Here is a 72,089-nt window from a genome sequence, read left to right as displayed (position 1 = left end):
CATGCAAGCACACTCTGAGGCTTTTCCTTTAAGTCCAAAGTCCTTTCAGCTCTGATTTCTAGCTGTCTTTGCAAGCTGGTAGATTTGTTCAGTTAGGGTCAGTTGCCCCTTGCCTGCAGTGGAGGGTGATTCAGGTCTGGGCTCCCTGCCCAATCTACCACTCAGATCTGGCCTTTGTCTATTTATCAAGGGGAAGGAAATTCTGTTTTTCCCATTTTGATGTTGTTACCTTGGATCCCAAGTGGGTGGTGCTATCTCACAGCTCCAGATTATCTTTATCCACAGCAGCTGGAGACTGCAAGTCACAGAAACCTGGTGGGGCAGAAGTTGGAGCCTGCCCAGTATGGGAGGGAGCAGGTAATGGCAGGGGTGGTGGCAGCCACTGCTTCATGGTGAGTGGAAGGAGCTCCATGAGCCTGGCTCCAGGCAATGTGTGGGCAGTGGCAGTGGCAGCAGTAGCAGCAATTTCAGTAGATTGTGCTTGTGGGGGCTTCATGGTCCAGGGCCTTGGGTTGCCTCAGGCATGGGTGGGGCAATGGCCCTATGGCCACAGCAGTGGCGTAGACTGCTGAGGCTGTTGAGCAGCGGCTGCTGCTGAGCTCCATGTAAAGATCAGGCTGCTGACGATGGGAGCTGCAGCCCACAGGAGACAGCTAGAGTCTTCATGTGTATTCACTTTCATGGAGCGTCTCACAGATCAAGCTGCCCCATTGCCATATTGCTGGAAGTCTCAATTTATCACAATTCTGAAGGCTGTGAAGTCCAATATTAGGGCACCAGCAGATTCAGTGTCTGGTGAGGGCACACTTCTTAGTTCACAGATGTATGTTGTCTCCTTTGTGTGTCCTCACATGGTGGAAGTGGTAAGGGATCTATGTGTTGTATATGAATTTTCTTATAAGAACACTAATCTAATTCAGGAGAGCAGAGAGCCCTCATGACCTAATCAACTTCCAAAGGACTACCTCCAGATACCATCCCACTGGGGATTAGGTTTCAAAATATAAATTGTGGGAAGACACAAACATTTAGATCATGGTAGGAGAAAAGATTGACAACTGTAGTCATTGTTATCATTATCATCCTAAGAGATCTCAGTTATTCAGCTTCTCTATCTGGAATTAGTTTCCCCTTTTTTAAAAACTTTTTTTTTAATTGTGGGGTACAGTTAACGGTTAGGTATAGAAATATGCATTGTGCACTTACACTTGTTGATGAGATGTGTCCCCCGTCCCCAGACAGATATTGACTACCGTTAATCCCACCTCCCTTCCCCGCCCTGCCCCCCCATAGTTTCCCACCACTGCTAAACCTTTTCTTATAGTATTACGATAGTTGCTTAAGGTCCGCTTATGAATGAGAAAATGTAGTACTCAGATCTTTGTTTCTGTGAGAGATCACTCAGTATTATTAACTCTAATTCCATCTAGGTTGCTGCAAAATTCATGATTTTGCTCTTTTTTATGTCTGCATAATATTTCATTGTGTATATGTACCACATTTTTTAAATACAGTCCTCTTTTGATGGACAGTGTGGTTGGTTCCATGATCTTGCTATTGTGAACCATGTTGTGATAAACATACGTGTACAGGTATCTTTTTTATAGAGTGATTTGAGTTTTTCAGTGTATATTCCCAGTAGGGGGATTGCAGGGTCATATGGAAGGTCGATTTTTATAGCTTTTAGGAATCGCCACACTGATTTCCACAGAGGCTGCACTAGTTTACACTCCCACCAACAGTGTAGAAGTGCTTCCTTTTCACCACATCCTCTCCAGCATCTGTTATTTTTTGAGCTATTGATAATGGCCATTCTGACTGGAGTTAGATGGTATCTCAGTGTAGTTATGATTTGCATCTCCTTGATGACTAGTGAGGTTGAACATTTCTTCATGTGTCTGTTGGATACTAGTATATCTTCTTTTGAGAAGTGTCTGTCCATATCTTTTGCCCACTTTGTAATGGGGCTGTTTGTTTGTTTTCTTTTCAGCACATTTGACTTCCCTGTACATCCTAGATGTTAGGTCTTTGTCAGACATGGAGTTGGTGAATACTTTTTTCCAATCTGTGGGCTGTCTCCCTGCTCTCTTGATGGTTTCTTTGGCTTTGCAGAAGCTTATCAGTTTAATGAGGTCCCACTCGTCTAAAAGACCTTTACATGAAAACTACAAAACACTGCTCAAAGAAATCAAAGATGACACAAACACGTGGAAAAATATCCCATGCTCATGGATTGGAAGAATCGACATTGTGAAAATGTCCATCTTACCTAAGGCAATCTACAAATTCAATGCAATACCCATCAAATTACCAGCAACATTCTTCTCAGACCTAGAAAAAACAACGCAGGAATTCATATGGAAACACAAACGTCCAAGAATAGTTAGAACAATTCTCAGCAAAAAAAAAAAAGTAGGTGGTATCACATTACCAGACTTCAAACTCTACTATAAAGCTACAATCATCAAAATAGCTTGGTATTGGTATAGGAATAGGCATATAGATCAATGGAATAGAATTGAGATTCCAGAAGCAAAACCTCAATTTCTCAACCAACTCATCTTCGACAAAGCCTCCACCACCTACCACTGGGGAGAGGAGAACCTATTCAGTAAATGGTGCTGGGGAAACTGACTGACCACATGCAGAAGATTGAAACAGGACCCCTACCTATCCCCATGCACAAAGGTTGACTCCAAATGGATCAGAGACCTAAATGTAAAACCTCAAACCATAAGAACCTTAGAAAATGAAGGATATACCCTCATGGAAATCGGAAGTGGCCTCCAATTCCTGAACAAAACCCAAAACCCACAGGCCATAAGAGAGAGGATAGACAAGTGGGACCTTATTAAACTGACAAGTTTCTGCAAAGCCAAAGAAACCATCAAGAGAGCAGGGAGACAGCCTACAGACTGGGAAAAAGTATTTGTCAACACCAGGTCAGACAAAGGCTTAACATCTTTGATATACAAGGAACTCAAAAGTGCTGAAAAGAAAAAAACAAATAACCCCATTATAAAATGGGCAAAAGACATGAACAGACACTTCACAAAGGAAGACATCCGAGCAGCCAACAGACATATGAAGAAATGTTCACCTCACTAATCATCAGGGAGATGCAAATCAAAACCACACTGAGATACCACCTAACTCCAGTCAGAATGGCAATTATCAAGTCAAAAAATAACAGCTGCTGGAGAGGGTGTGAAGAAAACAGAACACTTCTACACTGTTGGTGGGAGTGTAAACTAGTGCAACCTCTGTGGAAAGCAGTGTGGCGATTCCTAAAAGCTTTAAATATCAACCTCCCATACAACCCTGCAATCCCCCTACTGGGAATATATCCAGAAAAACTCAAATCACTCTATAAAAAAGATACCTGCACACGTATGTTTATCGCAGCATAGTTCATAATAGCAAGAACCTGGAAGCAACCATGCTGCCCATCAAAACAGGACTGGATTAAAAAAATGTGAAACATATACACGATGGAATACTACGTAGCCATAAAAAAGAACAAAATCATGAATTTCGCAGCAACCTGGATGGAACTAGAGTCTATAATACTGAGTGACCTCTCACAAAAAGAAAGGTCCGAGTATCACATGTTCTCACTCATATAATGGACCTTGAATATCCAACCTAATACTATAAGAAAATGACTGACAGTAGTGGGAAACTCTGAGGGGGAGGGAGATGGGATTAACGAGCAAATATCTGTCTGGGGATGGGGAACCACCTCTTATCAATAGGGTGCCTGAATGGAATGTATCTGTATACCTAATCCTTAACTGTACCCCACAACATCATAATAAAAAATATTGATTATAAAAAAAAATCTTATCTCTTATGACCCACATGTTTTGGATTTTGCTTAGGAATTGGATGCCAATTCCAACTACCATAAGGATGTGTCCTGCATTTTGTAAAGTTCTTATGGTTTGAGGTTTTACATTTAGGTCTCTGACCCATTTCAAGTTAATTTTTGTGTATGGGAATAGATACGGGTCTCATTTGAATCTTCTGCATGTGGTCAGTCAGTTTTCCCTGCATCATTTACTGAATAGGTTCTCTTCTCCCTAGTACTGGGTGGTGGAGGCTTTGTCAAAGATGAGTTCATTGAGAAATTGAGGTTTTGCTTCTGCAATCTCAATTCTATTCCATTGGTCTATGTGCCTGTTCTTGTACCAATGCCAAGCTGTTTTGATTATTGCAGCTTTATAGTAAAGTTTAAAGTCTGGTAGTGTGATACCTCCTAATTTTTTTTTTGCTGGGGATTGTTCTGGCTATTCTTGGTCACTTGTGTTTCCATATGAATTCCTGTATTGTTTTTTTTTTTCTAGAGCTGAGAAGAATGTTGCTGGTAATTTGATGGGTATTGAAATAAATCTGTAGATTGCCTTAGGCAAGATGGACATCTTCAGCGTGTTGATCCTTGCAATTCATGAGCATGGGATATTTTTCCACTTGTTGGTGTCATCTTTAATTTCTTTGAGCAGTGTTTTGTAGTTTTCATTGTAAAGGTCTTTCACCTCTCTGGTTAGGAAGATGCCAAGGTATTTCACTTTTTGTGGCTATTGTAAATGAAATTGTGCTTTTTATTTGAGTTTCTGTTTGTTTATTATTGGTGTATAGAAATGCAATTGTCTTTTGTACATTTATTTTATACCCTGACACTTTTTCAAAGTCCTTTTATCAGTGCAAGGATGTTTTCGGCTGATTCTCTTGGGTTTTCAAGGTATGCAGTCATGTCATCTGCAAAGATAGACAACTTGACTTCCTCTTTTTCTATTTGGGTACTCCTGATCGCTTTCTCTTCTCTGATTGCTCTAGCTAGGACTTCTAATAATATTGAACAGGAGGGGTGAGAGTGGGCATCTTTGTCTTGTTCCAGTTTTTAGGGGAAATGGTTCCAATTTGTATCTGTTTAGGAGTATGCTGGCTGTGGGTTTCTCATAGATGGTCTTTACTATTTTGAGGTATGTCCCACATATGCCTAGAGGTTCCAGAGTTTTTATCCAAAAAGGATGCTGTATTTTATCAAAAGCTTTTTCTGCATCTAATGATATGATCATGTGTTTTTTGTTTTTATGTCTGTTGATGTATTTAATTACATGTATATTCTTACGAATGTTGAATCAGACTTGCGTCCCGAGGGTGAAGCCTAATTGGTCATGATAGATTACTTTTGAGATGTGTTGTTGAATCCAGTTTGGTAGGATCTTGCTGAGAATTTTAGCATTTATTTTCATGAAAGATATTGGCCTGTAGTTCTCTTTCTTTGTTGGGTCTTTACCTGGCTTGGGTATCCATGTGATTTTAGCTTCATAAAATGATTTGGGGAGAGTTCCATCTTTCTCAATCACCTGGAATACTTTCAGTAGGATTGGAATCAGCTCCTCCTTAAATGTCTTATAGAATTCTGCTGGAAAGCCGTCTGGTCCAGGGCTTTTTTTAGTAGGTAGTTTTCTTATTACATAATCAATTTCCTTGATTGTTATTGGTCTATTTAGGGTCATAATTTCTTCTTGTTTCAACCTAGGCAGGTTGTGTGATGTCACAAAGTCATCCATTTCCTTAAGCCTTTCAAGTTTGTTTCCATAGAAGTGTACATAGTAGTCTCTAATGATTTCTGTATTTCATCCAGGTCAGATGTGACTTCATCTTTTGTAATTCTGATTGTGTTTATTTGGGCTTTTTCTCTCTTTTTTTTTTGGTCATTCTAGCTAGGAAACCATCAGTCTTGTTTATCCTTTCAAAGAACCAGCTTTTTGCTTCATTTATTTTTTGTATTTTCTTTTCCTCTTCTATGTCCCGGATTTAGGCTTTTATTTTGGTGATCTGGATTCTTCTGCTGAAGTTAGGGTTATGGTGTTCTTGCTTTTCCTCCTTCTTTAGATGACTTGTTAGGCTATTAATTTGTGATCCTTCCATTTTCTCATGCACATTTGTAGAGATATGAATTCCCCTCTTACTGCAGATTTCATGGCATCCCAGAGATTTTGGTAAGATATTTCTTCATTTTCATTTGTTTCCAGGTATCCTTTAATATCTGTTTTGATTTCATCAGGGGTTGTTTAGCATCATGCTATTTAGTGTCCACATCTGTGGGTTTTGGAGGAACTGTGTTGGTGTTGATGTTTATTTTTATTCCACTGTGGTCCAAGAAGGTGCTTGGCAAAATTTCGATCCTTTGAAATTTGTTTATGCTTGATTTATGGCCAAGTATGTGGTTGATCTTAGAGTAGGTTCTATGCAGTGATGAATAGAATGTATATTCTGTGGTCATTGAGTGGAGTGTTCCGTAGGTGTCAATTAAGTCCATTTGGTCAAGAGTCACATTGAGTTTCCAAATCTCATTGCTAATTTTTGTCCTAATGATCTGTCTAGTGTTGTGAGTGGGGTATTAAAGTCCCCAGCTATGATAGTGTTAGAGTCAATAACTATTTTGTGTTTACCTAGAAGCTGCTTTATTATTAGCATTCCAATGTTGGGTGCATATAAGTTTAGGATAGATATTTCTTGTTGATGGATCAAACCTTTTATCATTATGTAGTGGCCTTCTCTATCTTTTTAAATTTTTGATAGCTTCAAGGGTATTTTGTCTGAGATTAAGATCATGACTCCTCCTTTCTTTTGTGTTCTGTTTGCCTGAAAATTTGTTTCTCATCCTCTTTCTTTCTTTGAGTCTGTGAGTGTCCGTTCTAGTGAGATGAGTCTCTTGAAGGTAATATATTGTTGCCTGGTGATATTTTATCCATTTTGCCATTCTATGTCTTTTCAGTGGTGCATTTACTCCATTCACATTCAGTCTAATTATTGAAATGTGAGAGTTGATCCCTATTATAAGATTCTTATAGAGTTGTTGTTGTTGTTCCTGTTTGTTTATTGTCTTTCTTTTGGTTTTGGGGTTGGTTCATGTGTGTTTTTAATGTTTTTCCTGTACTCTTGTGAACAGTGTTTTTTGTTTTTCTTTCCCTTTTCTTCTGTCCTTAATACTTTCTTTAGTGCTTCTTTTAGAGGTGGTCTGGTGGCAATGTAACTTTTTAGAAATTGGATATCTGGGAAAGATTTTAATTCTCCCTCACTGATGAAGCTTAGATTGGCTGCATAGGTTATTCTTGGTTAAAGTTGTTTATCTTTTAGAACTTTGAAGATAGGGCTCCAAGCTCTCCTAGCCTGCAGGGTTATTGTAGATAAATCTGCTATTATAATTGGTCTTCCATGGTAGGTAGTCTGACCTTTTTCTCTTGCTGCCTTTAGGATTTTTTTTACATCTGCTTTGTTTAGGTGAATTATGTGTCTGGTAGTTGGTCTTCTCAGTTGTTGCCTTGCATGGGTTCTCTGAATCTCTTGTGTTTGAATTTTCACATCACTGATGAGATGAAGTAAGTTTTCTTGAATAATCTCATGGAATGTTTTTTCCAGTGTGGTCTCTGTCTCTCTTTCTGCCTCAGGAAGTTCAATTACTCTTAGGTTCAGTCTCTTGAAGTAATCGCTCATCTCTTGAAGGTTTTATTCTGTCTTTTTAAGCTTCTTTTCTATGTTTTTGACAGTTTGGGTTAGCTCTATGTTTTGGTCCTCAAGCTCTGAGATTCTTTCCTCTCCTTGGCTAATTCTGCTTTTCATGCTTATCAGTTTGTTATTTATTTCATTCACAGTATTCTTTGCTAATGTTATCTCAGTTATCAACTCCTTCCTGGTTTCCTCTTGTCTCTCCTCAATTCTTTTTAATCTCTCCATTAATGTTTTGATATCTGGGTTTGTAGTTTGAGACCAGTCATTCTGGGGGCTCTTCATTGTTTGCATTTCGAAGTCAGTTTTCTCAGTGTCTGACCTCCCAGGGGTCTATGAGATATCCATATTCTTCTTTTGGTTTTTCTTCATTTGTGCAGATTTTTCCCTCCCCCTTTCCCTCCCTTTCTTTAATTCTGTTTTTCAGGGAATGTGGGGTTGTTTTTACTTCTTTTTTTCAATCTCCTGTTCTTCTTTATGAAGGTCCCCTGACTTTGTTAACTTTTGAGGCTAGACTGGGGTTGGGGTTGTACTTTTTCAGTTTTGAGATTTAATTGAGGGGGAAGCTGTGATTCAGAATCTATCTGCAGATCCCAGTATCCACCAACAGGTGTATGGTCACAATGGAACCCACTTTCCACTGCCTTGCAATCTTTCCATGCAGTGGGGTTTAGGTTTGCTCCCTGGAACAAAAGGAGGTAAGAAGGAGGAAAATAATGGAAGAAGGTGGGGTCAAGAGGAAGTTGGAGAGAGAGAAGAGTAAGAGGGAAAACAGACATACATACCAACTAATGAATGAAAAAAGACACAAGGCCAGAAAATAGCAAAAAACAAACAGACAAAATTCCCTAAAGCATACTGGTAATCACACAAAAATAGTCCAGTAAAATCATGCCTTTTGATGTGCTTTTTCCCAACACAAACAAGTGGTCTAACTCAAAAAGAAAACAAAAGTGAACAAAGCAAACAGTCAAAACAATAAAATCAAAAATCAAAACAAGACACCAGACTAGCTCTGTAGTCTTTCCTGAGTGTCTAAAGTCTCTTCAGTTCTGATCTCTAGCCTCTCCCCTTTGTTCTCTTTGCCGACAGATAGATTTACTCATAGCTTGGACTGGTTCCCTTGGCTTGCTGCATTAGAGGTCTGCCACAGGACTAAATTGTCTGCGTCTGATTAAGCATAGGGGAGGGCCTTCTATCTTCTGTTTGGTGAGGTTACCTTAGAAACCAAGGTGGAGGGTGTTTGTAGATGGGAAGGGCAATGTGAATCTCTGGCTGGAAAATGGCTGTGTTGGCCAGCTCCTCTTTTGCCAGTCCTTTCTCTCCACCTGTCCTTTCCCTTCACTCATCCAGGTCCATGGATGATCCACTATGATGGACTGTGGTGGTATGTGTCTGGCATCAGGCACTGGGAATCAGCAATATGGCTGGGCGCTGCATTTGGTGCACCACCAGTGGCTTGGGGTGGAGGAGGGAGCCAGGAATTCCCCCAGCCAGAGCCAAGATCCGAGGGTGGCTGTTCAGCAGCTCCTTAAGATGTATTGTTCCCTTACACAACCATGGGATCTAAGCTCCCAAGTTGGAGCTTTGGCAGAGCTGGGGTTGTGAGTCACTGCAGGTCTCTGTCTGGTCACAGGTCTCCAGCTGTTCTCTGGTCCCGCTGTAGTCAGGGGCGAGTTGGTGGAAGTGGAGTGCCAGACTACTGGGCGCCTCTGCCAGAGTGAGGACTGGAGATCCAAAGGGCTGGTGGCAGGTGGTTGCAGTAGTTTTGGGCCTCACGCAGGGCACTTCAGCCAGAAATGGAGCTGGTATCTCTGAGGGATGGGTGCCTAGAGCCTCCCTGGGTGATGGTGGCTTGAGATGGGATTGGGTGGGGACCCAGAGCCCAGGGCAGGGACCCAGAACGCTGAGGGGTGAGCACTGGCTGTGGTTTTGGCTGCTTGCTTCAGCCCAAGCAGCAGCACAGAGCTCCGTGTCACTGGCACTGGGGGCCTGCGTGGGCAGTGGCGGCCTTGGGCCTGGTGGGGTGCCTCAGGAGGGAATGGAGCCTGTAGTTCTGAGGAGTAGGAGTGGAGGTCCTCCATGGGCTGCCACAGCCCAAGACTGGGCTGGGTGCCCAGCCAGGGAGGGAGGTGGCAGCAGCTGAGTGCTGGACAGATCAGTGTAGCCAGCAAGGGAACCCAGATCTCCACAAGGCAGTATCTGAGGGCCTCCACAGGCAGTGGTGGGTGGCTGGGGGCCAGGTGAGATGGTGTAGCCAGGGAGGGAGCCAGAGCTCCACTTGGTTGGGGCCCGGGGCTGCCTGGGGTGGAACCTCAGCTGCAGAGGGGCTGTGGTAGCCAGCCGTGGGGGGGACCAAGGGTCTCCAAGCATTGGACTGGTGCAGCTGGTGGTGAGTGGGGGGGTAAGGGAAGGAAAGTAAGAGTCTTTAAGGGAACTCACTTTCGGAGAATCTCACAATCCCACCTGTGCCGTCGCCATCTTACCAGAACTCCCTAGTTTCCCTTTAATTAACATTTAATTAGCATTCCTCTGTAATCTTTCAGAAACCTTGTTTTATTTCCTATTTACAGGTGAGGACACTGAAGTTTAGAAACTTACTTGTCCAAGGTCACACAGCTTATATGCTGGCAAGTACCAGATCTAGGATACCAATCAAGAATCTAAAGCCACTCTACTTCTGTGCCATGCCTTTACTCACTAGAGAATTACAATATGATGTGAGGTGTTTAGTATCACATTTTGGAATTCATTCTGAATTAAGCCTTTACTTGTTGTGTGCCCTTGGGCAAGTCAGTGAACTCCTCTGATCCAGAGTTTTCTGCTGTATAAAATAAATAAAATAATATCTACTTCAAAAATTTGTTCTATAGAATAAATGTGTTCATGTGTATAAAGTGATGTGAGGCCCTAGCCTCACCAAAAGTTCATGCAGTAAAACAAGGGAGACTATCCAGTGACACTCTCTGAAAAGGAGGGGTTAGAAAAATTGAAGGAAACCAAGAGACAGAGGTATTTTTTTCCCCAATACAAGAAAGAGCATTTCAAAAAAAAAAAAGAGAGTCATTAACACTGGAAAAAACTGCATATAAATCAAGTAAGAAAATGAGTGAGAATATTTCTTCAAATTTGGCAGTAGAAAGGTCCTCTGTGGCTTCAGGGAGAACACATGGGGGTATAAGCCAGATTAAAATAGGCTGGGGAGCAAATGAAAAGTGTAGACATGGAAACAGTGAGTGGAGAGGACATTCACTAGAAATTTGACTAAGAAATCTTGGAAGAAATTTGAAGCTGTGACTTGAGGAAAAGTCAGTGTAGAGAAAAATTTGATTTTATTTTGCAGTGAAAGGGATTCAAATATGTTGTGGGGAAAGAAGGTGGGCACCAGAAGGAAGCTAAGTAATAATGAAACCTGAGGGAGTGGGGATAATTGATAGATAACAGGTATATAGAGGACAAGGGAGGAGAATAAGGTCATTTTCTTCTCTTTCAAGAAGAAAAGTCAGCATGGGTGAAGAGAGAGAGAGGGAGAGAGAACTTTATAGGTATATGCAGAAGAGATGGAGGAACTAAGTGCTTAATACCATCTGTTTTCTTGATGAGAAGACAGGGGTTTGTTTTCTTTTGACTAAAAAGTAGGTGCCAAGGTAGAGACTTTAGGGAAAAGGTAGATTTAGAATAACTCTTCAGAGAGAATGAGAAGATCCTCAATTTGGAAGCAAAGGGGATTGTACTCTTGAGTATGACAGCAAATAATTTAGGTAACAGCTATTCTTGAGAGGCCTGGATCAATTGCCATTTATTGGTTTGATAAGTTACCTATTATTTCTGATCCTCCATTTTCTCATCTATAAAATAGTGGTGATATCATAGTATTCACCTCATATGATTATTGTGACAATTAAATGAGATGTTGCATGTAAAACATTTACAGAGACTGGCATAGAGTTGATTAAGCACTGATCAATTGTTGACTATTATTCTTATTTTGGGTGTGGTCTGGTGGTTCACCTGAGGTTTGAGAGCTTATTACAGAAAGATAAATTTAAATGTTAACATTGTTCTTCTTGGGTGCACCCATTCAGTCATTTGTTGATTCATTTATTCAATATATATATATTAGTATATAAAATACCTAAAAAATATTGAGCATTCTATACATTCTAGGTACTATTTTGCATTTGGGAATTAATCAGTGAAATAACATGCAAGATTCCTGCCACATAGGTTCACACTTGAATGAGAGCAATTAGAATCAGTCAAGAGGGCCAGTGGGGATAGAGAGGGACACTGGAACACATTTACACTTGAGGGGCAAGTAAAGAAAAAGAATCCAGAAAGTGCTAGAGAGAAAGGAGTAAAATCAGAAGACATATGTGCCATGTACACCAAGGGAAGAGAGTCAGGAAGAAAAGAAGCCAAACAATTTTGGATGTTTTAGATAATTCAAATAAGAAGACAGGAAAATCCATGAGTTTGATGGCAAGGAATTAATTGGAGACATTGAGAAGAGCAGAATATAGTGAGTTTAGAAATAAAGAGGTAGTGGTAAGGATATGAAAGCAGTGAATTTTAGCTCAGAATGAAAAGACAGCATTTAGGGAAAGGAGCTAAAGAAAGAGAGACGATAATGCTACAAGAGGAAACACAGTAGAGCAGACAGGAGTGAACATAGATGAAGAAGACAGGAGGGACAGAAAGAAGCCCAGGACAAGAGAAAGCTCTGAGGTAAGAAACAAAGATGAGATTGGAGGTAGATCACAAGCTGTTTAGAGAATTCAAGCTTGGTGCCCTTTTACATTCTCAGTGAAACTGCAGGTGAAGTCATCTGCTAGGAGTTTGAGAGCAATGCTGGGTGCTTGACTAAGAGGAGTGAGTTAGAAACAGCTATCAAGGACAAGTGGAAGGGAAGATGATTAAAGATGAAGAAAAAAAAACCTGTAGAACTATGCTAGGATCCCATAGAAGATTGAAAATTCACAGGGCTAGAAGTAGCTTTTTTTTATATCTCAACTTTCTAATCCAGAAGACTCAAGCCTGTACATACCATTGCATCAGACATCTACAGCAAGGTTATCTACCTACATCCTACAGGCTAACTAAAGGGCACCAGAAGCTGATTTTGTATTCAAGGACACCTCTAGGGATGCTGAAGTTCATAGGGGCTGCCCCACAGGCCTTAGCATCCCCTGGTGCTTCAACTTCTGTTTCTGCTCCCTGTTCCCAGTCTTCAGAGGAGCTGCAAGGGCCCCCAATCTGCCTGGATAAACATGAGGCTCTCCCATGAAAGGCCATCCTGCCTGTGTTGGACACTAGAATTAGAGGCTATTCAGGCTTCTCTGAAACACAATTAAGGCCAATATTCTCTTTAGTAACCCTAGGTAACCTCTGAGAGAAAGCTGAAGGTTGGCAGTTTACTTACTGAGCCCCAGAAGATTCTCTGTAGCCACAGAGATAGGCAGGGTGAAGGCTGGTTCTGTCTGCTGTCAAGTTAGGATGGTTCCAGAAGCAAAATGTAATCAGAGAAATCCTTTACCTGGAAGTACTCAGTTTGGGGTTCATGAAGTAATTCCTGGCCATACTTAGAGGTGGGGTTAGGAAAAGTCCCCAAAAAATCAGCTGACCCAACTTCAGTTCTGTTGCCTAAGCAAAACTGACTCTACAAGTGGCTCCCTGATAGAGGATAGAGCTGAGAGCCTTAACCCTACCCACTGCCACACTGCACCTCAGATCCTTGGGACTAGTGAAGAAAAGCTTATCTAACCAGTGGAGTCTGAAAGACCTTGGCAATTTCATTAGCTTATATTATATAGGTTATTCAGGAAAGTCCTCTTTGATAAGGTGACATTGGAACAGCGATCTGGAGAAGGTGAGGGAAGGAATCATGCAGATATCTGGGGAAAGAGTTGTTCAGGCTGAAAGAATAACAAGTGCAAAAACAGAGTCTGAAACATTCCTTGAATATTGGAAGAAATAGCAAGGAGGCCATTGTGATTGCGTACGGCAGTCAAGTAGAGTGGTAGGCTATGAGATCCGAAATATATAAACAGGTAGGTGGAGGTGGGATAAAGTGAAATAGATTGTAGACTACTATAGACCATAGTTAAGAACTTTGGCTTTTATTCTGAATAAGAAGCCAGTCAGTAGAATGGTTTGGAAAAACATGGACTGATACACATTTTCAAAGGATCACTAAGACTGCTATGCTGAGAATTGACTGGAGTAGGGTAAACACAAGAGCAAGGAGAACCATTGGAGTCTATGGCAATAATTAAGGAGATGTGTAATGGTGGCTCACACCAGAGTAGTTTGCCGTGAAGGTGCTAAGAAGTTGTGGGATTCAGAGTATATCATAAAGGCAGAGTTAATCAGGCATACTGATGGGTTGGATGTAAGATGTTAAAAAAAGAAGAGGTGAGTATGATTCCAATGTTTTTGGCCTCATAGGTTGTTATGAGAATGAAATGAATTAATCCATGTAAAACATTTGAACAATGCCTGTCAAGTGCTCAGTGAGGGTCACCTACTATCATATTATTATTGAACAAGTTATGGTGGAGGGCAGTAGCTTTATGTTTGCTGCTTATAGTTATTTTCCAAAAAAAAATCTGGCAGCAGCTTAAGAAATATGAGGTTTCCCAGGTACCTTTATCTTCATGCATTTTCAGGCAGAATCACAGGGAGACTCTTCATCTGTAAAATGGGGATAGTAATCTTTACCTCATAGGACTGTTGAAAACTATAACAGTGTTTGTGGATGGTTTACAGATGCTCGGTAAATGTTATTCTTGCCCACCTGCTAGACCCTTACGACAGAAAGTATGGTATGTGGCTCAGCAGCATCAGTTTCACCTGGGAACTTTGTGAGAAAATTAGAATCTTGGTCTTCCCACCAATGACTAAATCAGAATTTGTGTTTTAACAGGATCTCTGGGTGACTTGTGTGCACATTAACATGTGATAAGCACTGCTCTAGAGTTTCATGGTTATCTAGTTTAACAATCTCTTCAAGTTACACACATGCAGAAAGGCAGACTAGAGATAGGAGATTTACCTGATTTTACACATAGAGTTTGTATCACCAAGACTCCTAAATTTCAAGCTAAGGTTCTTTCTACTACCCTGTAGTTTCAGGACTGTATGTAACTCAGCTTCTCTGGGTGACACAAAATGAAGAAAAAGCAAATGGTCCTTCTTCTAAGAACAGGCAGAATTAAGAAGTACATAGGGTAGCTGTTTTCATTTTAATCTCACGGATGATATCAAGGGACCTAAAATGTGTATATATCTATATTTAATAAACACTTGTATGCAATTATGTTTCAGAAATTGCTCTAATCTCCTTATGCATATTGATACTGTTCTGTATATTAACTCATATAATCCTCAAAATAATCCTATGAGAGAAGGAGCATTATTGTCCCCATTTTACAGAAGAGAACCCTGAGCAACCGAGTGGTTAAGTAACTTGCCTACGGTTACATAGCTAGTAAGGGGGAGATCTAGGATTCCAACTCAGGCAGTTTTTCCTCATTCTAGTCCTGAGCCCACAGTAGCAGTCTAAGTAGCCACATTCTTGTTTCAGCTCTAACCAGGGGATAGATATGGAGTTCATTTAGGATTTTTCCAACATCAGCTCTGGTCCTATTCAGCCTTTTTTCCATGAAAGGCTTTTCAGTCCCTGTATTGGGACTTCACCCTGAACTCCTGGCATACAGCTTCTGCCCAGACCAGGAAGGGTACCTCAGAGACTGATAATAACACATTGCTTGGTCCCCTTCTCCCATACTTTGGTTAAAGCTTTTTTTTTTTTTTTCCTCACTCTTCAGTGACGTTTTCTCATTCTCATCTTTTAATCCCAAACTATTGAAGAGCATTTGTCTTCTCTGGCTGTATATTATCTTTTAACTACTTCTTCCTGCCCTCCACCATTGCCCTTTTATCCTGTACCTCATAATTTGGCCTTTCATTCTATACTGTGTGCTGTTCTCTGACTTTGCAGTCTGTTTTATCTCCCCAACTTCTCTACAAGTTCTTCAAGGTAAGGGACTAGTAATATTCCAGAACTTTCACTGCTTCCTCTGAGATAAGATTCTCAAACTTCCAAAGTGTCATTACTGGAAGGGCCCTTAGAGACTGTGTAGTCCAACCCCTTAATTGTGCAGAGACCTAGGGGTCCAGAGATGAAGATGGGGTGGATCAAAATAAGAGCTGAATTTAGCATCCAGTTTTCCTTCATTTTAAATAGTATTTTCCCCGTTTCATGTCTCCTCTCCTTCTCCTGTCAAAATCCTACCTACCCTTCTGAACTAAGGGGTATAAAAAAAAGGCAGAGCCACAGTTGCGGTATGTGTTCTATGTGTTTGAAATTTTTTTACTTTTCTGCACTAATTCTCTGTCAAACTCCAGGCCTTCTAACTCATGCACAAACTTTGACAAGCTGAGCTGCATTCAGCTGTGAAAGTCACGAGAAAAGGAATCTGCACGGTGCCTTGACAACTTGACCCTTCCTCCATACCCACAGACTGGGATGGACCTAAGCTTTTGGCCTTCCGCCCTCTAGCTCCCCCCGCCCCCACCCCCTTCAGTCCCAGGAGCTTTGCAGCTCCTATCTTACTAGTGGCTTGATCACTGTTTACCCTCGCTGGGTTCCTCTCAGGGGCGGGATTTCTTTATGTAGCCACGCCTAGACACTCCAGTAGTCTAATCAGAGCTCCAGGAACCTCACGGGGCGGGGGAAGTAGGCTGATCAAGAAAGGAACGGAGTATGGGTTTGGGTTGTTGTTGTTACACGTGGGTGTGAAATGAGTGGAGCGGAACTTTGCAACGGATTTCCTCAACAGTGAGTGCGGTATGCAGACTAGGGGCTGAGGGATGGAAGCTGAGGGGGAGGGCAGCGTGGTGAGATGTCTGCTCTGCGCTGAGTTGTTTGTTCAGGAATCCCATTGTTCTGTCAAGATTCATCTGTTACAAGGTAAGTGTGTGGGAACACCCTCTGGTGTGGCAAGGTGGCTGGGACCTGCGGCACCTAAAAGTGAAGTACAGAATCTGGTCAGGATGACCCTGCTATGGTGCTGCAAAGTCAGAACGGTTGGGAAGCCCCCCCCCCCCCGCCCATCTGTCAATTCATCCATTTGTGTCCAGAAAGAGCTGTCTGAAGTACCTGGGACTCAGGATGATATCCCTAGATTCTTGGAAAGCCAGTTCCTGCCTGTGTAGGCACTTACTGGACTCTGATGGCCGCTGGGAACATGCCCGGGCAGGTCCCACCGCCTTGAGCATCTGGGGTTGGGAGATAAAGAACAGGAGATCAGGGGGAGGAGGGGGCGGATCAGACACGGAACAGAACTGCTGGCCTACCCAAGTGGCCCCTGGGCAAGTCAGAGCTTGTGTAAAGAGCACACTGACTTTGTTTGGGGACTTTCAGTCTATTCCTCCCCCCTCCCCGTGTTTCACTTGATCTTTTGCTCCTGGAAGCTGAGCCCAGGGCAGTGATATTTTGATCCTGCCTCACCCCAAACACTGGCCAAGGCCCTGGCAGCTGCAAGAACTGGGGGGCAAGAAGAGACCGGCCAGAGCTGGTGCTGGGAAAACAGACTGCAGGGTTTGATTTGAACAGGTATTGGCAGCATTGGCCAATGTCATGCAGGGTGACTGAGCCAGGAAAGTGTGAAGCATCTCCCTTAGATAGCTCCCCTGTCCCCTCCCCCACCGCAACAACCTTCAGTTCAACTTAACAGACTCACTGAGTACCTACTCTGTGCCACCATGTGTAAGACAGAAAGATATCTAAGTTGTGCCCACTGAAGCCTGACAGTCTTATCATGGGTATAAGAACACAGATATAAATTACACTTAAAAGATTCAGTCAAAATGCTCTAAAGTTGCCAAGTAAGCATCATATCAAGTTGAACCAGACAAAATCAGAAAAGGTTTTTTTTTTGTTTTTGAAATTGTAACACTTTCAGTGCTCCAGAGCCAGACTACATGGGTTCAGGTCCCATTTCCACCATTGATTAACTTGTGTTGCCATAGACAATTACTTCTCCCTCTCTGAACTTCTGTTAACTCCAGGCTAAAATGAATAATAATAGCACCTATCTCATCAGGTTGTTGTGAGGATTAAATGAGATGATCCATGTAAAATACTTGCACATGCATAGCACAGTGACTGGCCCAAAATACGCACTCGATAAATGTTAACTATTATTAAGATAGACCACAAAACACAGATAAGATTTCAACAGGTGGAAATAGGAGAGAAGGCAGAGAAAGAAACAGGAACAACTGCTTACAAGCAAGGAAGCTCAGGACAAGTGAAAAGAACACCAGCTGAGCTGGATTTTAGAGTACAATTGGGGGAAGAAAGTGGAAGTAAAAGTTGCCATGGTAGATTGTTGGTAAACCACAAAAAATTTAGGATGCTAGAGATTCGATTTTATTTGTCAGAAAATGGAAAACTATCGAAGGTTTCTAAGCTAAAGAAAAAGTCAGATCTGTGATTGAGAAAGAATAATTTGGCAAATGTGGGCCAGCCAGATTGGAATGGGAAAGCACAAGAGGTGAATATACCAGTTGCAGAGAGGGTACAAGGCCTGGAACTGAGGTGGTGGCTATGGGAATAAAAAGAAGGCAGTGCATTTATTTTTATTTATTTATTTTTTTTACACTTTTTTTTTGAGTTGGTGTCTCACTCTGTTGCCCAGACTGTAGTGCAGTGGCCGCTCCTGGCCACCTCAGCCTCGACCTGCTGGGCTCTGGAGATCCTTCCGCCTCAACCTTCCACGTAACTGGAACTACAGGCACGCGCTACCACGCCCGGTTAATTTTTTGATTTATTGTAAAGATGAGGTCTCGCCTGCCCAGGCGGGTCTCGAACCCGTGGGCTCAGGCAATCCACTCACCTCAGCCTCCCAAAGCGCGGGATTACAGGCTGAGCCACCGAGCCCGGTGGCAATGCATTTAAAAAGCATCACAAAAGTTGAATCTGCAGAACTTATGTCACACAAAGACTGAGGCACTACTGCATTTATTGTTCTTCCTTACAAGTAGTAAGCCCAATGAGAAATGGTGAACTTCTTCGAGCCTCAGTTTTCTACCTTGAAAAAAGAGAGAATAGTAGTCATATTGTAGTCTTGTTGGGAGGATTAAAATAAATAATCCCTGTAAAAGATCTGGTATAGTGCCTGACATGTAGTAGAATTTAATAATTTTCTTTTTATCCCAATTGACTAAAATTGATAAAAAATATTTTTACCAGTTTCTGCTTAAACACTTATAGAGGGAGGAGCCTTACTGCTTTTCTGAGAGAGGAAACCCTTGCCTGTTAAAGGTTCTTTCTTTTGTTAAGATGAACTTAAATTTTCCTGTATCTTGCGCCCAAATGTCCTAGTAATTCTCTCTGGGGCCACTCAGAGCAGTCTGATCTTCTTCCATGATAGTTTTTCAGAGATTCGATGACCAGAGACCAGCTCCCCATTCATCTTCTGTTCCTATGCCAAACAGCTTAGCTAATTCTACAATTTTTAATATGGCATGGTATTCTGTCCAATATGACTTAGATTTTGAACTACATAAATTGGAGAACACTGCAAAAGGAATACGATTGGTAAATGTGACAAATTTCTTTGTAATTCATTATTTTAAAAATTATTTTCCCCTGTGTGCCAAGTACTTTCAAATCTGTCCTCCCACTGACTCTTTACCCCAACTGAGAAAAGTGCAGATTTCCTTGTTTTAATTGTACAGGTGGACAAACAGGCCCAAAGAAAATGAAACTTGCCAGAGATTGTTTAGTTAATAAGTACCTGAGCCAGAACTGGAAGCCAGATTGTGTTTTTTCATTTTCTAGAGCTGTTTGGGTTTAAGATGATGACTGGGCAATTAGATCAATTCTGGCACTAAACAAGAATGCAAGAGGAGGTGGAACCTTCAATTGCCTTTCATCAGTTATGTCTTCTTTGAAAGAATTCTTCTCTTTAGATGTCTTCTTTACCTGCTCCACTTGACTGTCTCTTGCAGAGAGTGAGACATCTTTTGGAACCATTCCTCAGTGCTAAAACATGATATTGAAGCAGAAGCTGTTTTCACTGCTTTGTTTCTAGAGACTGGCTCTACCTTTGTATTCTCTCCTTGGGAGCATAACGGGAAAGGGTGTTGATCAGTTTCACCATCAGTCTGTAACAAAAGAATACTATTGTTTTGTGCACATAGAAGATATGAGGATGACCTATGTCTGCCTTTGATTAGAGTTAACTGTATATATTTTCTGTGTTTCCCACCAGGCATAGTCTCTAAAAGTGGAGAACATGCTTTATCACTTCTGGTTTTCCTCTTGCCACTAAGTTCTAATAGAATGCCTAGCATAGAAGATACTTGTCAAGTGGTTTTTGGGTGACCAGAAATCCATCCTACTTATCCTGGGATGACAACAATTGTGATATTCCCTCAAATTATCCAAAAGACATCATGACATTCTCAAAAATAAATGAACAAACATGCAATATATGGTAGAATCAAACAGTAAAATGTCCTACTTTCAGGAGGTTGTTAGTCACCATCATAGATAAGCCAAAAAGAGTGACCACTGCTACTTCTCTTCGATGAGCCACCTCTCCTTGCCCACCCTTTGAAATTGTTCCTGTTGAGGGTAAAATGAGCAGATATTGGGTTGTAGGGCTTAGGAAAAAAGAAGCTGGAACCTTGGTAATATAGACAATGAGTAATCAGTCCTAAAGCTAGGCCCTTTGCTCTCTTTATATATGGAAAATAGACAAGCTACTGGGCCTTTAGTATGGAGACTTGGATTATAGTTCTAGCTCTACCACTGACTATTTTCTGAGACTCAGTTTCCTCAACTGGATATTCAGGGAATGAGTTTAAGTTGTTTTGAAGAAGCCTTTTGGGATTTCATGATTTTATGTTGCCAATTATCTGATAGTTTAATGTTTAACCAGTTAGCAAAGAGGAGAAAAAAATAAATCATAATGGAATGTGCTGTCTTGTGAGTACTGAGATGCCTGTTATGAAAGGAATTCAAGTAGAACTGGATGGTATTTCTTTCCTGGGCAACAAGTAGCTGGGATTAAAATAAACTTTAAACTCCCTTTTGACTAAGATTGTCAGAGTCTGAAAATGGTTTCACAGAATGTGCATTTACATATAAGATCATAGGCTTCTTGTTACCAGTTTTACCTTTCCTCCACAACCCCACAAAGTCCTTAATCTTTCTCTTTTGGGGGGAGCATCCTACAAAAAAAGAAGAAGAAAAAAAACAAGAAATATTTTGGCAGTAGTATATCATCCTGTACAGGTAGGCCTCATTCTGTAGGCCTCATTCTATTTCCCCAGTCTTTTTGTAAGAATATGGGCCTGGGTTGTGTTTGAAAATGCCCACTGCTTTGTATCCCTGTGCTTTGTATTACATGGACTGTGCAGAAAAGACAGAATACTTGATTGCTATGAAAAAAACAGGACTGTTCTTATTGACATCTTCAGAAAGACACAGCTATTCCAGATTGCATGATAAATTTTAACAGAATGGAGAGAATGTGGGGCAAGACCAGCAAACATGAATAGAACTCAGAAATGGAAGCATTTGACTGTGTTTTATCAACTTCCCAGCCCTGCAAAGAAATCATACCATGAATTCAATTTCAAACTGGGACCACATAGCCGAAAACTTTCTTGAGAAGTGAACCTCTTCATTCCCCACTCCCAGTACTGATAGTGGGATAACTAATTTTTATGATACCATAATTTTATGGCATCTTGTGGTGGTCGATACACAAATAAGTGATTCACTTTCGCTAGGGCAACAGCAGAACAAAGTAAAGGCTTTGGATATTAGCTGAGTATTGGTCTGACCTGTGGCTTGTCTCCAGTGCCCTTTGTACCTCAGCTGTGAGTGGGATAGCAACGACAATCATAGCAACTTCTCATATGTGTAGCACAATCTAGAGTTTCCAGAACACTCTTACATACATTATCTCATTCTTCCCTTGAACATCATCCAGGGGAATTTCTGTGCCTTTGCTCCCACTTGGGAAGATTGTTTCAACAATGATTAAAAGGATATTTTCCCCTCAAAATCAGTCCAGAGTTTGATAGTATTACTATTTCTTTTATTAATTATATCTCTATATTGGGGCTACACAGTCCTTTTCCCCCTCCCTTTAACAATTATTTTTCAGCAGTTGCTAAACACTGAAATATTTATATTTATATTTATAAGCAAATATTTATATTTTTTAGTTTTTTTTTCTTAATAAACAGTCTTCTAAATTTTAGTTGTCTTCTGAGGTTTGAGCTTTATTTGTTGTGAATGTGTGTGCATGCACACCCATGTTTTGAAGGTGTAATAATTATACCCATATGGTTAGTATTTGCTTTTGGTTGAATGGAAGTGGTCCAGTTCCACTGATTATCAATTCTATCTATATGGTGATAATGGCCTTTATAAAGTTTTTTTTTTCTTTTTCTACCTCATCGGGGGCATTACCTCTTGCACTGCACACTGGAATAAAGACAAGGTTAATAGGTGAGACTAATTTTGCACAGCTTCATTTTTTTCTGTTGATATGCTTATATCAGATTGCTGGACAAGATGTTGCTATCTCTAACAGTTAAAATTATTCAGCCACTGTGGAAATGGAGAAAGAAACCCACTAAAAACTCTAGGAACCACCTGTGGTCTTTGAATTATTTCTATTCCAGGCATAGATTTTAGCATACTTGAACAAAAAAGACAATTTACAATTATCACATTCTCACAAAATAAAATAAAAATAAAGCATCCTCACTTCTGACATTCTCCATTTCCTAGTAGCAACAGTTGACACTATTGCTGACTCCTTACTTCTTCAGATTTTATCCTATACTACCATATCCATGTTATATTCTTTATTCCCTGGCTTCTCCTTCTCAGTTGCTGCTGGTTATTCTTCTTCCTGCTTCGAATATGGGTGTCCCTCAGTATTTTGTTCTTGGCAGTCTACTTGATTCATCTAAACAAATCTCTGCCATGTTGTACCTAGGCCAGTGGTTTAGTCTAGTGCATAGGGTTTTTTTCGTCGTTGTTCTTGTTTTTTAAGTTCCGCAGATGATTCTGTTGTGCAACCATAAGAAAGGATTGTTATTCTGGTCTTTGTATGCATTTGCCTCATCTCCAGCTCCAACCTATGTTCTACATATTATAATTGCCTGCTGGGTACAACCACTGAAGTGTTCCTGTGTCTCCTCTATCTCTCCATACTTAGAATGATTGAAAAACAGTGTATTGTCTTTTTGTTCTACCAAGCAACACCCTTTCACAGTGTTTATGATCCTGGGGTTTTTCTAGTTTCTTAGACAGGAACTCTCAGAATCTTCTCTCTTTTTTTCCTCTTGGTTCTCACTTTGTAAAGTCTGTATCTCCCACCATCATTTCCTTTCTATTCCCATTGTAGTCACCCTTGTCCTGACTCATGAAAGCTTATATAGTAACTCTGTCAATTTGTTATTTAAAACATAATCAATTTAATATTCAGAAAATGCTTTTTTTGTCCGCTTAAAATATCACCTAAGAAAAATAAAAGTCAGCCGGGCTTCGTGGCTCAGCCTGTAATCCCGCGCTTTGGGAGGCTGAGGTGAGTGTGTTGCTTGAGCCCGCGGGTTCAAGACCTGTCCGGGCAACTTGGAGAGACCTCATCTCTACAATAAGTCAAAAAATAAAGCAGGGTGTGGTAGCGCGCACCTGTAGTTCCAGCTACGCGGAAGGCTGAGGCAGAAGGCTGAGGCGGAATGATCGCCGGAGCCCAGTAGGTCGAGGCTGCGGTGACCGGGAGCTGCCACTGCACTCCAGTCTGGGCGACAGAGTGAGACTCCAACTATAAATAAATAAATAGATAAATGAATGAATGAATTAATAAACAAACAAACAAACAAGCCAAGGCTAGGAGAATCTCCATTTCTTGTTGTAAAGTTCCATACTCCCTTGGAAAGCATCCCAGTTTCATAGGTCCTAAATTACCTTTCAGTCTAACTTTGTGTCTTACTGACTAAATAAACTTAGGGCAACCCTTTCTCTCTATGCCTTGTTTTTTGTTTTTTTTTAATCTGTTACTTCGTGATAATAATCACTAGCTTCCTTCTAAGGTTATCATGAGGATCCATTGAACTAACTGATGTAAAACCCTTTACAGACTGTGAAATCTTGCATTCAGGAAGAAAATTATTTCCATTATTCTGTAGATTTTTACTATTTGCTCATTCAACACATATTTATTTAGTGCCTACTGCGTGTCAGGCACTATTATAAGCCTGTAGATGAGGTAGTAAACACAGTAGGCAGCAGGGTCTCATGGTGCTTACATCTGATATGTCCAAAGGTCATGAGTGCTGTGAAAAAAAAATAAAACAGGAAAGGGGGTTAGGGAGTATGGAGAGAAGGTACAAATGTAGAAGAGTGGTCCTAGACGCCTTAATAAGAAGATAGTATAAAAACAAAGAACTGAAGAAGATGAAGGAAATATCCATGTGATGTGAATATCTGGGGAAGAACATTCCTTTGAGTGAACAGCAGATGTGAAAGCCCTAAGATGAGAGCATACCTGGTTAGTTTGAAGAATAGCAAGGTGGATGGTAAGGCTGGAATGAAGAGAGTAAGGGGAAGCGTAACAGAGCATAAAGTCGAAGAGATAATGGGGGAAGTCGAGGTAGGCATATCATCTAATATCTAAGACGTCACTGGTCATTTTCTTTCTCCCTTCCTTCCTTCCTTCCTTCCTTCCTTCCTTCCTTCCTTCCTTCATTCCTTCCCTCCCTCCTTCCTTCCTTCCCTCCTTCCTTCCTTCCTTCCTTGTTCCAACATACAAACTCTTTATTATATACCATACATCACTACGCACATTTTATGTTTATACATACCCATTTCTTGATGGGGTTATGTCCAAATGCATTTGAAACTTAAGTTTTATTATGATTGAAGGAAAGAGACACTGATAGATTTTGAGGTGGAAATATCATGCTCTAACATGTTTTAAAAGAACCATCCTCTTTTATCTTTATCTCCTATTCTTGCTAGATAAAGAAATGGGTAGGAACCAGCCTACTCCTCCACCAGATTCCCTGTGAAAGTCGGGAGTGGGAACAGAAAAACTTGTTTTGTGACTGCACCTTATATTCAGGTGAAATGGAAAAGGTCAGAGACAAAAAAGCCCCTGGAATAGTAATTTTCAACATTGGTTACCTGTGTAAATTCCATGTGCTCGTGCCACACTCCTGACAAATTACAACAGAATTTTAGGAATGGGACCCATGTATCAGTATTTTTGGAGCTCTCAAGATGTAGCCAAGACTGAGAACCACTGTTTTAAGTGATTGTTCAAACTAATTCCCTCATGGTACAAATGGGGACTTTGAGTCCAGCAGTGGTCAGGGTTATTCTCCTGATGGCTGGTCCTGGGACCATTTACCATACTGAACTAAAAAAGTAAATGCAAAGTACACAAATAGTGACGTAGGAGGAAGATAAGGTGTTTGGTAGTTTGAAAGTAGGTTACAGAAAAGAGAAAGCAGCTGGGCTCTGTGGCTCAGCCTGTAATCCCAGCGCTTTGGGAGGCCGAGGTGAGTGGATTGCCTGAGGCCACGGGTTCGAGACCCACCTGGGCAACTTGGTGAGACCTCATCTTTACAATAAATAAAAAAATTAGCCGAGCACGGTAGCACATGCCTGTAATTCCGGCTACTTGGAAGGCTGAGGCAGAAGGATTGCCGGAGCCCAGCAGGTCGAGGCTGTGGTGGCCGGGAGCGGTCACTGCACTCCAGTCTGGGTGACAGAGTGAGACTCTAACTCAAAAAAAAAAAAAAAAAGAAAAGAAAAGAAAAAAAAGGAAAAGAGAAAGCTGGGATAGAGGTGGTTCTGGGTCATGTCAGAAAAGAGGAGGCTGAGAGCAAGCACCAAATGGTAAAACAACACCTGGATTATCAATCAAACATATGGAAATGATGAGGACACTATACAGATTAGAAACTTAATTTGCAAAGAAAGGAGGATTCTCAAGGCTGTTGAACAATTGCTTTGATTTTTAATCAGTTCTGTGCATGTGGGTGGATGGACTCACAGGAGAGGAATGGGCAGGGCATGGACCAGCTGCTGTCTTCCTCACCCTTTTTAATCCCACACCTCCTGCACTGTCCAGACAAATAACCTAAAGTCCTGAGTTCTTAATTTAGGACTGTTATCCTGTCCTGCTTACCCATACTAGATAGAGAAAGCATGTTTCATCCCACAAGCATGTGTGCAAATTGAGAAGAGCAGCAGCCGCAAGCTGCAGCCAGAAGCAGCTGCACCCCAGCAGCCTGAGTACCTCACATCCCACAGAAAGTTGGCCAGCATCAATTATTCAGGGCACAGTGAGCTAATGTGGGGATTACTATTAATGTCAGCCTTATTGCTTCTCTTCTACCCTGCCTGAATTCTTATCCTTCTAGGCATTTGGGGGAGAATTAGGACAAGGGAATGGGCAGGAAGAGCAACCATATGACAAAAGCTGGCCAAATAAGACTCTATAGTTGTTTATCCACTTGTCAGCCCGTTTGATTAAAATTATATATATATTACACTTGCAAGATAAATTTGGGTGAAAAGTTAAGGGAAACAAATTATAGTTGAAAGCTTGTATAAAAATATTCACAGCAGCTTTTAGAAAGTTTTATTTGGGGGTTAACTTAGGCAACATCTATTGGAATAATATAGCGTAGTTCACAGTATTTTTGTTTTGTTTTGTTTAATTTTTGTTATAAAGATGCGGGGTACTTGTCAGAGTTAGGTATATGAACATTGATCATGCAGGTACCCTTGTTGATGAGGTATGCTCCTCCCTTCCCTAGCAGTTTCCCCGAACTGCCAATCCCCTCCCCGACAGTTTCCCACTACTGCCAATCTCTTTCTTATAGCATTATAATTGTTCAAGGTCCGTTTATGAGTGAGACTATATGGTACTCTGTTCTTTGTTTCTGTGATAAATCACTGAGTATGATTGACTCTAAATCCATACAAGTTGCTGCGAAGCCCATATATTTGTCCTTCTTTATGGCTGCATAATATTCCGTTGTGTATGTGTACCACATTTTTTTATCCAGTCCAGCTTTGATGGGCAATACTGTTGGTTCCATGTTTTTGCTATTGTGAATAGAGCTGCAACAAACATACGTGTGTAGGTATCTTTTTTTGTAGAATGACAAGCTGAAGAACCTTCTTTTAAAATGAGATATAATTCACGTAGCATAAAATTCACTCTTTAAAGTGTTTAATTCACTAATTTTAATACACTCACAAAAGTTATACATCTACCACTACTATCTAACTCCAGGCAATTTTCATCAGCTTATAAAGAAACCCATACCCATTAAACAGTCACTTCCCAATTCCCCTTGCCCCCCAGCCTGTGACAATCACCAAATCTACTTTCTATCTCTAGATTGCCTATTCTGGGCATTTCATGTAACTAGAATCATAGAACATTTGTCCTTTTGTGTCTGACTTCTTTCTCTTAGGATAATGTTTTCAAGGTTCATTAATGTTATTGCATATGCTAAGTACTTAATTCCTTTTTCTGGCTGAATAATATTTCATTGTATAGAGAGACCACATGTTATTTGTTCACTCATCAGTTAATGGATGTTTGGGTTTTTCCCACATTTTGGCATTATGAATAATGCTTTTGTAACATTCATCTACAAATTTTTGTGTGGACACATGTTTTTAATTATCTTGGTTTATATATACCTAGGATATCATGATATGTTTCACATTTTGAGGAACTTTAAAACTGTTTTCCAAAGTGGCGGCATCATTTTACATTCTTGCCAGAAATATTGAAGGTTCCGATTGCTCAATATCCTTGACAACACATGATTGCTTTTTAAAACATATTATAGTCGCCTTAGTGAATGTAAAGTGGTATTTAATTGTGGCTATTATTTGCATTTGTTTTATTGCAGATGATACTGAGTGTCTCCATGTGTTTATTGGCCATTATGTGTCTTCTTGGAGTAATATCTATTTAAGTACTGTATCCATTTTTTTTAGAAACAAGGTCTTCCTCTGTTGCCCATGCTGAAGTGAAGTGGCATGATCATGGTTCACTGCAGCCTGGAACTCTTGGCCTCCAATGGTCCTCCTGCCTCAACTTACCGAGTAACTAGGACAACAAGCACATACCAATATGCCTGGCTTTTTATTTTATTTTTTTTTTGGTAGAGACTCAAGGCCTCACTATTTTTCCCAGGCTCTGCATCCGTTTTAAAATTAGGTTATCTTTCTATTTTTGAAGTGCATAGGTTTTGTATATATTCTAGGTTGACGTATCTTATTTAGACACATGATTTACAAGTCTTTGTCTCTCATTATGTGGATTGTCTTTTCATTTTCTTGATAGTGTCCTTTGAAGCACAAAAGTTTTTAAATTTTAAGTTTTAAATGGTATTTATATTTTTTTCTTTTGTTTCTTGTGTTTTTGGTGTTGTATCTAAGAAATCTAATCCAATGTAACACGGATTTCTACAAATAATTTCTTATAAGAAAAAATTAAAAATTGTGGAATTTTTGTATCTTCTTACAAAAAAACTTTTATCAGAGTTTTATAGTTTTCTCTCTTACCTTTAGTGCTTCAGTCCATCTTGAGTTAATTTTGTATATTATGTGAGGTAGGGATCCAGCTTGATTTTTTTTTTTTTTTGCATGTGGATATCCAGTTGCCCCAACACTAGTTTTTGAGAAGACTATTCTTTACCTGTTGAATTTTCTTGACACTCTTTGAAAAATCAGTCGAACATCATATAACAACTTTATTTATAATGGACCCAAATTAAAAACAGCCCAATGTTCATCATGAAAAAAATCTATAAATTGTGGCATATCCATATAGTGGAATGCTACTCAGCAATGGTAATGAACAAACATTACACACAACATAATAGATAAATATCACAGACACTTTATTGAGCAGAAGAAACTGGAAACAAAAGCACTCATCTTGTATGATTCTAATTAATGTGAGGCTTAAGGACAAATAAAACTAATCACAGTGATAAAAAGCAGAGTTTAATTACCTGGGAAAGGGATGGTATTGACTGGGAAGGGGCATGAAAGAACCTGCTGAAGTAATGGAACGTTGCTGTATATTTATCTGAGTGGTAGTTACATGGGTGTATACATATGCAACAATTCATCAGTTCACTTAATCTTTGTGTTCCTTACTGTGTATATGTTGTACTGTAATCAGAAATCAACAAAAATCCCAGCATGGTGCCCACGTTAGGCTTTTAGAGCACTTCCACATTACCTCATCTGATATTCAAACTACTCCTAAAAGCTACACAGATAACCCAGGCAAGTTGGAGGCAGTATTTCAGGGTGTAGCCTCCAAACAGTACAACTGAGTGGGTGGAAGGCTTTGGTAGAAGCAAACCCCATCATGTGTTATTCTCGAGAGAGTGGAAATAAGGGGCACCTGACATTTCCCTTCCTCACTCCCCAACCACTGCTAATGTAAAGATGTAATGAGAACACAATCCCAAGTCATAGTTAGGGTAAAAAATATTTTCTTGAGCAGCCACAATTTTAGGTTGTGAAGGTGAGAGGGATTGTTCTGTAGAAAATGGTGTGCTGTTTAATAAAGTCCCTGATAACATTCTCACTTATTTGTAAACATAATTTTATTTCATTTCAGAAGCAATTGTCTCAAAAAAGTTTCCAAACCTTTGTTGAATAAGTGCATCTTGTAAACAGGATATCTTAATTAAAAAAAAAAATCCAGTGAACATTGAGGACAATATTGCTTTTGGCCAAGATGTCTTAGTTACTGAGGGTATTGTAGGGAATCCAGTCCTTAAGCCTCAGGTTACTGGTGGCTGTAGTTCATGAGGAGGTACTTGCTATAATGGTACTACGTCTCAAACATGGGCTTCATGCTCCAGCTGGGATGGGTCAATAAAGACGTTTAAGTGCCTTTCCCTTTTCTTCTCCACAAATCCCAAGTGTGATAAGTGTGCACTCCTTTTATTATTTCCCACTTCTCTTAAAAGAAAAGGGAAAGGGAATCTACCAATTACCAAGTGTTTCATATGTATCTAGCACTATAGTAAGCTTGTTAACATGTATTATTATATTTAATTCTCTCAATTACTATGAAAGGTATTATTTTTAAAATCTCCATTTGTAGATAAACTGATGCTGAGAAAGATAAAGCAATTTACTCAAAGATACACAACTAGTAAGCTGCAGAGTTAAGATTCAAGCCCAAGTATATATGCACCCAAGAGCATTGTGCTTTTTTAGTATAGAGTTAACTACCACTGTTTAGAAAGTCATTATCTGAGAAATAAATAACCTAAACACACATGCATTGTTAACCATAGTCCAGGCAACATAACCTGTCAGTAAGCTAACAAATAGCAAGCACTGTTGAGATATCCACTCTGTGCTAGGTGCAGTACTAGGCACTGGGCCTGAAGTGGTCTCTATTCTTGGAAACTTTATAGGTTTGTCTAACATTAGATGAGGAATGACAGATTACTTGATGGGTACAGTGTACATTATTTGGGTGATGGTTGCACTAAAAGCTCAGACTTCACCACTAAAAATAGGCATGTAACAAAACTTCATTTCTATCCCTTACATTTATTAAAGTAAAAAACAAACAAAAGGCAATTGTGTCTGCTGTAGGACACTGCTGATCAGGGGAAATATAAATTCTGACTTTGTCCCTGGATAATGGCATTTAACCCTTCTTAGACAGTTTTAACTATATGCTCCGACTTCTTTAGAACAATCCAGGGCATGTGGTTTTGTTCTCTTTAATAAAGGTGATTTGTTAAGCTTGTAATGAAAGATAATTTTATTTTTATGCTTTGAATAAACAGTGCTACCAAAAAATAGAAAAAACCCTTTGTTCATTCCCTAGGACCTGATGTGGGAACTTGGCAAGAAGCCTGCTTGCCAAGACAGTTTTCAAAGTCACGGTTAGAGGGGCATGTTAGAGTTCATGCTGCAGATGTTTATTAGGTAGGTGGGGTTTTGGAAACCAAATAAAATAGGATATCTCAGACCCACAAAGACCACTAGGAGCTTCTGTGGAGATTTTTTTTACTTTATTTTATTATAAAGATGTGAGATACAAGTAGACTACATAGGTAGTCTATGTGCAGGTGAAGTTTGGGTCATCAATTCTTCCTCACTTCCCCTGGTTTAGTATCAGAGACCCTTAGTGATGTTATGAACTCCACCTTCCCCGCCACACAGTGCCCCACTACTGCTGATCTTTCTTGTGGTATTGTGACCCACTTATGAGTGAGAACATGTGGTGTTTAGTTTTTTGTTTCTTTGATAGATTACTGAGTATGATGGACTCTGAATTTATCCAATTTGCTGTGAAGTCCATAATTTTGTCCTTTATGGTTGCATAATACTCCACCATGTACATGTACCACATTTTAAAAAATCCAGTTCACTTTCAATGGGCAGCAGGGTTGGTTCCATGTTTTTTGCTATTGTGAATAGTGCTGCAATAAATGTGCGTGCACAAGTATATTTTTTTGTACAATGGTTTGAGTAATTCTGAGTATATTCCCAGGAGCGGGATAGCTGGTTCATATGGAAGGTCAATTTCTAGTTCTTTAAAAAATCGCCACACTGTTTTCCAAAGAGGTTAAACTAGTTTGCACTCCCACCAACAGTGTAGAAGCGTTCCCTTTTCTCCTCACCCTCGCCAGCATCTGTTGTTTTTCTTCAGTGAGATTGGTCATCATTATATATATATATATATATATATATATATATATATATATATATAGAGAGAGAGAGAGAGAGAGAGAGAGAGAGAGAGAGAGAAACAACTGTAAACTTTTTTTGTAGGTACTTTAAAAATATATTGTATAATATTATATTTTGTGGAACCTACTTGAATGATGTAATTTTTCAATGTTTTATTTTAAGATGTCAGTTTGGATAATGTACCACAAATTATGTTCTTTGTAATCCTGTACGTCTGTGACAAAACATTTCGAGATCAACTTATATGTGTGAGCAGGTACATAGATTTAGAAAAAAATGTTTAGGAGTTGTGAGAACAAAAACATTATGAATTATTGACAGAAATAGTCTGCTCAATACTCTGGCCTTGACTTTCACGTCTTAAATGATTTATACTGCCTCTGGTATACATTTCTTTGACATTATCTTAGATTTAGCAACTACCAGAATCTTGACCAGTACTAAAAACTAAATTCACAATTTTAAGCATCCCACCTTCTGCCCAACACCACCTCTTGGTCTAGCTCACTGTATCCTCTACTCTGACTGAGTGGTTTTTCAGCACAACTAAGACCTCCAAAATGTTTCCACCAAAGCCAACCACCCTTTCACCTTTTCAGGTTGGCTTCAGCCTCTGCCTGACTCAGATTCCATGGTGTGCCTTGATAATCACCCACTTGCATTCCTTCTCAAATCACTTACTCCTATCCCTCCCTCAACCCTGTTTATTTTATTTTTTATTTTAAAGATGTGGGAAACAATTCAGGATTAAGTACATAAGTGGTCACTGTACAGGTGAAGTTTGGGCCTCCTATTGGTTCTCACTTTGTCTGATTGGGGATCAGGTACCCTTATTAGTGTTATGTGCCCTCCCCTTCCCCTGGGAATGACCCACTACTGCCCAATCCCTTTCATGTAGTATGATGATAAATGTTCAGGGTTCACTTATGAGTGAGACCATGTGGTACTCAGCTCTTTGTTTCTGTGATAGATCACTGAGCATGATGGATTCTCCAGATCCATCCAAGTTGCTGTGAAATCCATAATTTTATCCTCCTTTATAACTGTGTACAATTCCATTGTGTGTATATATATACCAACAATTTTGTTATCCAGTACACTTTTGAGGGGCAGCACGGTTGGTTTGATGTTTCTGCTATTAATAGTGAACACTATAATAGTGCTGCAGTAAACATGTATGCCCAGGAATGTTTTCTTGTAAAATGACTTGAGTTCCTCCAGGTATATTCCCAGAAGGGGAATTGCTGGGTCATATGGAAGGTAGATTTTAAGATCTTTTAAAAATCATCACACTGAGCCGGGCTCGGTGGCTCAGCCTGTAATCCCGCGCCTTTGGGAGGCTGAGGTGAGTGAATTGCCTGAGCCCGCAGGTTCGAGACCCGCCTGGGCAGCGAGACCTCATCTCTACAATAAATAAAAAAATCAGCTGGGTGTGGTGGCGCATGCCTGTAATTCTGGCTACTTGGAAGGCTGAGGCGGAAGGATCGCTGGAGCCCAGCAGGCCGAGGTTGCGGTGGCCGGGAGCGGCCACTGCACTCCAGTCTGGGCGACAGAGTGAGACTCCAACTCAAAAAAAAAAAAAAAAATCATCACACTGTTTTCCACAGAGGTTGTACTAGTTTACACTCCCACCAACAGTGTAAAAGCACTACCTTTTCTCCACATCCTTGCCAGCATCTGTTGCTTTTTGATTTATTAATCATGGCCAATTCTATACCTAGAAAATCCAAGAGAAACTTTCAAAAACCTTCTTGCAATGATAAAGGACTTTGGCAAAGTCTCAGTGTGCAAAATCAACATGTAAAAGACAGTCACATTCTTATACACCAATGACAAACAGGCAGATAATCAAATGAAAAGCACAATCTCATTCACAATAGCAAAAGCAACAACAAAAAATAAAGTACCTTGGCATCTTCCTAACCAGAGAAGTGAAGGACCTTTATTACAAAACACTGCTCAAATAAATCAAAGATGACACAAACAAATGGAAAATATTCCATGCTCATGAATTGGAAGAATCAACATTGTTAAATTGGTCATCCTACCCAAGGCAATCTACAGATTTAATGCAATGCCCATTAAATTACCAGCATCGTTCATCTCAGACCTAGAAACAACAATACAGAAATTCATATGGAAACATAAATGACCACAAATAGCAGAACAATCCTCAGAAAAATAGATAAAGCAGGAGGTATCACACTTCTGGACTTTAAACTTTATTATAAGGCTACAGTAATCAAAACAGCCTGATATTATTACAAGAACAGGCATATAGACCAATGGAACAGGATAGAGATTCCAGAAGTAAAATCTCAATTTCTCAACCAACTCATCTTCAACAAAGCTTCTACTAACAACTTCTGGAGAGAGGTGAATTTATTCAGTAAATGGTGCTGGGAAAACTGGCTGACCACATGCAGAAGACTAAAGCAAGACCCCTACTTATCACCATATACACACAAAAAATATATTTTAAATCAATAAAAAACCTAAATGCAAAACCTCATACTCTAATAACCTTAGAAAATGCAGGAGACACCCTTATGGGAATTGGAATTGGCAATTCCTGATCAAAACCTCAAATGCCCATACCATAAGAGTTAAGATAGACAAGTGGGACCTCATCAAACTGAAAAGCTTCTACAAAGCAAAAGAAATCATCAAGAGAGCAGAGAGACAAATCACAGAGTGGGAAAAATATAAAAATATTTGCCAACTGTATACCTGACAAAAGCCTAATATCCGGGATCTACAAGGAGCTCAAATGTGCCAAAAAGAAAAACAAACAAATAGCCCTATTACAAAGTGGGCAAAATATATGAATAGACACTTATCAAAAGAAGACATATGAGCAATCAGCAGATACATGAAAAAATGCTCAGCCTCAATAACCAACAAAGTAATGCAATTTAAAATCACACTGAGATACCACCCAATTCTAGTCAGGATGGCCATCATCAATAACTCAATGAACAACAGATGTTGGAGAGGATTCAGGGGAAAGGGAACACTTCCACGCTGTTGGTGGGAGTGTAAACTAGCACAACCTCTTTAGAAAACAGTGTGATGATTCCTAAAACATCTAAAAATCATCCTTCCACACAACCCAGCAATCCCCCTTCTGGGAATACACCTAGAGAAACTCAAATTACTCTGTGAAAAAGATGTCTGCACACACATGTTTATTGCAGCATTATTCACAATAGCAGAAACATCAAACCAACCATGCTGCCCCTCAAAAGCGTACTGGATAAAAAAAAAATGTGATACATTTACATGATGAAATATATGCAGCCATAAATAAGGAAAAAATTATGAACTTCGCAGGAACTTGGAAGGACTTAGAGCCTATAATACTGAGTGATCTATCACAGAAAGAAATAACTGAGTATCACATGTTCTCACTCATAAGTGGGCCCTGAAGAATTATCATGGTACTATAGGGAAGGAATCAGCAGTAGTGGAAAACTACCAGGGGAGGGAACAGGGGCACACTTCATCATAAGTGTACCTGATCTCAAACCAGGTGAAGTGGGGACCAATATGCGGCCCAAACTTTACTTGTACAATGACTATTTGTATACCTGACCCTAAATTGTGCCCCACATCTTTAAAAAAAAAATGAACTCATTCCAATTGATCACCGTTAATAAGTCTAAAAAACAACAGATACTGACGAGGGTGTGGAGATTCTAGATACCTGTATCGGAATCTTATTTCAAGAGTAGGGCCAGTTTTTGTTTCCTGCCAGTGTTTTTCTGTTTTTGTGGGTCAAAAAAAAAGGATACAATAGAGGTTTCCAGAGTTTCTGAACAGTATGTTGACACTTCCCATGGTGCTCAATTACCTTGTCATGAGGGTTGTGAAACCGCTGATGGTTTTTGTCTTCAATGAGTAGGGTGCATATCAAGGGGAGAGGAACATAAGGAAGACACCCTGAGCCAGTAATCAAAACAACACAGAAGGGAATATGTTTATCTTGTGTAAAACTGAATTTTGTATCCTACTTTCTTCTGAATGAAAAAGAATGGCCCAGCTGATGGTGGCAAATGGTGCACTTAAGCTGTAATGTCAGCCAGAATGATTTACCCCCATCTCCATTGAAGACTTTTGAGTAGAGAAACATTGGCCTCTCAAGGTGCATATGCACGTTCTCCTCTCTTCTGACAGGAAGTACACATTTAGAACTTTTGGTATTTTGAGAAACTATTTGAAATTTGAGTAAGAGAATCTTACCTAACCTTTCTCTTTGAGCAGGACAAGCCCCACCTGTCAATTACTTGAGCCTCCCTCATTAAAATTCCTTTTTGTAGAAGACTACTTTTCTGCATCCTTTGTATAGTTCTTCAGAAACTTCAGGATGGCTTGATGGACTTTTGCTCATTTAATTCCCTCAAGAGCTATATAAGGTAGATGAGGAATGCACTGTCCCTTTTGTTTCAATCAAGTAACTGAGACCAGAAAAAATAAAATGATTCATCCAAGATCATAAGCTGAAATGGGAAGAGCCAGATAGAGGAACCAAAATTCCAGTTGGCCTTGCGTCTTTCCAGTTTTAGCACTAAAAGTCCCATGTCCCGAGAAACTTCTTAATCTTGAGCAACAAAGTTATTGGCTACTCTATAGCCAGGATTAGAATTCATATCTCCCAGTTCTCAGTTCAATGCTAGTGATACTGCCCTATGCCACATGTCTTCCAAAAACTATTATCCGAGTAATGCTTCCCCTTCTCTACACCTTAGTGCATCAACATATTTCTACATACTGAGTCATCCTCCTCTTCCATTCTGCCTAGGACAGGAGCAATGGCAGCCAGTGGTCCTCAGAAGTACTGAAGACTGAAGACACTGTTGACAAAGGAAAAGAGGTTTCAGCTTTCTCATCTGAAAAATAAAGATGATAATCCCTATACTGCTTAACTTACAGGGATGCTGTGTAGATCAAATAATAATAGATGGGAAAGTGCTTTCTAAACTGTTAAGAGCTAGTCACAGGTGAGAGACAGTGATTATTCTCTACTCCATGGACAGAAGTCAACTCCTTGTCTTATTCTCTTTACTAGTTCAGCTCCTTGTGTAGCCACTAACAGTATGAATTTGAGCAAGTTTCTTAGCTTCTCTGTCTCAGTTTCCTCATTTGCAAACTAGAGCTAATAATAATCCCTGATATGGTTGCTTTGAGAATTGATTTAGTTATTACTATGTAAAGCTTTTAGAAGAGTTTCAAGCACATGCACAGGGCTACATAAACAACAACTGTTTGGGGTTGGCTTCCTTGGCTACTCTAACTCAGAGTCAGAGACTGCATTACGAGAACCCAGAAGTCAAATGACATAGAAGCCATTACTTACCTTGCAGTCTCTTTCCACTAGCTCTCTAGTTCTTGTGTTCTGTACCCACAGCTTTCCCACCATGAATTGCCAAGAAAATGAGTACTGGGACCAGTGGGGACGGTGTGTCACCTGCCAACAGTGTGGTCCTGGACAGGAGCTCTCCAAGGTAAGTCCCTTTAATTAGTATACTTATTTTTGTCACATATTAAGAACCAGCCTGAAAACTGAGAGGGGCCGAGATTAGGGGAGTCAGTTTTACCTATGACTGATCTTGTTCAGCAGGTAAAACCTGGGGATCCAAAGTGTAGAGAATAATAAGTAGTTGTGATTTCAGCAAGAAGTCAGTATAGCAGAATCAGGGACAAGGAAATTTCCCACGAAATAATGAAATATTTCAAGAGAAGATGTGCAACTAGAGACCTAGGAAGATTGTTCAGCATTTGGAAAACCTATCAACCTATCAAAGCAAGGCCCATTTACTTGGAGTTCAAGAGCTGGGTACCAGTTTTTAGGAATGGGAAAGAGAGAAGAACCAAGAAGTCCTCTCTTTTAGAAGATCTGGGCTACCAAGGAAGCTGTGACAGGAAGAATTCAGGGGTAAGGAACAAGGGAGGGTCTAAAATCCTTATTAGACATGAGAGTCAGAACACAATGACCAGCAAGGAAGAGACTTTATGCCAAGTACTGGTTTTCAAGGCAGAATCTGCTTAATTGATCTTTTCTCAGGTCTCTTGTTAGTCCCTGAACCTGTGGGTGGTATTAAATTTGGGCTGCTGCTGGAGCTACAGAACCAGGAAACAGACAGCTAGCAGATAGTTTCTGTACATTCACATCTTGTTTTATGCATTCTCTCATTTATTCAGTAATTTCTATTTGAACACCTGCAACATGGCAGCCATGGTTGTAGGTACCACAAATATGACAAAACAAAAACAAATTGCTGCCCTCATGGACAGCACAGTTAGTCAAACACATAATAAATGAGACACATAGATAGATAAATGAGCAATCTAGATATGAAGTTATGACAAGAATCAAATTAGGGTGATGTAATTACAGAGTAACCGGGTGGCTACTTCAGATCAGGAAACAAAGGAAGATCTTTCTAAGGAGATGCTTTCTGGGGAGAGGATATAGGTAGTGCAGAGTCCCAAGTGAGAATGAACTAGGTATGTTCAAGGAAGAAGAAGAAGGTTAGTGTAACTGGTGTATGGTGAGTAGAGGGATAGTGGTATACAATGAGGTCAGAGAGGGAGGTATGCACCAGACCATGTGGGAACTTGAGGTCTATGAGAAATTTTCATTTTTTTTTCCAAGTGCCCTAGGAGGGTATTGGGCAGGAAAGTGACATGATTCTATTGGCAGAAAAAAATATATATAGTAATTAGTCTCTGACAGACTTGACAAAAAAAAAGAAAAAATATATAGTTATTATTTAGCCTACCCTTTTCATAACTCTGTATTGTAAAAATGAAGAAAATAAGGCCCAGAGCTATCAAAGGATATATGCCCTAACACTAATTTTAACTCTTTACACATAGCATTGTGCCCTACTGAGGGGTGCCCACATAGTTTATCAGGGAAACCTGGAGCAAAGAAAGGCCACCAGAGGTTAGGTCATGCTGGATATTAGGATGAACCCAATCAAAAAAGCTGCTTTGCTTTGACAAAAATCTATTTTCAATACAACATCAATCTTCATGATAAAAAGCCTTACAAATGTTCCTTTCATGTACATGGCTGTTACCTTTAAAGCCATCCATATGTACAAAGCTAAACTTCTCCAATGGAGAAAAATAAGCCTGTATGACAAACCCTGCTACCAAACTCTTAAGAGAAGCCCATGATGAAATGTATGCTAGCCGGGCTCGGTGGCTAAGCCTGTAATCCCGCGCCTTTGGGAGGCTGAGGTGAGTAGATTGCCTGAGCCTGCGGGTTCGAGACCCGCCTGGGCAGTGAGACCTCATCTCTACAATAAATAAAAAAATTAGCCGGGCATGGTAGCGCATGCCTGTAATTCCGGCTATTTGGAAGGCTGAGGCGGAAGGATCACCGGAGCCCAGCAGTTTGAGGCTGCGGTGGCCAGGAGCGGCCACTGCACTCCAGTCTGGGCGACAGAGTGAGACTCCAACTCAAAAAAAAAAAAAAATTTGTTTGCCTCAACACCTCCCTGAGTGCCGTTTACTTCTGCACTAGTAGAAAATTCTGATAAAATGAACGAATTGCAATACTGTGCTCCTGCAAAAGTTTTATATATAAATAACTTGTGTTTGTGTTTGTCCAGTAGACTATACTTTGTCAAAAGTGTTCATGTGCAATCTCTTTTTTTTGAGTTAGAGTCTCACTCCATCGCCCAGACTGGAGTGCAGTGGTACACTCACGGCCATCCCAGCATCGACCTGCTAGGCTCTGGCGATCCTTCAGCCTCAGCCTCCCAAGTAGCTGGAACTACCGGTGCACACTACCACACCCGGCTAATTTTTGATTTATTGTAGAGATGAGGTCTCGCCAAGTTGCCTGGACTGGTCTCGAACCCACGAGCTCTGGCAATCCACTCGCCTCAGCCTCCCAAAGTGCTGGGATTACAGGCTGAGCCACCAAGCCCGGGGCATGGGCATTATCTTATTTGGCTCTTGGAACAATCTTACCAAGAAGGTATTATAAATCCCATTTTATAAATGAAATAACTAAGCCCAAAGAGGATATGTGACTTCCTCAAAGTCACAATGGTGCAGTCAAAATAAATATAACAACTTTAGTGCCAGATACACATGAGTCTAAGTCCCATCTTTGCTGTGGGAGATTATTTAATCCCTGAATCAATTAAAATGTACTAAATTGTAAGTAATATAAAATATAACAGCGACTTGACCACAAGTACATTTATTTATATAAGTAAGTCTAGAGACAGGTAGCTTTTTGGTTTATTGGGCATATCAACAAAGTCATCAAGGACCCAGGCTCTTTTTATCCTTTCTTTTGAGCCCAGGCTCAGGTACCAACTGGGGACTTTTGCTCTTTTGTTCTTATGCTTGTGGCCTCATGATTGCCACATTCAAGGCATCATGTCTTCACACCATAGTCAGAGTCAGAAAGCAGAGACAGGGTCAAAATAGCTTATCTTTTATTGAAAAAGATGTATTTTTCCTTAAGCTTTCTAGCAGATACCTTCTTGTATCTTGTGGTCCAGAACTGGGTGGTGATGTAGCTATCTCTAGTAGGAAGGAAGGCTGAAAGTATCCAGTAAATTCAATTGCCATGGTTTATTAAAACCAGTGAAGAATCCATTCTTAAAGTTAGTCATCATGCCACCTAGAATGAAATGAGTGATATGTTAGTAAGGAAGATGAAGGTCAATGAAGTTTACATTAGTAGCTAGTAGCATCTGAGACAACCTTTTTTGTTTTCATTTACTTTTAAATTTCACTCATGAATGATAAACTACATATAAATCTATAAATAAATTATTGCAGAAAATTAGCCTATTTTTCTCAGGGCGTTTTTCTATAAGTATAATTGCCAAGTTAAATAATATACGCAATTTTGAGATTCTTGAAATATATTGGTAGATAACACTTCTGATTTTTTTTTACTAATTTCTTTACAATTGCATTTATTTTCAACAGTGCATAGACTTCCCATGTCCCAGCAACCTAACCACAAATTAATAATGCATATTTCAATCATCTATTAATTTATGCTTTCCCTTTTAATGCTAAATACTCATTTATGAGGGCTTTATGAGAATTTTGTTTTTCCTTTTTTGTATTTGGGGAACATACTAGCCTTTATCTGTATATTTGTTCATTTGCATTTTCAATTGTGTGAATTGTTTCTGATTGCTTCTTTATTCATTGTTTATTGTTCATTGTTTTCTCACATAAGACACCTGAGTAGATAGACATATAGCACAATACAGAGTATTTTTACATCATTTATATAAAACATATATTAATTAAATATTTGTATTTAAAACCAGAAATGGTTGTTTCATTTTATTATTACCATTGACTTTTTCATGTATTTTCCATTTGACATATTAATTTGATGGCATATATTAACAAATTTCTAAAATTAAAATATCTTACATTCTTAGGATAAACCATACTTGATCATAGTCTGAAGTTAAATACTCTTTTATCTTTGATAAATTATTTTTTATTTAGAATAAGTAAATATTCTTATCGTGCTATCAGCATCAAATGTTTGTATCAACATTGTGCTACTACAACTTAAGAAGGTCAATGTTTTTTGGTTGTATAACTGTTAGTAGCAAAAAAAAAATGTGCCTTGATCATTTGAAAGAATATCCTTTTCTTCTTAATTAGGAAAGATAATTCTCAATAAATTATTTTCCTGACAATTTGCTCCTATTTAATTTCTAAAAGTAATGACTTATCCATTTATTTAAGAAATGATTAGGGGCCGGGCTCAGTGGCTCAGCCTGCAACCCCAGCACTTCGGGAGAATGAGGTGAGTGGATTGCCTGAGCCTGCGGGTTTGAGACAAGCCCGGGCAAGTTGGTGAGACCTCATCTCTACAATAAATCAAAAAATTTGCCAGGTGTGTTAGCACGCACCTGTAGTTCTGGCTAGTGGGAAGGCGGAGTCGGAAGGATTGCTGGAGCCCAGCAGGTCGATGGTGGGGTGGCTGTGAGTGTGCCAGTGCACTCCAGGCTGGGCGATGAAGTGAAACTCCAATTCAAAAAAAAAAGAAAAGAAAAGATTATTAAGAACCATTTGATAGCCTTTAGCTTTATTCTATTATGCCAATCTCTGCCTTTTCATTGTTTTACTTAGAATATTTATATTTAAAAAAATTATTGATGCTTGAGAGCCATTTTATTATTTGTTTTGTTTGTTTTCTTTTTATCTTGTTCTTCTATTTGTCCTTTCTTCCCTTCCTATGGATTGTGTGAACATTTGTTTAGGATTCCATCTTGATTTATTTGTAGTGTTTTTGAATCTGTCTTTTGGTATTATTTACTTAGAGATTGTTCTGAGTATTACAATACAAAAATGTAACTTTTCAGTGTCTACTGGTATCAACATTTTGTCATTTCAAGTGAAGTATGGGAATGTCACTTGCATCTACTTTCCTCACTTTAAAATATCATTCTCCTATTAGACATAATAATTTTTGTTACATTTGTTTTAATCATCAAATACGACGTGTACAACTTATGAAGAGATAGTTCATTTTATATACCAATATTTTTGCTACTTTAGTGGTTTTTTTTTGTCCGTGTTGGTGCTCGAAGATTCCTTCCTGTATTGTTTCCTTATTTTTCTTTTTGTTTGAAGAACTTCTTTTAAGGATAGTTCTACTAGCAGCAATTTTTTGTAGCTTTTCTTTGCCTGAGGATGTCTTTATTTCCCCTTCATTTCTAAAGGGTAGTTTCACTTGACATAAAATTTGCAGTTGACAGTTCTTTTATTTTAGCACTTGAAAAATATTTCACTTCCTCTGGTCTCCCTGACTTCAGATATAAACCTGTCTTCATTTGACTGAGTTTTCGTCTATGGATAATGGCATTTCTTTCTGGCCATTTTCAATATTTTTTTTTGTCTTTAGTTTTCAGAAGTTTTACTATGATGTGCATTGGTGTGCATTTCTTTGGATTTACTCAATTTGGAGTTTGTTTATTCTGTTGAACCTGTAGGTTTTTCGCCAAATTTGTGAAATTTTCAGGCTTTATTTCTTGAAAATGTTTTTAGATATATCTTTTTCTTTTATTTTCACAAGATTCTGATGATATCATTGTTTGAGCTTTGGTTATAGTCTCATACATCCCTGGTGCTTTGTTAATTTTATTTTCAGTCTGTTTTCCCCTCTTGTTCAGATTACATCAATTCTATTGTTCTATCCTCAAGCTTATTAATTCTATCTTATATCTCTTCTCTACTATTAAGCTCATCCACTGAGTTTTTAAAAATTTCTGTCGTGTTATTTTTGTATTTTTATAATTTCCATCTGCTTCTTTAAAAACAACTGTTTTTTAATAAGATTTTCCATTTTTAAGAGAGTTTGTAATTGCTTGTTGAAGCATTTTTATTATGGGTGCTTTACAATCCTTGTCAGATAATTCTAACATCTTATTTATCTAAGCATTAGTGTCAGTTGATTGCCTTTTCTCATTAGTGATTTTCATGATTCTTGTCATCATGTGTGCTTTTTCATTGTACTCTAACCATTTTATCAATTATGTTACAAGACTCAGGGTCCTGTGTAAATCTTCTATTTTAGCAGGCAGTCATCTGTTTAGATTTAGCATATAGATCTTAGCCTACTTCTGTGGGCTGCAATTCTAAAAGCAATTTGGTTTTTAGGGCCTTTGTGGTATAATTTTTGTCTGTGTGATTTATCTGGAACTCCCTGAGTTATGAGAGGAGCTTTCTCGAGTCAGGTCACCTGGTGCATCTAGGTTGGGGTAAGGAAGTTTCTGAGTTTTGGGGAGAAAGAATATTTCCCAGACTGGGTCACTTGTTATTAAGATATCACTTGCCAGTGTACTCTAGCCACCTACCCCTGTAAGGGGGAAGAAGAGTCTCAGACCGACAGGACAAAGAGGCATCTTGAGCTGGATACTCTTTGTGGTGGAATCCCTCTTGCAAGTGTTCCCCTGCAGCCTGATTCTTAGTGAATAAAGAATCTCAGGCCCATGAGGAAGAGGTTTCCCAGGCTGACCGCTTGTGTCACAACCATTTATGTCTCAAACTTGTTTATTTGTGAAACAAGGATAATAATGTGACTTTCCAAGATTCATGGAAAATAAGCAATATATGATAAATACATGAGGGAATGGATTTTTGTATGGTTGATTCAATCATTTACCTGAAGTATCCAGAAGTCATCTTGGCACTTCATAGTTGTTTAGTAAATGCTTTTGAATTGATCAATACAATAAAAGGGAGTGATAGCCAATAATTCAATCACTCTACTTATTGATTGATCCTCAATAAATGCTAGCTAGCTCCAATCATTCTCTTCTCTAGCAAGTGATTAAGTAGAGTCAGGTCTTCTGCTTCCAGTGCTCTAGATATTGTAAAAACTTGCTTCCTAGAAGAACAATACCATGTTCTTACCATGTGTTAGGCATGGTGACATGCACTACACACACACACACACAGAGTTAAGAGCCACTTAATATGTCTTTTTTCTGTGGAGCATGTGTTTAGTTTCTCATAGGGCTTTTTAACTTTTATTTGTATCAGTTCTGTATATTAGGTTTATAAGTCTTTAGTCTGTGATATGATATATATTTCTCCCAGTTTGTCGTTTGTCTTCTGATTTTGCTTAGGAATATTTTACCCTGCAATTTAAAAAAAATCTCTATGTAATTGGATGTTTCTATCTTTTTATTGCTTCTGGACTTTGAGTTGTAGTTAAGAAAGATTTATCCACTTACAGATTAAAGAGGAATTTATGTATTTTTTTGTTACTTGTGGGTTTTTATTTTTTATATTTAAATTTCTGATCCATTTGGAATTTATTCTGGTGTATGATATGATGAATGGATCGAATTTTATCATTTTTTTAAATGTGACTTTTCTGTTATCCAACATAACCTATTTAAAAAGTCAGTTTTTCCCTATTGCTTTGCGATGCTCTCTTTGTTCATTTGGTCAGCTTATGTAATCTTAACAAACCTGTGAGTTAAGTAGTATGATTTCCAGTTTGATTAACAAGAAAATTCAGGCCCACTTACTTGCCCAAGGTTACATGGCTGGTGAGTGATAGAGGTGGGTGTTAAAGCTTGGTCTTTCTGACTCGGGATCAGGGCTTTTCATTATTACATTGTATTTTCTATTACTCTGATCCTCAGACTACACTGTAAACTATGGCAGATATCACTATTCTGATGCTGCACATAAGGCAGCAGAGGCTCCAAGATGCCCTTTGCCTTCCCAAGAAACTTAGATTATGAGTAAGATGACTAGCACCCATTTCAGACCCTGGTATCCGTCACAGTTGGGTTTTGGTAGATGGGATAATTTTAAGTAAGGCTGTAAGGCACTGAATAAGGCTTGAGTGGACAAAGGAAGAGGATGGTAGGGGTGTTTAGAAGCTGGCTGGTGCTCACTTTTTCCAATTTCGGAGAAAGAATTTCTGAAAAAGAACTTCTGAGAAAGTTTAATTTATTTATTATATTAGTTCAGATAATACTAACTGCTGTAACAAATAAACACTATAAATTAGTGACATAACAGATTAAGAGTTTATTTCTGACTCTTAACTCCAATCAGTTTTGGGAAGCAGAAGAATTCTTCACAGTCATTCAGGAACCCAGGCTTATGAAGGAGCTGTCATCTTTTAACAACTTTATTGAAATATAGTTCATATACCAAGCAATTCACCCATTTAAAATATACAATTCATGGTTGTGATATATTACATTATTATTTTATTAATTGTGGTAAAATATATAACATCAAATTTGCTATTTTAACCATTTTAAATACATAATCCAATGGCGTTAATCACATTCACAATGTCATGCAACCATCATCACTATGTTTCCAAGATTTTATCACCCCAAATAAAAACTCTGTACCCAGTAATCAATAACCCCCCATTCTTTCCTCCTCAAAGCCCCTGATAACCTTGAATTTATTTTCTGTCTCTACAAATTTGCCTATTCTAGATATTCCATATAGGCAGAACAATACAATATTTCTAAATATTTACTTAATATTTATTTATTTGTATGACTTTGAGGTACTGTCCAGTATCTTCTCATTTTAACTTGAGGGATTCCCTTCTTCTGGTCAGGACTAAAGATATCAATCTCTCTTAGCTTTTGTTTACTAGAAATTTTTAATTTCCCTCTCATTTTTATTTTATTATTTTATTTTTGATTTAATTGTTTTTAGAGTTGTGGGGTACAAGTGGAGGGTTTGCTACAAAAGTAGGCTGCATACAAGTGAAGTATGGGCTTCTAGCTGACCCTTTTTCTCCTTGATAGTGGACCAGGTACCCTTTGTGTTGTTGCTACATGCCCCCTTCCCTCCTTCTTCCCTCTCTCTCCCAGCAGTGTCCAGTGTCTCCCTCATTTATAAAGGGCTTTTTTTTTTTTTTTTTTTTTTTGCTGTATGTGGAATTATTGTTTAACAGCTTCTTTTGACACTTAAATATGTCATCTCACTGACTTTCAGTTTCTGCAGCTTCTGAAGAGAAGTTAGCTTTTAATCATATTGAGGATACCTTGTACTTGACAAGTCATTTCAATCTTGCTGCTTTCAATATTTTATTTTTGTCTTTGGCTATAAACATTTTGCTTAAAATGTGTCCCTGTGGGTCTTTTTAAGGTTATCCTACTTGGAATTGCTTGAGCATCTTGGATGTGTACATTTATATCTTTCATTATATTTAGGAAGTTTTCAGACATTATTTCTTCAAATGTTCTTTCTCCTTACTTATCTCTCTTTTTCCTTCTAGTACTTCCACAACGCCTATATTTAAAAATTGATTGTGTCCTGTAGTTTCTTTAGGTTTCATTTACTTTCTTCTTCTCAGACTTGATTATTTTCATTGTCTTGTCATTAATTCTGCTCGTTATTTTTTCTACCTGTTCAGATACTTTAGTAAATTCTTTTTTATTTCAACTATTTTACCTTTCATCTCCAGTCTTTGTTTGGTTCCTTTTTACAATTTTTGTTTATTGAAATTCTCATTGAGTTCCTACATTTATTTCCTAATATATTTTAGTTCTTTGTCCATATTTCTTTGAGCATGTTAAACACTTTAAAAAAAATCTTTGTTTATTAAATCTAATATCTGGGCTTTCTCAGAAACAGTCTCTGTTCTTTTCTTTTGTTTCTTTGAGTGGATCATACTTTCCTGTTTCTTTTTCTGCATTAAGATTTTGTTGTCATTATTGAGAGTTGCACAGTTTTGTATTGTAATGTGGTAACACTAGAAGTCAAATTCTCCCCCTTCTTCACATTTACATGTTTTTTTAAATGTATATAGTTGAAGGCTACTAGTTCATTTGTTTAGGTGGTTTTCCAAATAATTTTTGCAAAGACTCAGTTTCTTGTCATGTATGGTCATTGAAATCTGTGTTAATTTCGCTTGTATCTTATGTTCAGCTAATGTTTTGACAGAGATTTTCTTGAATGCCAGAAGTGAAAAAACAAACAAGCAACAACAACAACAAAAAGAGTCACACACTTTTTCTAGACTTTGTAGATTGGCTTTGTGCTAAAGCACTCTTTCAGCACTTAGCCGGACTTGTACTTAGCTTAGGGATCAGCCCAGCATGTAAGCTTTGCATCTTCATTAGTGTTTTCTGAGCATATGTCTTTGCCTTGTGTCTACATGTGCTTTTCTAATTTTTTTCATATTCATGAACACTTTTGAATGTACTTATTTCTCAAAGACTCTTTTCAGCTGTTGCTTCCGGATTCAGACAGTCTGTTGTATGTCTTCACGGATAATCTTTTGCCCTAGGCATTGTGGTTTGTTGGTTTGCCTTGTAGCATTTTGAAACAATGAATAGTTTATATCAGTCCTTCAGGTAACCCCCATACAGGTAAGAACAGACATACACAACAGTTTGTGAACAAATTTTGCTTCTCTCACTCTGGAAGCAGACACTAAAGTCACACACTGGAAACATAGTCTAATGCCTCTTTATGACTTCACCACTTTAGAACTGCCGGTGCTCTAAGATGAGGGATGCAACAAGGGCAAATAAAACTGTTACAAAACTATCCTATTATTTCCAAGTGGCCTGTTCCTTGATTCAGCATTTGCTTGCTTTGATTGTTTTCCAGAGCTATAACAGCATAGGTTCTGTTTGCTTTTCTGTGTTTCTGTGGGGAAATGAGAGCTTAAAGCTGCCTACCTCTCTTTCATTGTTGGCTTCCTAGGTAGTTTTTATAAATGAATCCCAAGATTTCTCCGGGTGTCAACATTTGCCAAAAAATAAAAAAAAAAATGTAGAAAATAAAGTATCCTATAGGAGGTTTTTTTGAGCCAGGTCTGATAATGGCATACATAATTTTTATCCATATTCCATTGACTAAAAATCAGGCATGTGACCCCACTTAACTCCAGTGGGTTAAGAAATGTCGGCTAGTGGTATTTCCCCAAGAGATAGAGAATAGGTTAGGTGAAGAATCAGCCAGCTTCTATATATAGCTAATATCCTTTGATAATCACAGACCTGTCTTTGAGAAAAGGCTACTGGTATCAGGCAGAAGACTTATTTCTATAGAAGCTAGACTATCAGAGCAATCTCCTCAGGTGTTGGGGTTCCTGAGTCCCAGAAAGTGTGAGGGTTAAGGGATACTGGTCAGAGTCACACTGTGTCAATAAATACCAGAGCTGAGACAAAAGAAGCTAAATTTCTCACTTCTCTTCTATACTTTTGGCAGTCAAACATTTTTAACCACGATGTAGAGAAAGAAATAAATTTTTCCTTACAACCCACACATAATTGCATGTATTTAAAAAAATTTTTTTAATATAAAGATGTGGGATACAATTCAGGGTTAGGTATACAAACATTGATTATACAGGTATGCTTGTTGATGAGGTATGCCCTCCCTCCCCTAGCAGTTTCCCTCAAATGCCCATCCCACCCCTCTGCTGACAGGTTCCCACTACTGCCAATCACTTTCTTATAGTATTATAATTGTTCAAAGTCCGCTTATGACTGAGAACCTATGGTACTCTGTTCTTTGTTTCTGTGATAGGTCATTGAGTAAGATCAACTCCAAATCCATCCAAATTGCTACGAAGCCCATATATTTGTCCTTCTATATGGCTGCATAATATTTCATTGTGTATATGAACCACATTTTTGTATCCAGTCCAGCTTCTATGGGCAGCTAATGTTTGTTGTTCCATGTATTTGCTATTGTGAATAGAGCTGCACTAAACATATGTGTGCAGGTATCTTTTTTGTGGAATGATTTGAGTTCCTCTGGGTATATTTCCAATAGGGGAATTGCTGGGTCATACGGAAGGTCTATTTCTAGTTGTTTCAGAAATCACCACACTGTCTTCTAAAGAAGCTGCACTAGTTTGCTTTCCCACCAGCAGTGTAGAAGTGTTCCTTTTTCTCTACATCCTCACCAGCAACTGTTGTAGTTTGTTTTATTAATGATGACCATTCTTACTGGGGTTAGATGGTATCTCAATGTGGTTTTGATTTGCATTTATCTGATGATGGGTGAGGCTGAGCACTTTTTCATGTGTCTGTTGGTTGTGGGTATATCTTCTTTTGAGAAGTGTCTATTTATGTCTTTTGCCCACTTTTTAAAGGGACTGTTTGTTTTTTCCTTTCAGTGCATTTGAGTCCTGGTAGATCCTAGATGTTAGGCCTTTTTCAGATATACAGTTGGCAAATATTTTTTTCTCATTCTGTGGGCTGTCTCCCTGCTCTCTTGATGGTTTCTTTTGCTTTGCAGAAGCTCATTGATTTAATGAGGTCCCACTTGTCTATTTTATTTCTTAAGATATTGGTCTTTAGGGTTCTGAATTGGTTGCCAGTTCCAATTTCCATAAAGGTGTCTCCTGTGTTTTCTAAGATTCTTATAGTTGGAGGTTTTACATTCAGGTCATTAGTCCATTTAGAGTTAATTTTTGTGTATGTAGGTAGGTAGGGATCCTGTTTCAATCTTCTGTATGTGGTCAGCCAGTTTTCCCAGCACTATTTACTGAATAGGTTCTCCTCTCCCCAGTGGTTGTTGTTGGAGGCTTTGTCAAAGATGAGTTGGTTGAGGAATTGAGACTTTGCTTCTGGAATCTCTATCTTGTTCCATTGGTCTATGTGCCTGTTCTTTTACCAATACCAGGCTGTTTTGATTACTGTAGACTTATAGTAAAGTTTGAAGTCTGGAAGTGTGATACCTCCTGCTTTGTTTCTTTTGCTAAGGATTGTTTTGGCTATTTGTGGTCATTTATGTTTCCATATGAATTTCTGTATTGTCATTTCCAGGTCTGAGAAGAATGATGTTGGTAACTAAATTGGTATTGTATTGAATCTGTAGATTACCGTTGATAGGATGGACATATTAACAAGGTAGATTCTTCTTACCCATGAGCATGGGATATTTTCCCATTTGTTTATGTCTTCTTGGATTTCTTTGAGTAGTGTTTTGTAGTTCTCATTGTAAAGGACTTTCACTTCTCAGGTTAGGAAGATGCTGAAGTATTTCATTTTTTTGTGTGTGTGTGTGGCTATTGTGAATGGGAATGTGCTTTTTACTTGGGCCTGCTTGTTGTTGGTGTATAGGAATGCAACTGTCTTGTGCACGTTTATTTTGTACCATGAGACTTCGCCAAAGTCTTTATCAGTGCAAGAAGATGTTTGACAGATTCTCTTAGATTTTCAAGGTATAGGATCATATCATCAGCAAAGAGGGATAACTTGACTTCCTCTTTTTCTATTTGGATATTCTTGATTTCCTTCTCTTGTCTAATTGTCCGAGCTAGGACTTCCAACACAATATTGAACAAGAGGGGTGAGAGTGGGCAGCTTTGTCTTGTTCCAGTTTTCAGGGGAAATGTTTCCAGTTTCTGTCCATTTAGCAATATGTTAGCTGTGGGTTTATCATAGATGGCACTTACTATTTTGAGGTGTGTTCCTTCTATACCTAGGTGTTTGAGGGTTTTTATCAAGAAGGGATGCTGGATTTTACCAAAAGTTTTTTCTGCATCTAATGAGATAATCATGCTGTTCTTATTTTACATCTGTTGATGTTTTTAATTACATTTATGATCTTGCAGATATTGAACCAGCCCTGCATCCTTGGGATGAAGCCTACTTGGTCATGGTGGATGATTTTTGAAATGTGTTTTTGGATCTGATTTGCTAGAATCTTGGTGAGGATTTTTGCATCTATGTTCATAAGGGATATTGACCTGTAGTTTTCTTTTTTTTGTTGGCTCTATCTTTACCTGGTTTGGGTATCAGTGTGATATTAGCTTCGTAAAATCATTTGGGGAGAATTCCATCTTTCTCAATTGCCTGGAATACTTTCAATAGGATTGGTATCATCTCCTCCTTGTACGTTTTGTAGAATTCTGCTGGAAAACCATCCAGTCAGGGCTTTATTTTCTAGCTTTTTTTTTATGGCAGAGTCAATTTCCTGGGTTGTTATTGGTCTATTTTGTGTCTCAATGTCTTCTTGTTTCAACCTGGAGAGGTTGTGTGATGTCAGAAAGTCCTTCATTTCCTTTAGGTTATCAAATTTGTTTCCATACAGGTGTACATAGTAATCTCTGATAATCTTTTGTATTTCTTTGAGTCAGTTGTGATTCATGCACAAAGGAAAAATATTTTAAAAATAGATGAAATAACAAAGAGTCAAAAAAAATTTTTAATTTTTTTAAATTGAAAATTAAAAAAAAATCCTGTCCTCTTGTGGCAGGCTCTGTAATTAATTGTTCCTCTAAGCATGTCTCTCCTACAGAGCCACCTCTTTCACTCTCCCCCCAGTGTCTGAAGCAGGGAAGGAGGAGGGGCAGTGGAGGTGGGCGGGGCTACAGTCCTCCCCTCCCACTATCATATGGTCAGGGAGATTTCTGGTGGGGAAGTATGGTATTGTCTCTTCCCCAGGTGTGCACTCTCACGGGCAGGTGTCCTAAGCAGGCCTATCCTGGAATGGAGTTCTCCTACTGTGACTGACGTCCAGGCTCCGCCTTGGTATGTCCCCCTCAGTCTTGGCCCAGCTGTGTGGGTCTGACGTTCAGAGGATTGTTGGGGAGGAGGGGGTTTGGGTCAGCCCCCGACTCACCCCTGATCTCTTTGGAGTTCTTCCTTATCATTTTCTTGCTGTACCCTTTGTCCCATGGCTGGATCAGGGTAGGGGGTGGGGCACCTGGAACTCAGCACTCCTCAGGTCACTCTGAAGTTTGTGCTCTCAGGATATTCCCTCTGGGCCAGGATCAATCCCTGAGTTGTTGATCAGCCAGTCACAGAGATCGGATCTATGGTCTTGCAAGAGGGAACAAAGAAGGGAATGTAAGGGAAGAACAAAGAAGCGACTTCGACCTTGGAGCATGCTTCACAGACTTCACTCCCTTCCGGAAAACTGTTTTGAAAACATTGCCAAATTAATAACACCCTTATCTACTGCACCTGCATAACTGGCTATATCTGCTTCTGTAAAATTGCTGGCTTTCCCATGCTAGCAAAATAATGTGATAAGAACCCCAGAACTTCCCAAGTTCTATCTTTAGCCCACTAGAATGTAAGTCTAAACTACTTAAGGCAGCCCTGTGTTGCAGCTGGCCGCCTTTGCTTTGGAATTCATTATTCAGCAAGTGGCCACCGGCCATGGCCGAATCTGGCTAATAAACCTCTCCTTTGTTAGTTATAACTTTGTGTCGGTGTCTGTGATTGAAGCCCTCGGACCCTACTTCAGTCTGTGGTGAGCAAGTCAGAGCACTTTCTTGCCCCGTCTTCAATATGGTGGTAGGGTGCCTTTCTTGTCCTCTTCCATGGGATCTTGCTTCTGAACTCTGGATCCACAGCCCTTACTAGTGCCCTGCCAGGTGCTGAAGTGGTGAGGCAAAGCCTGGAGCTGTCTCTCTCCTGTTTCAATGGTGAGGGAGAACCTGGGGTGATAGTTTCTCCCTGCTGCTTTTTCAAGGCGATAGTTTCTCCCTGCTGCTTTTTCAAAACTTCTGTCCATTTTTTTAAAAAAGCAATGGTGCTCAGCTTCTGTGACCATTGATGTCTTTGGAGTTCTTCCTTGTTCTTTTCTGGCCACACCCTTTGTCCCACAGCTGGATCAGGGTAAGGGGTGGAGCACCTGGAACTCAGCACTCCTCAGGTTCCTCTGAAGTTTGTGGTCTCAGGTTATTTCCTCTGGGCCATGATCAAGCCCTGAGTAATTGATCTGCCAGTCACAGAGATCGGGTCTGTTCCTCTGTGGTGAGCAGTCCATAATTACATATATTTTGTCTGAAGTTTTACAAAACAATACTGACATCCTATGAGGAGGATCCCCATAAAAACTCGGAATTATTTTTTGGAGGGTGGGCCCCTTGTTGTACCGGCTTCCCCTGTTAGATAAGTGTTCTAGGAACCCATGGGCATCACAGCAGCAGCTAGCATTGCTGTGAGAGGCTGCGTTCAGCTTCAGCAATATTTTTTTGGAGATTCTTTCAACACATTTGCCCTTTTCATGATGGGTGATTTACAAGCACACTTGCCCACATTATTTTGGGTGTTCAGCAGTTTTTGACCTCAATGGCCTGACCCTCATGGCTAACCCCCCCACCTATTCACCAGATCTCTCCCAAAGTAACTTTTTTGTTGTTTCTCTGGATGAAAAAAGTCCTCCAAGGGAAATGTTTTGCCTATGTGGAAGAAACTAAACAAAAAATGGCAAAAGCACTAAAAAGCATCAAAATTGATGAGTTCAAAAACTGTTTTGAGCAGTGGAAAAAGCATCTTGATAGGTGTATCGCATCAAACGGAGAGTACTTTGAAGGTAACTGAAGTTTGAACACGTAAGAATAAATACACTTTTTTAGGAATAAATTCCAGTTGGGGAGGGCTCATATTTGTCAAATATTTCCAGCTCCCCCCCTTCTGGCACACTGTAAAATTGCACTTTCCTGTACCCTTTGTAGTTACTAATGATCAGGTGATGTGTATTGCTAAGGACTGTGAGCAAGGTGAAATGGGGCATTTCTAGGGAAAAACTTTAAGAACCAGTACACAGTGTACAATGTTCTCTGTTTCCTGCTGCTCCATTCATGACAGCACAAATGTGAAACCCCTGTAACCCTGGATACTTCATTGAGGGTAATGTAGTGCAGAGCCCTCAGGACCCCCCTAGTAGGCAAATAGTGTGAGAAATAAACTTTTGTTATTATTATTATTATTTTTAGTTAGAGTCTCACTCTGTCGTCCAGGCTGGAGTGCAGTAGCACACTCACAGCCACCCCAGCATTGACCTGCTGGGCTCTAGGGATCCTTCTGCCTCAGCCTTCCAAGCAGCCGGAACTATAGGTGCCTGTCACCACACCCGGCTAATTTTTTTATTTATTGTGGAGACGAGGTCTCACCAAATTTCTTGGGCTGGTCTTAAACCTGCAGTCTCAGGGAATCCACTTGCCTTGGCCTCCCAAAGTGATGAGATTACAGGCTGAGCCCCCAAGCCCAGCCAACTTTCATTATTTTAAGACACTGAGATTTAGGGTTTGCTTTTTGCCATAATACAATCTAGCCTATGCTGACTGAAATAAATACTTAGCTTTACAACATGCTACATATTCTACTATTTAATACTATTTTTCTGTTTCATTCTGTTTCAATTTTCAGTGTTGGCTGCAACTTAATAAATTGATATTTTTGACCTGATATTGTGGTTGCTACTTGCAGTTTGAAAAAATACTACTCTATATCATGTTCATTTGTGCCATAGCTGATCCTGTTTCCAAGCTTCTATAGAGCATTGTTAATGATTCCCATTTCTCTGCAGGATTGTGGTTATGGAGAGGGTGCAGATGCATACTGCACAGCCTGCCCTCCTCGCAGGTACAAAAGCAGCTGGGGTCACCACAGATGTCAGACTTGCATCACTTGTGCTGTCATCAATCGTGTTCATAAGGCCAACTGCACAGCTACCTCTAATGCTCTCTGTGGTCACTGTCTGCCCAGGTGAGCCTACTTTCTTGAGCCAAGCTCATTTGGGCCTTTGTAGCCCTTTACAGGTTTCTCTCATCCTTACCCGTCAGAACTTATTTGAAGTATTCTAACTGCCTACATCATATTTAAAACTCCCAGTAGAAAGAAACAGTGTTTTCCCAAGATCCCTCTATAAAGTACCTAGCACACTGTCAGTCACAGATGAACACTTGACAGCCTTTTTGTTATGTTGGCATTGTTAACCCAGGCTCAAGATTCAAAATAAATCTCACTGTAGACTTAAAAGAAATGATGAAGCAGTTTGTAAAAAAGCAGTGTTCCCCTCTCTTGTGAAATTAGTTTTCCTTTTGGCTGTAAAGGGTAGTGAATGGAGGAAGAGGTGGATTATCTGGGCCTCTGAGTCAGAATCAGATAAAGAGGCAAAGAATTCACAAGGAGAGGTAGATGCTGACTTTCAGAATGGCAAGACTCTGAGAAGCTGCCTAAGATCCTAGAAAGAACTATCCAAATGCATTGCTTGTTTGATTACTCTGTCATTCCTAATTGCTGTGACCACAGGTTCTACCAAAAGACACGCATTGGAGGCCTACAGGACCAAGAATGCATCCCGTGCACGAAGCAGACTCCCACTTCTGAGGTTCAGTGTGTGTATCCAGTTTTCTTCTTCCCTTGTCTCCCCAATCTATTAGGTGGCAACAAGATAGGGTAGCAAAGACTTCCTGTAGAGTGGCAAGGGAATCAGCTAGATTTGAATCTTGTTTTCACAACATACTTTTTATATAACTCTGCAAATCAAACAAACTCATTGAATCTCATTTCTCTCGTCTGAAAAAATATGAGTCATGTTAATAATTTTCCTTCATACTTTATGGGATGGCTATTTAAGTTTAATGAAATAATGGATGTGAGGAAGCACATTCTAAATTACAATATTTGTTTATTTACGAAGTATTATTCACAAAGTTTATAGGAGTTTCTAGGGCTTAGATCTTGTAAAAGGCTAAATGAAGAACTGGGTTCTGATCTATACTTACATCATTATCCATTTTTCTGTTTGATGATCATTTTTATCTGTCTACCATATATGGACTCACCTATTCTTTTAAAATTATTGATAGTTTTAAATCATAAAATATTTGAAACATTCAGAAACATTTAAAATTGCAGAAAAGTATAAAATAAAAATGCACAGCTACCAACATCCATCTGGAGTTAATAACTCAGCATTTTGCATATTTGCTTCAGATTTTTTAAAAGAACAATGATTTTATAGATATAGTAGAATTCCCTTTTAGATCTTCTGAGTCCCACTCTCTCCTTACCTTCTCAGATAAAACCATTATCCTTAAATTGTATGTTTTCTGTGGATAGGTTGTGCTACACTATAAATAACTCCAAGATCCCAGCAGCTTAATATAATGAATGTTTATTTTTCATTATGCAAAAGTTTTCCTCCATCATGTGACTATGGCTTCTAGACCATATGTCTTCCAAGTGTATGGTACAAGGAAAGAGGTGGAGGAGATGTACTGCCTCCTAGCTGTCTCAGTAAGGAAGTGACACACTATTTCTACTCACAGTCTGTTGGTCAGAAGTACTTGTATGGCCTCACTGCAAGGATGTAAGGGGAATTCAGGGGAGCATGTAGATAATTGGTGAGCATTATGCTTCTGCCATGCTCTCCACTGATGTTTTAAAACTTGTATTCTTTTGTGATACATAAGCATATTCATAAACAATATATGCTATTATGTATTTTATAACATTTTGCGGAAATGATATCAAGCTATATATGCTCTTTCTTCAATTTGCCTTTTCCCCTCCTGGATTACTTGTTGATCTATTGAAGGTCTTTTACTTTAAGTAATGTAAAATAATGTTTGATCTTAGGATTATATCATGATTTATTTATCCTATATTCGATTGATGAGCATTTTAGTTTGTTTTTGTTTTTCTAGGTAGTATAACTAATTGTGGCACAGAAAGACCATCTTTAATTAATGTACTAATTTTATGCCATACCAGCAGTGCATGCAAGTTCCCCTGCTTTGTTCTTTATAATTTTGCCTACTCAACAAAGAAGTAAAACCAGTGTAGCAGCACTAATTGGGGAGGGCTCTCGAGAGACAGGTGATAGCCTGAGGAAGTGCAGGACCAGTGGCAAAGTGATTGTTGACTGCCTACACTAACTGACCTCTCTTACTTTTTTGTCTCACAGGTGCCTTCCATTTGAGCTTAGTGAAGGCAGATGCAACCACAGTGCCCCCTCAGGAGGCCACACTTGTTGCACTGGTGAGCAGTCTGCTAGTGATGTTTACGCTGGCCTTCCTGGGGCTCTTCTTACTCTACTGCAAGCGATTCTTCAACAGACATTGCCAGCATGGTAAGGGTGGCTGTTCACGTTTCAAATGAATCAGGAACAAGGCTCTTATTGGCAAAAGAGAGGCATTTTCTGAGGTTGGGAATTAAAGGGTCAATTCTACAATGCTGGAATACCTCAGGAGTGGTCTTCTGTTGGCCTGGGGAACTATCAAGAGCAGCAATAGAAAGCATGGAACTTCCGAGATAACTGAGGCTAATCATAAGAGTTTATCGAACCTGGTTCATTAGGTTTCAGAAGTTTATAAAGGAGTATGGCATGATGGAAAATCTTTTGGAAAATAAATATGGAGACCTTGTTTTTTTTTTGTTGTTGTTTGTTTGTTTTTTGAGTCAGAGTCTCACTCTGTTGCCCAGACTGGAGTGCAGTGGCCACTCTTGGCCACCGCAGCCTCGACCTGCTGGGCTCCGGCGATTCTTCCACCTCAGCCTTCCAAGTAGCTGGAACTACAGGCACGCACTACCATGCCTGGCTAATTTTTTTATTTATTGTAGAGATGAGATCTCACCAAGTTGCCCAGGTGGGTCTCGAACCCGCAGGCTCAGGCGATCCACTCACCTCAGCCTCCCAAAGACGCGGGATTACAGGCTGAGGCACCAAGCCCGGCTTGAGGCCTTGGTTTTAAATCTGCCTCTTAATTGCTGTGTAACCTTAGACAAATCATCTAGCCTCTTTGAACCTCTTTCTTTCTAAACTTTAAAATGGGGGATAGGATTGGATTAGTTGGTCTCTAAGTTATTTTCCAATTCTTCATGTCTATACTAGTAGGTGTAAATACTGTGAATACTGGAGCATATCAGGAATGAAGGAAACTTGACTAGACCTAAGACATGACATGAACCTAATAGAAGTAGGGGGAATCTAAGGCTAACTGTTGTCAGTATAATAGCTTCTTAAATGGGGGTAACTAAAAACCCAGTGTTCAGAGGAGTTGGCAAACCTAGACATTTTCCCTCAGATAATAGTGATACCCAAGGAGGTATGGTTCAGCCTGTATCAGATGGTCTCTTAAAATCCCAGATGGAAGGTCATATTTAAAATCACAAAAACATTGTGATTTTAATTCAGCACAAATTTAGCCATTACCCAAGAATGTGGGACAAAAAGTTCAGCTCACTGGGGCCAAAAGTTGAGAATTAATGGGTCATAGTGGGATTGTGGTTGGACAGAACCAGGCATAGGGTTAGAATGTCATCCTAGAGAATAGAAGTTCAGTGCAGCTTGAGTGCCATTAAAGGGACTGAAAGCAAGACAGGGGTACCAAACAGGAGCTCAGACTAGTGAATGGAGTTGATTTAGTAAGGAGTATTAAGTTTACCAGCTGCAAGGGTGCTCAGCTCTCCTTCTCAGCCTACTAGATACTGAGTCCAAAGTAACAGTATTTGTGTTGGAATATATCTGTTATATAGACTTGTCTTGTTCAGTTTGGTTCTGGGGCCTGCCAGATAATTTTGAAAAAGCTCAGCAGGTATATTTGGCTGTGTCTGGGCTTAAGCAGAGATGAATCCAGCATTCCATGTGCTGCAAGATACAAGGAAAACACTGTTGTCCCTTTATGTCCCCTCTCAAATTCTGCTTCCCTCTACTCTGTTACTTGGTGACTCTTGGAATGTTGTAGCTCAGGGTGGATCATGCTGTCTCTGGCTTAGGAGGCCAGTGTCCTAGATTAGAGCCATTGCCTAGGCCCTGGGCATGGACATGAATCATGGGCAATGAAGTATTTGAATTCCAGGGCCCAGCAAGATGAAGATGGGTGACCATCTGAGAGCTACCTGTCTTCTCTCAGGAGAGAAGAGATGGGAAGCTATTGTGTTTCCTTTCTATCACCAATATAGCAATGTGGTACACCTCTTAGATTATGAGGACAGACAGCTTCTTCCTGGTCTCCATATGAATAAGGAGGGCTAGATATTTCCTCATATGGGGAAGGTATTCATCAGGAGTCATGGACTTACACACATATTGAAGCTGTGTAAGTGGGGTGATTGTGTGAATTAGATCCAATGTAAAGTGCAAGAGAGAGGAGTAGGGGCTATGGCATACAAGGGGGACCCCCAAAACCTGGACTTTATTTATTAAAAATGTGGGCCGGGCATGTTGCCTCAAGCCTGAAATCCCAGCTTTTTGTGAAGCCGAGGTGAGGGGATTGCCTGAGCCCACAGGTTTGAGAACAGCCTGGGCAACTTGGTGATACCTCATCTCTACAATAAATAAAAAAATTAGCCAGGTGTGGCAGTGCATGCCTGTAGTTCCAGCTACTTGGAAGGCTGAGGCAGAAGGATCGCCTGAGCCAAACAGGTCAACACTGCACTCCAACCTGGGCAACAAAGTGAAACTTCAACAACAAAAAAAGTGTATTTATACTTACATGAATAGAGAGGGTGGGGTATGAGGGTCATGCCATTTTTTGGTCAAAAACTGCTGAACACTAAGCATAGTGTGGACAGGTGCATTGTCATGGTGGAAGAACCCTTCGCTTGTTTACCACAACTCTGGATGTTTCTTACTCAAATTGTGACGCAACCTCCTCAGTGCTTCCAGGTCAAAACTTTCGGTTGACCATTTGACCCAGAGGAACAAATTCTGAGTGTACTGCAAGGAGCCCGCCCTCCAAAAGATGATTGCATTTTTTTGAGAATTCCCCCCTCGTACTATCCAGTGCATTCCCTGCCTGAAGGAGAATCTATTACTCAGCTCCAGTTATTTGTTACCATGTGGAAATATTCAGTGTTGCAAGATCTTCTACATTTTCAAGAGAATCCAGACATCTGGATTTTTATATGAAATTATGTCAAACATTGGCAATGAAAAAAAATCACAACCACAGTGGGGAGGCCAAACAAACACATATCCTTTAGTCTCTCCATCTATAAACCGATGTTGACTCAGACCCATCCATAAAGGGTGTATTATTTTTCTGTCATTGCCATAACAAATTATCACATATTTAATAGTTTATTATCTCACAGTTTCCACAGCTCAGAAGTTCAGCTAGCTCAGCTGGATCTCTGCTTAGAGTCTCACAAGACCAAGATAAAGGTTTGGCAGGGCTGTGTTCTTTCTAGGCTGTTAGGGAAGAATCTGTTTCTTTGATCCTTCAGGCAGATGGCAAAATTCAGGTCTATTCAGTTATAGGACTGAGGTACCATTTCCTTACTGACAGTGAGCTGAGGACCATTCCAGTTTCTAGAGGCTACTCACATTTTTTGGCTCATGGTCTTCTATTTTCAAAACGAACAGTGGTGAGTTGAGTCCTTCTCATGCCACATCTCTCTGATACTCTCTTTGTCTCTTCTGCATTCCTCTTCTGCTTTTAAGGACACGTAATTACATTGGATTTACCTGGTAATCCAAGATAATCTCCCTTTTGAAAGATCCATCATTTTAATTCCATCTACAGAGTCATATAACACAACATACACAGACATAACACCAGGGGATGAAAATCATGGTAGGGGAGAGGGTGTCAAATCTTTTTTCCCCCAAAGTATTTCTCTTTCTCTGGAAAAATTATTTTCCCTGATCCAGCACCAGATAACCTTAATCTGATATCTGAATGTAAGTATGTTTCTCAACTATGTCACCTCAGCCTGGTGCTAGGTGCCCTGCTCGCAGGGAGAAAAAAAGGGAACACTAGCACCCAAACCCCTCCTTATCTTGTAATCAGCACACAGCACTCTGCTAAGAATAACCTCTGCCTTTGGGTGACACAATGGCTTTCTGCTTCAAGTTGCAGGAGATTCTCTGCAGTTTGAGACTGACGAGCCTGCAGAGGTGGAATCTGTCTTCCCCATGCCACCTGGCCAAGAGACCAGTTCCGAGTCCCCAGTGAGTGAGAGCATCTTTGCGACCCAGCCACTTAAACCCATCCTGGAGGACGACCGCAGCTCAACTCGTGACTTCCCCACACAGGAGTCCTATACCATGTCTTCCTGTGCCTCAGAAAGCCACTCCCATTGGGTCCACAACCCCATCGAATGCACAGAGCTGGATCTGCAAAAGTTTTCTAGCTCTGCCTCCTATACTGGAGCTGAGATCTTTGAGGGAAACATAGCTGAAAGCTCTGGAGACAGACTGGAGCTCAATGTGTCTTTTGAAGTTCCCAGCCCTTAACTCTACTGAGGTGAGCTGGAAAGGTGGACAGCAAAGTCAGAAATTAGCGACCACTCTGAAGGAATTCCCTCTATTCAGTAGGACCAGGGTCAGGGGTAGGAAAAGAGTAGCAAGCCAGGAACACTAGTGGATAGAGAGGGAACAGTGGTGATGCTAATCCTTTAAGCCTACAATTGTCAGGAAACTGATAGGGTTTCCATGACACTAGTCTCTTCATCCTGGACTTTTCCAAACTCTCTCAAACCCCCTCAGACAGTGCCCCTCCCTGTCTAATGATCATATTCAGGTATCTCCCCTCATTTGTAGCATAGCATGACAGAAAAACATAAAAGGCTTGTCATCTGGCAGCCTTATATTTCAAATCAATCTTCATTCCCTAATGACTCTTAGTATATCTCTTAACCTCTCTGAGCTTCAGATTCTTCACCTCATAAATTCTTATGAGGGTTGAATGAAAAACACAAGTGCAAGTGCCATTTACAGTGTCTGAAGCATTAGAGGTGTTTAAACTATATTAGATTTCCCCCCCTCTCCTGTCCCACAATTTATGCTTTCCTTTTACATCCACTATATTCACCTGATCATAATAACACCTGCTTGTCATAAGCAGGTCAGGTTATGTTAACCTTATTTTATTCTTTTTCCCACCCACCCCAAGTTAGCCTTATTTTAAAGAGGTGTGAACTGAGGCACAGAGAAAGTGATTTTCTCAAAGTCACAGAAGAAATCATTGGCAGAACTAGACTAGAATCCAGGTTTGGGGGCTCTATTTTAGAGTTTACTTTCCCAAAGTCTTAAGTAGCATGAGGCAGTATAAGGGAGGAGAGTAGGTAGATTTCTAGTTTTCACTAACCAACTATTTTTCACTGCCCATTTTTATATTCCTTTAGCTAATATAATTCCAGGTTTCCCAATGTCTTACCTCCTCCCTACAACTTACCTAAGGGAAAAAAATGAGAACATTGCGCATTTGAAAGCTAAGACTGATATCAAATCAATCAGCCTTCAAGGTTATCTACTCCAACTCCTCTCCAAGGCCTTCACTCCATGCTTGGGTCCCTTTTATAATAGCCCCATTATGAGTTTGTCTTTGCTCACATATTTGAGTGGCCGAGTGCTCAGTACTTCCTATATATTACATCTATGATTGATGGATTTGAGCTCAATATAAATAAAAATTATTCTGTCTCAATGTAGTACCTCCTATGGGTCCTAGCTCTGTTCTTTAGGCCAGACAAATCTCATCTACTTCTGCCTTGTGATAAACCTAAGGAGATTTGAAGGTATAGTCTCCCCTCTGAAAAGTACTATTTTATGTTCCTCTGAAGTATGTAGAGCTTATAACTAAACCCAGTTTCACAAGGAATGTTTTTACCAACATAGAATAGGGTAGAATCATCATCCCCATAGCTAGGTTATATGTTTCTGCTATATTATGTTCAACTATTGGCCTGACCTATGATTTTTTTGAAGGGGTAGTGAGAAAAGGGAGCTAGTGGGACTGCTCCACATGTTTCTAACTTGCTCTGCTCTCTCTCTAGGTTGCTTGGACTCCTGGAAGCCTTGCCCAGTATTCTTTCTGGACTCTTCTGCCTTGTTCCTATACCACAACTACAGCAGGAGTCCGGGATGTGCCATTCACAACAGCCAGTACTCTATGGATGGAGTATAACCTATCTCATCCCACCAGAGCATTGATTTCTCACCATTTCTGCAGGACTGACCTGCAGCATTTCTTACTTTTCTGTTCTATACTGGAGAGCCAGATTCCCCTGCCATGGGTCTACCAGACAAGTTCCTAGCTTAACTCTATTATAGAGAATGGGGGAGAGAATGAGACAAGTTCCTAGCTTAACTCTATTATAGAGAATGCGGAAAAAATGACACTGAATGGGGTAGGCTTTTTCTGCCTGCATTTTTTGTCAGGTGGGTCTCTCAGAACTCTGTTGGTACCTCTGCCTAGCACTTTAGGGACAAAAGCAAACCATTCCCCTTTTAGCTCCTCCACACTGCCTCTCTCCCCAACACACACACACAAGCACACATGTCTTAATGGAAGCCTGGTGCCCATTTACTAGGATCCTCCTCACTACAGATAAGTCTCTACATTTTTTTAAGTGGGGATTCAAATGTGTTTTTTGTTTTGTGTGTGTGTGTTTTTGATCACTAAAATGATCCTCCCTAAAGGCCCTTTCATTTTTATTTATTTTTTCTTCTAACTCTTTGTCCCTTTCTGGTTCCTGGTCTTCTAAAGCCCAAAATGTAGTCTCTAGCTACAAATCAGAGCTCAGAGCTTTGGTTTTTGAAATGACTGTAAAGTTCCTGAGGTATGGGAGGAGGGCAATAAGGAGTTAAATTCTCACTGAGGCCTGGTCTTAGGGCAACTCAGGGACCAATTGGTACTTTTATTGGTTTAGAAAAAAAACCAATCAATCTGTCTTGAGCTCTTACTACCAGTTTCACATGCTTCTCAGCATGAAATGAAACACTCTCTTCATGACTTTCTGATGAACAAACCAAATGAGATTCCTGGGGCTCGGGTGTGAGCATAACGATTTGCTACATCTCCTCTTATGTTCATAATGAGCCACTTGGTCCGATGCCCAGTTTTTCCTAGTGGATCAGGTTTGAAAGGAAAAGTGCTCAGGTGAGTGGAGCAATTGGCTATTTTCTTTGAAAGCATCTTATATAATAATTCAAGGTGTTGGATGTAACTTAATTTGTAAAATACAAGACTGGAGATAGGGCACAATTATTCTGGGTTAAGAATGCTGAAATTCACTGTATATATGGGTGTTGCACTTTACATTTTGCAACGTGCTTTTACAGTCATCATCTCACTGAATTTTTATTTAGACTCAGAGGTGGGCAAGGCAGGGAATATCATCCCCAATTTACAGATGAGGAAACTGAGGCCCAAAGAGGGAAACTGATTGGCCTTAAGTTACCTAACAATGTGAACAGCAAAGCCAGGATGCCTTCAGGGTCTCTTCAGTATCTTGAAGTCTTCATTTTCTGGAAGGCAATGTTTGGGGGTAGAAGGAGTTTAGTTTTCTTGGCATATTTGTTCCAGAAAACAACTCTCTTTTAAAGGATAAAAAAGTGATATACTGCAAATAAGGCCCTTATGCCTGCATGTGAATGAGATAATCACCTTGCTGACCATATGAAGCTTGTCTTCTCCTCTTTTCTCAAGTTTTCGCTTCCCCAGTCTGGTATATTCTCTACTAGGTCTGACTCTAGTGGGAAACTAAAAGATTTACCATTTCATGCTGTTCCACAAAAGGTCAGAAAATGAGAACGGTTACATGGCCAGAAAGGATTCTCTCTTCCTGTCTCATATTTTTTTGACCCCTCAGGTGTGAAAGAGGGGATATAGGCAGGGGTCAGTAGGACTTTAGGTTTTAACTCTCTTTAATTGTGAGAGGGAACAACTCTCTCTTTAAAAGCCTTTGCAGATAGATTGTAAATATTTGGGCAAAACTGTCAATAACACTTTAGTGCTTTATAATTTTAAATGGCCTCATTCATACATTATATCTACTTTAAAGGTGAGAAAACTGAGACCCAGACAGTAGTGACTTACCCAAAGCCGTTTATATTTGAGAAAGGCAATCTGGTCCATACATCCACTTCCAGACCCAAGTGTGGATTGCATGACTGAGAATAGAGGCCGGGGAAGGGCAAGTAGGGCAGAAATTACTCTTGTTTATGACATAGGGACAGACAGGAGTGTTGAAGATCCATTTCTGGTTATTTTTTTAAGCCAGACACTGCCTAAATAACCCTTAAAAGAACACTAAAAACTACAGGGGAGAGATTAAAACAAACCATTCCCACTACCAGGCAAAATAACTGTCCCTATAGTCTGTTGAGTGCTGCTGAGGTAGCAATGTAGTTTTCCATGAAAAAAGAACATGTGATTTCATGTTTCTTAGTCCAACTGGAGCAGTATGAAGGAATATGTTTTCTTATTTCTCTGTCTCCCACTACAGATTATAAAGTTTCTTCTGCCTTCCTCCATATTCCCCTAGAGTCATGAACTCACTGGGTCAACTGGAGTGTCTTGTGCATGTTTGAAGAGCAATGGCCCTCCGTCGCAGCACAGGGCAAGGCAAGCAATTCTCCTCTAGATTACCTGGGCCTCGGGCTGTATTTGAGGTGCTATAACTCTCTACCCCCAGCAGTTAGAAGGGCTAAAGTTTGCCCTCTTGAAAGCTTACAGAGCATTTCTGAGCCAAGGTAACCTTCCATATGGGTCTGAGTTATTCAAAGTACCTCCAAGCAACCCCTTAAAGAAACTCTCAATCTATTTCTGGAAAGCTGAATATAGAGAAGAAAGGTACCCCACTGCTTCTTTCTATTGACGTGTCAGTTGGATCTCAGATCTCCCACCACATCTCCTTTGATTCTTTCTGAACTGACTTTTTGTCTTTATCTCTTACATATACATCTCATGCCATGGGAAAACAAGATTTTTTTGGAGACTATCTTCTTCTTTATTATGGGAGGATCTTTCTGAAACTTGTATAGCTAGTTCCTGTCCCACAAGTGGTTAATTTAGTATATTAGGCAGAATGTACACGTCATCACTAGGTTCTAGCTGTGGCAAAGGGGTGATCTCTACAGCAATATTTCTGTGTTTAGAGTTTCATTAAATGCTTCTTTGGAAACAGTCCATCTACAGACATTGATTAAGGGTGCCTGGAACCACCTATTGATAAGGATGCTAAAAGCACCTGGGAAAAGGCAAAAAGATTTTATTGACTGGGCTGGGAACTAGAAGCAATTGAATTACAAGCCTGTACCAAGCAGCCTGGTTTCACATAGGTATTAGCAAATATGTGTGAGTCAGGGTCTTAGGCCTTGACCTTTATGCTCTCTGTTTTTTTTTTTTTTTTCTGAGACAGTTTATTCGTATGTCAGTTTCAGCTTGCAGCTTGAGCAGATCCCAAGTGTTCAAAGGTCACCATGTGCCTGACAGTGATTCAAGTCACAGTCTAAACATTGCAACTCTATAGGAAAGAGTAATTATAATAATAGCAATAATATGATAAAATAACACAGTCATGTTATGGCATGAAAAGTATGTGACCATACCAAGCCATGTCCAGAATCACTGTGGTTCTAACTTTCTAAAGTTCAGCAGTTGGAGTTGACAATTGAAATAGGACAATTAAGTTTTGCTTTGCTTTACTTCTTAAGGTATTTTGGGTAGAGGTGAAGTGAAGAATGCTTTTCTTCTTTATAATTGCTGTTTGGCCACGGCAAATGTTGAAGTCAAGTGTTTTCTCTAAGAGAGTTCTTTTAAAGATTTCCTTTTTTGTTGTTTTTAAAGTGGGGATACTCTGTTATAACACCTTACTTTATGTGTGTTTTCTATATAAGGATTATTGTTCAGTTGAAGCACAAAGTACACTTAATAGAAACATTTTCAACATACCCCTGAGTCTAGACAATAGTTGAGTTGTTCATGTATGAACTGGCAAAAAAAAAGTAGTTTCTGTTTGTAAGAAACAGCAGGTGTTTGCTGGGAATGAGTTAGATTTTTGATTTGCCACTTTTCTCTCTATATACGTTGACCTGAATTTTGACAACAGGGAAGTTGGAGAGAGCAACTTTTTTCTTCAAGGTTCTCAGATCCAGACTAAGTAAGGTGGTCAATACCACAGCATTTCCCTCCCCAACACACAACCTTATCACACTGGGATGATAGTCCCTCCAGTTTCTCTCCTTCCCCCCATGCCTCCACCTCACTAGCTAGGTCTTCTGTGTTTTACATTGAATGTAGGTACATTTTAATTGTTTTTTCTTATAAATGGTTTATTTGTATAGATTTTGTTAAAACTTGAGCCATAAGCATGTGCAAATACCGGAAAGCTTGTGTTTGGTTTATGATGCTTTGCAAAGATTTCATGTTAGCCAATAAACAGAAATACACCCAAATACCTTGATTATTCCTCTGTTGTCAGAGAACCAAGGGCCTCATTTCGCTTGTGTTTCTTTGCTCAGTGAGTACAGCAGTAAAATGTGTTTCTAGTCATTGAACATAGCACCAGGGTGATAAGATTAGCTGATTTGTCATCCAGAAGATCTGAGTTACAGGTTAAGCTCGCCACTTTTTAAATTGTTTATGACATTTTGATTTTTGTCTGGGCTACAGATCTGTGGGAAACTGTCGTGTTCTAAACTAATACTTATTTAACAGGGTTCCTTGGCCCTAACAGGACTGTGCAATGATTCTGAGGCTTGCAAAATCTCTAGAAGCTTGTGTGTATATGTGTATGTGTTTGCTTTCATTTTGATTATAATTTTTTAAAATTACAAACATATTCTAGCTAGACTGGATGATTACCTCTTAAGAGGACTGCCTTTGCATTTCAGGGTCTATATTTTTGTTTACAATCTCATTCGATTAAAGGTACCACCTAAAGAAATATCGTTTACCCTCAAATAATACAGGGTTTTACTATAATTTTATTTTAAGAGCAAGGAAAACCAAGTTTCCTCCCACCTTGAATTTTCTATGACCCTGACAACAATACGTGTTGGCACAGATGTGAAGAAATAAGAAGCCTCATATATTGCTAGTGGGATTGTAAAGTAGTACAGCCAGTTTTGAAAATAGTTTGGCAGTTCCTCTAAAAGTTAAAGCTATAGTTACCATATGATTCAGTAATTCCACTCCTATGTATATACCAAAGATAAAAAATTTTAAAAATATACTTATGTACAAATATTTATAGAAACATTATTTGTTATATCCCCAAAGTAAAAACAACCCAAATTTTTATCAACTGATAAATCTCGTATATGCATATAATGCAATACTATTCAGCAGTAGAAAGTGTTGAACTTCTGAAACGTGATGTACCATAGATGAACCTCAAAGCATGCTAAGTGAAAGAAACCAGATACAAACGACCACATATTGTATGATTCAAATGATATAAAATGTCCGTAAAAGGAAAGCTGAAAGAGACAGAAGGTAGATTAGCTGTTGCTTAAGACTGGGTGTGAAAAAAGGAATTAAATGTTAATAGGCATGAGGGATCTTGGAGGATGGAAGTTTTCCAATATTGAGTTTATGGTGATAGTTGCACCACTCAATAAAGCTAATAAAAATCATTGACTTGTACACCTGAAAAAGATGAATTTTATAATGTGTGAAATATACCTCAACCTCATTAAAGCTGATTTTAAAAATATTCTATGATCACTGATCTCTGAATTACCAGGGCTGATTCCACAATCTTTCTCTAGCTCTTTCTGTCTCTCTCTGTCTCTCTGTGTCTCTCTCTGTCTCTGTCTCTCTCTCTCTCTCTCTCTCTCTCTCTCTCTCTCTCTCTCTCTCTCTCACACACACACACACACACACACACACACACACACACACACATACACACACCACACACACACACACACAGTTACTCTCAATGCAGGGCAAAAGAAAGAGACAGAAACATGAGTCCTATTCAGTTATCTTCTTTTGAGATTTCTGCACTCTACGCAGCCCAGAAGAAAAAAGGGAAAGGAAGCATTCAGGAGAAATTTAAAGGCAGAAGACTTAGAAGGTATCATCAAACCAAAGGAGAAAAGACGGGAAACTACTAAAGCTTAGTGGTCGCTATAGGAAAATTTTGAAACAGACGATCACAGTCTACAAAAGTGTTTATTGAGGGAGCTACCACAGAATGGGGGGAAATGATTGGGAATCAACAGGCAATAAGAGATCAGGGCTTGTAGTGTAATAGTCTTGGCTCTGTTTGAGAAAAGCCATTTTTAAAAGCCCAACTGGGCTTTACAGGTTCACTTGATAAAATTATGAATGCTAGTACAGTCAGGGCTATTAAATCCTATAATTTATAGATGGCGATAAAGGCTCAGGAAGAATTAGCATGTGGGCAGCTTTGTCTGTTTTGGAATTGATGTCAGTGTGTACTTACACCAGTCACAGGGCAGTGAACTCTCACTCTATACCCCAGAAGGACATGAGGAAATCAGATCTCTGAACAGATGCGTCAAAGCAGCAGATAAGTCAGCAAAATGTTGAATAGGGGATTCTTAGGTGATTGTTAATAACCATTTTATTAGGAACTAGGAACACTTGCATATTTCTGGGCTGGTATGCCACTACTTCACTTTAAGCATATAGTGTGAGTTTCAGCATACTCAGCAGCTAGCTTTATAAGGTTTCAGAATGTGCACATGAAAGTTGAAGGTTCAGATGCTGCCTACCTGGACAAAATGGATCCCCACTATGAGCAGCTTCCCAGTCACATGGCTATCATCCACGAAGCTTTTTTTTTTCTTGTGTCTTCTAGTGGCAGCAAATTACTTTCCTTAGCAGCCCCTTTCTAAGAAATAGTGCAGTGAAAGAGAAAGGGGAATAAAAATGAATATTTAATAATTATCTCTCTTGTGTTCTTCTACTTCCATACTTTGCCTTATTCAATCCTCATAACAACCCTAGGTCGTGGGTGCTCTCTATAATCTTCAAAAACTGAAAAAAAATGAAGTTCACACAGGTTTAATTATTTTCTTATGGTTGTACAATAGTAAGTGATGTACTGTAATTCCTTCATTCATCTGTCTGACTCTGAGGCCCAAGCATTGTCCACTATGCCACAGCTACCTCCCTAAGACAAACCTCATTATAGAGAATGTTTATCTCATTGAGCCACTTATAGCCCACCTTGGAAGGCTGCATCAGTGAGTCTCCCTTGGAGTTTCCAAATGTCATATAATAGTGCCAAAATATCATTAGCTCACGATATACTAGTTCCCAGGAAATCTGAGTGACCACATTGATTATAATGTCTCCTCACTTCCAGTTGTATAACTGAAAGAGCATGCTGGAGATCTGAGTTCTTGTTTCACCTCCACCATTTCCCAGCTGGATTAAGACCTATTCCCTTTTGTGGGCCTCAATTTTCCCCCGGTTTGCAGTGGAAATTAAGCTTTATGGTCTCAAGGAAACTTTCAAACACTAATGTGTAACGAATGAGATCTAACTTTGTTGTAGACTCACTCTTGGTGGCAGCGATCACAAAAAGGAGAATGACAGAGAAAGGAACAAAAATGGTGACTATAACACAACTGAGTGAACAACAAAGGCTTGATTCTTGTTGTAAGCTTTATTTATATTTTCCATTTTCTTTTGGGTTAAGCTTTTAATCCTGATATTTTAATCAAGCATGATTAAATTTGCCTTAAGGTATTAATTTTAGATTCTTAAGCTTTATCTAAGAGGGTGGGCTTCCCATAAGTGGGAACAACAAAGAAACATAAGTTTTGGTGGATTTTTCTACTGAGTTATATGCTGCCCATCAAACCAGAACTCATGGTCAAAGTAGTAAATCAGTAACAATATTAAATACTATTATAGTGTTTAACGATATTACACTGAACAATAGAATGATAGTATATTGAATAACAAAAATAGCAATCTTTTATTGTAGAGCATATATGGAGAAAGATTAGAAGACCTAGGTTTTGTCAGAGAATCATTTTTCATGAAATCTTAGTTGCCAGTCACTGATTACTCTCTTATTGTTTCTGTCTTCCCATTATCTTATATAAGATGTGTTTCTAATTCACCTTAATTGAATCTTCCCAATTATAGTCAAGAAATCCTATAGCAGTGATTCTTAACCTTGGCTTTCTACTGGAATCACCTGGGAAGTTCTAAAAATACTGAAGCCTAGACCTCACCTAGAGATTCTGAATTGACTGACTGGAGTGCCATCTGGACATAGGATATTGTTTTTTTAAAAAAAACTCCCTAAGTGATTCTAATGAGTAGTCAAAGCTAAGACCTTATTTCCTATAGGAAACTTTTCTCTTTTACTAGTGGATTTACTTATCATGGACACAATTAATATCTTTACCCTGCTAAATGGCCTTTAAATTTCTTCCAACTGCCTGTTTCCTAACTCCTCTCCAGAAGCCAAAAGATGAACCTGCATAGGGCTATTGGTTTTCCTTTCTTAAATATAACTCTTTTTCTTTTGAGGCTAAACTATAGTCCTCATAGTTTGTATTAAATGGTCCCCGAAAAATAATCCCAATTATAAGATCAGGTATAAAATTGAATTCAAATGTAGATGGCTTTTAATAAGCCAGCTTCTTGGACAGAATCTAAACACTGTCAAATCAAACTACATCCAAACTTATTTCATCAAAAAACAATTAAAGGCTTTCCTGTTCCAAACTAAAAAGAAGTAGATGCACTTCTCTATTCCTCCTTCTAAGTGCAGCTAAAATTTCCTGGGTATTATAATGCAACAAAGATGAGAAGGTCTTAAAACATGGAGAGAAGAAGGTAGACTATTTAGGAAGTGTAGAACTTGAGGAATGTCATATGAATTCCTGAGTTTTGTCTTTGCCTCATATATCTCAGACTGGGTAGGAGAAAAGCCAGAAACAGAAAAATACTAATAAACACAGACCAAAAATGCCCCCAAGAAAAGCTTGCTCTCTTTTGCCAAAAGGAAAGAAAATGAACAACCTAACAAGACAGAAATCTTTTAGACAATACCTGCCCTACCCCAGCCAAACATCATGAAATAAACTGTGGTCCCATTCACAACTTTGTCAGTAAAGGCGGCATGGAAAACCAAGACTTCCACCTTTTCCCTAGTATAATGATGTGTCCTTTCCTTTGCTGTCACGGTGGTATCAGAGAAGACCTAAAAGCAGACTGGGAACTTTTATCACTGCCCTGTGTTAACTAACATATCCCATTGTATCAATGGAAGCCTAGTGGGGATCTGGAATTATACCCTTACTGGTGACAGGAAACTCTTCCCACTCTCTGCTCTACCAGTGTCAGTGAAGGCTGAATGATAAATCAAAATATTCACTACAATTCAAAAGTAACAACATATCTTTCCACCAAAGACATTAGTGAGACATGATCACATGGACATGGGTCACATGGACAGCAATAAAAATATTATTCTCTTCCTAGCCAGGTAGGTATCATTGGAGGTCTAATGAAGAATTGAAACTCTCTCATTTTCTCAGCAGTAAGAATAAATCTCTGTCTTTGGAGGTGCAGGGAAGACTGAGTGTGAGATTTTGAGATTTTGTTTTTACTTTCCACTTGGCAGTAATGATAGAGTGACTTCCCTTTTTCCATTGATATGGTGTCAGAGAAGGCAGACTCCAAAGAATATTTTTTTTAAATATCTATTTTGTATAATATGGCATACAAAATGTTTACAACATAATTTTTAAAGCTATGTATCATAACAAGAACTGGGAAAACCTCAAGTAAAGAAAAACAATCAACTGATGTCAATTA

The 72,089-nt window shown here is 39.4% G+C and overlaps 1 protein-coding gene across 4 annotated transcripts; it reads left to right on the top strand.

Moving 5' to 3' along the window:
- The first annotated feature begins 16,301 nt into the window (after positions 1-16,301).
- Positions 16,302-60,781, top strand: EDA2R (ectodysplasin A2 receptor). 4 transcript variants are annotated; one of them, XM_008054587.2, is made up of 7 exons: positions 16,305-16,360; positions 36,741-36,837; positions 54,122-54,300; positions 54,847-54,932; positions 56,507-56,675; positions 60,174-60,226; positions 60,399-60,781. In XM_008054587.2, exons 1-7 carry the CDS (start codon positions 16,323-16,325, stop codon positions 60,779-60,781), a joined length of 1,005 nt encoding a protein of 334 aa, XP_008052778.2. In that variant the 5' UTR covers positions 16,305-16,322. The 4 variants fall into 4 exon arrangements, with proteins under 4 accessions (XP_021566335.1, XP_008052778.2, XP_008052777.1 ...); XM_008054586.1 differs by lacking the exon at positions 60,174-60,226 and having other exon boundaries at positions 56,507-56,671; positions 60,405-60,781; XM_021710660.1 differs by lacking the exons at positions 54,122-54,300; positions 54,847-54,932; positions 60,174-60,226 and having other exon boundaries at positions 16,302-16,360; positions 56,507-56,580; positions 60,405-60,781.
- Positions 60,782-72,089: the final 11,308 nt, after the last annotated feature.

The sequence above is a fragment of the Carlito syrichta genome, unplaced genomic scaffold, assembly GCF_000164805.1.
Source record: "Carlito syrichta isolate Samal-C Ts95f unplaced genomic scaffold, Tarsius_syrichta-2.0.1 Scaffold296798, whole genome shotgun sequence".
NCBI lineage: Eukaryota > Metazoa > Chordata > Mammalia > Primates > Tarsiidae > Carlito > Carlito syrichta.
Note: the sequence above shows the minus strand (reverse complement) of the source record. Positions and strands in the feature narration are given on the sequence as shown.

Coding starts and splice junctions, on each gene's coding strand:
- EDA2R (XM_008054587.2), top strand. CDS start 16,323: ATGAGTGGAGCGGAACTTTGCAACGGATTTCCTCAACA. Junction 36,838..54,121: donor CTGGACAGGAGCTCTCCAAG/GTAAGTCCCTTT, acceptor ATTTCTCTGCAG/GATTGTGGTTATGGAGAGGG. Junction 54,933..56,506: donor TCCCACTTCTGAGGTTCAGT/GTGTGTATCCAG, acceptor TTTGTCTCACAG/GTGCCTTCCATTTGAGCTTA.